The sequence below is a fragment of the Mus musculus genome, chromosome 13, assembly GCF_000001635.26.
Source record: "Mus musculus strain C57BL/6J chromosome 13, GRCm38.p6 C57BL/6J".
Classification (NCBI taxonomy): Eukaryota; Metazoa; Chordata; class Mammalia; order Rodentia; family Muridae; genus Mus; species Mus musculus.
Genome location: NC_000079.6, coordinates 71,922,007 through 71,994,095, shown reverse-complemented (window position 1 = coordinate 71,994,095; position 72,089 = coordinate 71,922,007). Strand labels below are relative to the sequence as shown.

At 46.0% G+C, this 72,089-nt stretch overlaps 1 protein-coding gene across 1 annotated transcript; it reads left to right on the top strand.

Annotated features, from left to right (window-relative positions):
• Positions 1-30,372: 30,372 nt before the first annotated feature.
• Irx1 (Iroquois homeobox 1) lies at positions 30,373-35,864 on the top strand. The gene is made up of 4 exons (NM_010573.2): positions 30,373-30,883; positions 33,811-34,846; positions 35,123-35,195; positions 35,423-35,864. The coding sequence occupies exons 1-4, from the start codon at positions 30,608-30,610 to the stop codon at positions 35,478-35,480; spliced, it is 1,443 nt and encodes a 480-aa protein (NP_034703.2). The 5' UTR covers positions 30,373-30,607; the 3' UTR covers positions 35,481-35,864.
• The last annotated feature ends 36,225 nt before the right edge of the window (positions 35,865-72,089 follow it).

Below are 72,089 nucleotides of genomic sequence, written 5' to 3'. Positions count from 1 at the left end.
CCTTAGGATCACTGGTGAGTAGAAAACAACATCTGTTCCAACACCAGTGGGATCGCCTGGTACCAACAGGAGCAGGGACACAGGAACCCTGCCCGGCCAGTGGCTCGGGTTCCTTCCAGTCGGCTCTGGTTTACCTTGGTTTCAAACTCAGTGGAGAGCCCCACATTCACCCCCCAGGGGAGGTATCACATCCAGACACTCGAACATGCCCAAGACCTTAGGATCCCAGGAGCTTGGTCACACCAGGATCTCAGGCTCATAGAAGCTTTTCTGCCAATAACTCTGACACAACAGGATTCTCAGAATCACAGGATCTCAGAATGACAGGATTACAGACAAAGCTGGACTCAGAGGAGTTGTGACTCAACTGGGATTACAGGAAGGACAGGCTCCAATCAGACATATCAAGGGCAGAGAGCATGTGAGATAACCAATGGTGGGAGGGAAGCTTAAGAACAGAAGCATGAGAAACCAAGGTTACTTGCCATGCCATCATCTGAACCAAACTCTCCCACTATAGCAAGTCCTGGACACACCATCACACCAGAAAAGCAAGATACTGAATTAACGTCACTTCTCATGACAATGATGGAGGACTTTAAGAAGGACATAAATAACTCCCTTAAAGAAATACAGGAAAACACAGATAAACAGCTAGGAGCCCTTAAAGAGGAAACACAAAAGTCCCTTAAAGAATTATAGGAAAACATATCTAGAAAGGTGAAAGAATTGAACAAAACCATCAAGGATCTAAAAATGGAAGTAGAAACAATAAAGAAATCATGAAGGGAGACAACTCTTGAGATAGAAATCCTAGGAAAGAAATCAGGAGCCATAGATGCAAGCATCACCAACAGAATACAAGAGATGGAACAGAGAATCCCCAGTGCAGAAGATTTCATATAAAGCATGAACACAACAACCAAAAAAAATGCAAAATGCAAAACCACCCTAACTCAAACAATCCAGGAAATCCAGGACATAATGAGAATATGAAACCTAAGGACAATAGGTATAGATGAGAATGAAGATTCTCAACTTAAAGGGCCAGTAAATATCTTCAATAAAATTATAAAAGAAAACTTCCCTAACCTAAAGAAAGAAATGCCCATGAACATACAAGAAGCATACAGAACTCCAAATATTTTGGACCAGAAAATAAATTCCTCCTGACACATAATAATCAAAACACCAGATGCACTAAAGAAAGATAAAATATTAAAAGCAGTAAGGGAAAATGGTCAAGTAACTTATCAAGGCAGGCCTATCAGAATTACATCAGACTTCTCACCAGAGACTATGAAAGCCAGAAGATCCAGACAGATGTCATACAGACCCTAAGAGAACAAAAATGCCAGCCTAAGCAACTATACCCAGTAAAATTCTCAATTACCATAGATGGAGAAACCAAGATATTCCATGACAAAACTGAATTTATACAAAACCTTTCCACAAATGCAGCCATTTCAAGGATAATAAAGGGAAAACTCCAACACAAGGAGGGAAACTACACCCTAGAAAAAGCATGAAAGTAATCTTTCAACAAATATAAAAGAAGATAGCCACATGAAGAGAATCCCAACTCTAGCAACAAAAGTAACAGGAAGCAATAATTGATTTCCTTAATATCTCTTAATATCAATGAACTCAATTCCCCAATAAAAAGACTAACAGACTAACAGACTGGCTGCATAAACAGGACCCAACACTTTGCTGCATACAGGAAATACACCTCAGTGACAAAGACAGACACTTCCTCAGAGTAAAAGGCTGGAAAACAAATTTCCAAGCAAACAGTCCCAAGAAACAAGCTGGAGTAATCATTCTAATATTGAATAAAATCAACTTTCAATCTAAAGTTATCAAAAAAGACAAGGAGGGACACTTCATACTCATCAAAGGTAAAATCTACCAAGATGAACTCTCAATTCTGGACATCTATGCTCCAAATGCAAGGTCATCCACATTCATTAAAGAAACGTTAGTAAAGCTCAAAGCACACATTGCACCACACACAATAATAGTGGGAGACTTCAACACCACACTCTCATCAAAGGACAGATACTGGAAACAGAAACTAAACAGAGACACAGTAAAACTAACAGAAGTTATGAAACAAATGGATTTAAAATATATCTATAGAACATTTTATCCTATAACAAAAGGATATACCTTCTTCTCAGCACCCTATGGTATCTTCTCCAAAACTTACCATATAATTGGTCACAAAAGACGCCACAAAAGATACAAGAAGATTGAAATAATCCCATGCATCCTATCAGATCACCATGGACTAAGGTTGATCTTCAATAACAATATAAATAATAGAAAGCCAACATTCACGTGGAAGCTGAAGAACACTCTCCTCAATGATACCTTGGTGAAGGAAGAAATAAAGAAAGAAATTAAAGACTTTTTTAGAGTTGAATGAAAATGAAGCCACAACATATCCAAACTTATGGGACACAATGAAAGCATTCCTAAGAGGAAAACTCATAGCTCTGAATGCTTCCAAAAAGAAATTGGGGAGAGCATAAACTAGCAGCTTGACAGAACATCTGAAAACTCTAGATCAAAAAAAAAAAAAAAAGAAAAGAAAAGAAAAGAATCTTAACCCAAGAGGAGTAGATGGCAGGAAATAATCAAATTCAGGGCTGAAATCAACCAAGTTGAAACAAAAAGAAATATTCAAAGATTCAACCAAACCAGGAGCTAGTTCCTTGAGACAATCAACAAAATAGATAAACCCTTAGCCAGACTAACTAGAGGGCACAGAGATGGTATCCTAATTAACAAAGTCAGAAGTGAAAAGGGAGACATAACAAGAGAAACTGAAGAAATCCAAAAAATCATCAGATCCTACTACAAAAGACTTTACTCAACAAAACTGGAAAACCTGGATGAAATGGACAATTTTCTAGACAGATATCAGGTACCAAAGTTAAATCAGGGTCAGATTAACAATCTAAACAGTCCCATATCCCCTAAAGAAATAGAAACAGTCATTAATAGTCTCCCAACCAAAAAAGGCCCAGGACCAGATGGGATAAGTACAGAGTTCTATCAGACTTTCAAAGAAGACCTAGTTCCAATACTCCTCAAACTATTCTACAAAATAGACACAGAAAGTAATCTACACAATTCGTTCAATGAAGCCAAAATTAGGGTTAGGGTTACCTGATACCTAAGCCACACAAAGACCCAACAAAGAAAGAGAACTTCAGACTAATTTCCTTTATGAATATCGATGCAAAAATACTCGATAAAATTCTCACGAACTGAATCCAAGAACACATCAAAATGATCATCCATCATGTTCAAGTAGGCTTCAACCCAGGAATGCAGAGATGGTTCAATATATGGAAATTCATCAACATAATCCACTATATAAACAAACTCAAAGACAAAATCCACATGATCATCTAATTAGATGCTGAGAAAGCATTTGAAAAAGTGCTTTCCAAAAGAAAGCATTTGACAAAAAACAATATACAGCAAACCAGTAGCCAACATCAAACTAAATGGAGGGAAACGATGCAATCCCACTAAAATCAGGGACTATACAAGGCTGCCTACTCTCTCCCTATGTATTCAATATAGTACTTGAAGTCCTAGCCAGAGCAATTAGACAACAAAAGGAGATCAAGGAGTACAAATTGGAAAGGAAGAAGTCAAAATATTACTATTTGTAGATGATATGATAGCATGCACAAGTGACTCCAAAAATTCCACCAGAGAACTCCTAAACCTGATAAACAACTTCAGTGAAGTAGTTGGATATAAAATGAACCCAAACAAATCAGGGGCATTTCTCTACCTACACAAAGGATGAATAGGCTGAGAAAGGAATGAGGGAAACAACATCCTTTACAATAGTCACAAATAATATAAAATACCTTGGTATGACAGTAACTAAGCAAGTGAAAGATCTTTATGATAAGAACTTCAAGCCTCCGAAGTAAGACATCAAAGATCTCAGAAGATGGAAAGATCTCCCATGCTCTTGAATTCTCAGGATTAATATAGTAAAAATGACTATCTTGCCAAAATCTATCTTCCGATTCAATGCAATCCCCATCAAAATTTCAACTTAATTCTTCATAGATTTAGAAAGAGCAATTTTCAAATTCATCTGGAATAAGAAAAAACACATGATAGTAAAAACTATTCTGAACAACAAAAGAACTTCTGGTGAAATCACCATCTCTAAACTCACACTGTACTAAAGAACAATTGTGATAAAAACTGCATGATACTGGTACAGTGACAGACAGGTAGATTAATGGAATAGAATTGAAGACCCAGAAATGAACCCACACAACTATGGCCACTTGATCTTTGACAACAGAGCTAAAAACAATCCAGTGGGAAAAAAGACAGCATTTTCAACACATGGTGCTGGCTCAACAGGCAGTTAGCATGTAGAAGAATACAAATTGATCCATTCTTATTTCCTTGTACAAAGCTCAAGTGTAAGTGGATCAAGGAACTCCACATAAAACCAAAGACACTGAAACTTATAGAGGAGAAAGTGGTGGAAGAGTTTCAAAGATATGGGCACAGGGGAAAAATTACTGAACAGAACACCAATGGCTTGTGCTGTAAGATCAAGAATTGACAAATGAGACCTCATAAAATTGCAAAGCTTTTGTAAGGCAAAGGACACTGTCAATAAGACAAAACCGCAACCAACAGATTGGGAAAAGATCTTTACTAATCCTACATCCCATAGAGGGCCAATATGCAATATATATATTCAAAAAACTCAAGAAGTTAGAATTCAGAGAACCAAATAATCCTATTAAAAATGGGGTGCAGAGCTAAACAAAGAATTCTCAACTGAGGAATACCGAGTGGCTCAGAAGCACCTAAAAAAAGTTCAACATCCTTAATCATCAGGGAAATGCAAATCAAAACAACCCCGAGATTCCACCTCACACCAGTCAGAATGGCTAAGATCAAAAACTCAGGTGACAGCAGATGGTAGCGAGGATGTAGAAAAAGAGAAACACTCCTCCATTGCTGATGGGATTGCAAGCTGGTACAACCACTCTGGAAATCAGTTTGGCCATTGCTCAGAAAATTGGACATAGCACTACCTAAAAAAATCCAGCAATACCACTCCTGGGCATATACCCAGAAGATACTCCAACTTGTAATAAGGACACATTCTCCACTATGTTCATAGCAGCCTTATTTATAATAGCCAGCAGCTGAAAAGTATCCAGATTTCCCTCAACAGAGGACTGCATACAGAAAATGTGGTACATTTACACAATGCAGTACTATGCAGCTATTAAAATCAATGCATTTATAAAATTCATAGACAAATGGATGGATCTGGAGGATGTCATCCTAAGTGAGATAACCCAATCTCAAAAGAACACACATGCTATGCACTCACTGGTAAGTGGATATTAGCCCAGAAGCTTAAAATACCCGAGATACAATTTGAAAAACACATAAAACTCAAAAAGGAAGACCAAAGCTTGGATACTTCAATCCTTCCTAGAAGGGGGAACAAGATACCCATGGAAGGAGTTACAGAGACAAAGTCGAAGCAGAGTCTGAAAGAATGACCATCCAGAGACTGCCCCACCTGGAAATCCATCCTGTAAACAACCACCAAATCCAGACACTATTGCAGATGCCAAAAAGTGCTTGCTGACAGGAGCCTGATATAGCTGTCTCCTGAGAGGCTCTACCAGTGTCTGACAAATACAAAAGTGGATGCTCATAGTCATCTATTAGATGAAGCACATGGTCCCCAGTGGAGGAGCTAGAGAAAGTATCCAAGGAGTGGAAGCTGTTTGCAGCCCCATAGGAGGAACAACAATATGAACTAACCAGTACCCCCAGAGCTCCCTGGGACTAAATAACCAATCAAAGAAAACACATGATGTACTCATGGCTCTAGATGCATATGTAGCAGAGGATGGCCTACATGGTCATCAATGTGAGGAGAGGCACTTGGTCCTGTGAAGGTTCTATGCCCCCATATAGAGGAATGCCAGGGCCAGGAAGTGGGTTGGTTGGGGAGCAGTGGGGGTGGGGGGAGGAGGGGATTTTCGGAGGGCAAACTAGGAAAGGGGACAACATTTGAAATGTAAATAAAGAAAATATCTAAGAAAAAAGAAAAAAAGAGAAGAAGAATTGCCTTGGTCATGGTGTCTCTTCACAGCAATGGAAAACCTAAGACACAATTTGTCATTGAAATATTGTTAGAGATGTTTACCCACTCATCTTGCAAACCAGACATTACCACAGTGTCAAATTTAGACTGATCAGTACAGAACTGAAAACTACTCTGAGCATCTATTCAAAATGGATTTAAAAATTAGGAAAACACTAAAGAAATTAGCAAGTTAAGTCCAACAATTTCTAAAGGAGAGATTTACATCAAGAACAAGTGGATAATGCTATTTTCAGGTTTATTAGACAGAAAAATAAATTAATATGATTATCACATCATTGGAATAATACGGAAAAAAATCAATGATCAAATCAATGATGGCAGAAAAGCATCTGGCAAAATCTAACACCCATTCATGAATTAAAGAAACAAAAGGCTCAATAGACTAATGTAGTGCTGGATGATGTTAAAAAAGCAAACAAGAAAATTAAATAAATAGCATACAAGCCAGAAAAGCTAATTAAATACATAGTACACAACTGTCTGCTGGAAGCATGTTCGTCTACACAGAAGCTCCAAGACTTATCTAAACATCCCTGAACCAAGAAGAAATTATTCTAAGGTATCAGGATGCAAGCTAGCACTTGAAAATCCACCTTTTCCTGTATAACTCCAATAAAGAACTAGTTTGAAACATGATGCAGAATAACAATTACACCTGCATGTAAAAGGTTAACTTCTCAGGTATGTACCTTTAAAACTGCAGAACGAAAACTGTGCTGAACGGGATTTTACCTGTGAGAAAGGGGTTTATAGCCTATGTGCAGAGATTGAGGTAGTGGACCCTGCTCACATGCTAGTCCTTCTCCTATCCATCAACACATCCAACATGAAGCTGTCTCATCTTCTGTGCAGGGAGACAAGCATTCAATGAGTCACCACTATCCCACCTGGCACTGAGGACACTGAATGCATGGTGGGTGACAGGAACTCATTCATTGCCAGATTCGGTTGGGTAAGACTCACTGCAGATTACTCACTGATTGCTCCTCAGTGTCTCTCAGTGGCTGTCTAGTCACTGAGGGAGATCACTCACTGAGTGCTTCTCAGTATTTACCTAAAGGATTTGAAGACTTTGTCTTCACTTAAACCTACTCATGGACACTTAATCAAAGGCCTCTGAACTTGAAGCCCCAGGATTGGAGAGATAAATAGTCGTCAAAGACAGTTGCTGCTCTTAGGGAGGACTGGAGTTTGGTTCCCAACATCTGTTTGGTTCCCAGGCAGCTCACAACCACCTCTAGACCTCCAGTTCCACAGTATTTAGCACCTTCTCCTGACTCCTGTACATACCTGTCGCCTGTGCCCTAGATTACGCTCTGCCCGACCCTATTATCCCTTGGGGCTTGGAGGTGAGGTGGCATGGAGCCAATGACAAACTGGGAACAGGAAAGGCCACCACAGCAAGCTCATCTGAATGCTGTTCCAAGCTTCTTTAATACCCTCCACCTGCACCCCATTGTTTCCAAGAAAACGTCCCTTCTAAACAGCAGTTCCTGATTGGCTAGCATTATCTGTGTCAGCCATCCTTGGTCTCTCAGGCAGTCTTCAATTAGGTCCTCCTGCAGGAGATGCCTTTGCAGATATGTGGTCCCTGGCATTTATTTAGAGAGGTGGCCATCACTGTTCCTCCTACAGAAGCCAATATACACAGAGCACACATAATATATATATCTTGAATCCAGAATATCCTCCTGTCAGTCATTGATAGACCAATCGTGTAAAATCAAGACAAGAAATAATATTCACCACCTAAAAAGAATGAGCCTTGAAAAGTCACAGAGGGGTGGGAGAACCTTAAGTGCATATTCTCCATGGAAGAAGTCATGTGCAAAGCCTGAAGTCTGTGAATACGTGGCCCATAGTTCTAACATCATGGTTTTCTACAATAAGGAAAGGCATTGACATGGACAATTGCTCCTATTGCCAGTTGGCAGGAAGGGAAACTCAGAGATGGAACACTAATCATTTTGAGGACTTAACTAAGAGAGGTTAAAATTTGACTTTGCTAGTTTAAAGTACAAATGGCTTTGTGAATACACCCTACTGTTCCAAAAAAAGGTTGGAGTCATTTTGTGTGTGTGTGTGTGTGTGTGAGAGAGAGATCCCTGAACCAGGGGTTCATGGTGGGGTGACTCACATAGGAATTACTATGTGTGTCACTCGGCCTACAGGCTCAGCAAAGGCAGATGTCTGTTTTCATCTGTGCTGCATAGTCCAGAACTAAAGTACCTCAAGGACGCCTGTCACTCACCAGAGGAGAAAACTAGATTTTCTTCTTTGTGATCAGAGAGCCAGTTGGGTGTGAGGACAAAGCAAGTACTTAATGGATCTACGCAGGGCAGGAATGCTGCTACCACAGCCCTCATCAGAAATAAGATACTATAAGTTATGATTTTTAAAAAAAAGCCAACATGTTAGCCCATGTTCAGTTAGTATTTTGAAGAATGTATGGCCCCTAACCATGATCTGGCCCTAGGCAAATAACTAAAGATATCAAGTTGAGTTCAAAACCTGTGATCCGTCTGACATGGATGCACTATCAGATCATGCTGCCAAGATGAACCTCCCATAATGCCCCTTACCTCAGGCTCAGTGGGCACTGGGATACTCTGTACCTGTCTTGCTCCATAGTAACAGTGCTAGCCTGCCTTTCAAGGTACTGGATAAAATAAGAGAGCAATGAGTGATCTTTAGGACTGTATGGAAATTTGGGGTTTGCAGGGATCCCGCTGAGGAGTTTTTATTTCATTTGTGTCAGTTGTTGGGGGGGGGCAGCCTTTATCTACAGGAAACCATAAAAGCCTCCAAATTCTACTGGGCACAAAGTTGGGAATATATCCACTACAAGCCAAGATTCAGAAATTAGGTTTTGTCATCCTGAAGTGACCATAAGAAGGTCCCTGTGTAGCCATGATCTTCTTTGCCTCCTTGGGGAATTTGGTTGTGTAGATGTGGAGCTGATGAATAGCAGGGATGCCCTTGTGGCTATGCTGGCTGACTTCCTCACACATGTGTGCTCAGAGAATGGCTGGTGCGACCTGGGCCTCTGTGGAGCCTAGCCCCTTATGCAGTCCATAGCTCATACAGCTGACATTGTGTCCTTCATAGAGAGAGGCGTCAAGTTCTCAACATACCTTCATGCATCCTCCTGGTTCATCATCAGACAGTTGGGAGAAAGCCCATAACTGCTCCCAGAGCTGTATGAGGAAAACTGAATGTATAACTTAGAATCCATGTGGAATACAATCATTCCTTCAGTCCAGCAGATGATTAGAAGAGACACAAGCATCTCACCAGGATCAGTGGTCATTGCACAGTCACACACTGGGACCTCTTAGAGCTGCACACAGTCAAAGAATTTCAAACGGACAGACTTGAAACTATAAACAAAATGTTTAATTAGGAAAAAAACATTTTTAAATAGTCAGCTTGTGGGAGTCATCATCAAAATACTGTGAGAGCTTTGCCCGAGACACCATGAAGTTGATATATAAAACCCACAGGACAAGAAAAAGCCAACTGCCTGTAAGAGCATGAATGAATTCAGGAATGACTGGACCAGAAAGCAACTCCTGTTGAAGAAGACCACAGCCAGACAATGTCTCCTTGCCTTCAAGTGAGACTGCAAATGACAGAGATGAAAGGAGAGAGGAGGTGGGGTGGTTTAATAGAAAATTCAATACCGACATGTGAAATAACACACTAGACTGTGACTCTGTGTTCCTTCAAACCAATAAGGAGGTAATGCTACCAAAGACAGCCCAGAAAAGCACTAGTATTTCTTCCACATGAACATGGATAGACCTGGGTAAGGGGGATGATCTCTCATTGCACAGTCTCTGAGCAAATAGCATGCTAGGACAGCAGAGAGGACAGAAGTCTCATGTTGGCGCTCTCTCAGCCATTCTGTACACTGAATGCTGTCCTAGTGAGCTGAGGCAGATAGAGACTTTGAAGGTAGTATGATGGAGGAGAAAGCCAAATCTTGGGTCTGCCGGCAGTTGGTGCAGAAACCTGAAGGTGAGGCTGAAGTAGAAATGCTCGGACACCTCACATCTGTCTCCGTGAAATTCATGATATGCATCAAGACATATATGCATATATGCAAGATGATTTGCATCAGTACAACACGGGGAGTATCCTCAGAGGTGCTTCAGGCCAATGGCTGCTGCTACCCAATGGCTGAGGTGAAAATGCACCCGTCCCTGGCTGGAGGGATGGCTCTGCAGTCACCTATAAAACTTCACCTTCGAGGATTTGAAACCATTTTTCTGGACTCGGTGGAGGCTCCATACATCTGCACTTATGCACAGGCAGACACACAAGCACGTACACATAAAAATAAACTGTTAAAAACTCCCATGGAAACTGAAGGCCAGTAGGATCGCAGGGGTGATCTGATTAGCGGGTACGGCACAGCCTCCCACAAGCTTTTGGCTGCTGAACCTAGAGGACAAAAACCTCCAGAAGAGCATGGACTGAGTGTTCAGAAGCCACATGCATTCAGCACCCCCAACCCACAACCTCAACACCACTCTTAGCAACCCACATAATGCTCTATCTTAAAAGATTAAAACCCCAAATTAAGAAGCATTCCAAGTGTTATGCCATCTTAGCCACACTTTCTGATTCTGTTCCTATAGGGACCAAGTCCAGGAAAACCACACCCATAAAGCAAGCCCTTTGAAGGTTACGAGAAAGCTGCAGCGCCCCAGCAGCGCAATACAGACCCAAGTTGTCACAGTCAAAGCCTGTATGCGGCGAGCATCAGCGTTTCTAAACTGTGGGAACAGTTGCCGTTTTCAGACGGCACCCCTAGACAGCTCACCCAATAATATCAGTCCTTTCTTGTGTGCCTCCTCTCCTCTATTGGTATCCTGTTTAAAGCTCTCTGTGGCAAAATGCTCCGCACCAAGACTCTGATGTCTGCACAGGCTGCAAAGAAGGGGAGTGAACACCCATGAGAGGCAGGCCTGTGTTGGGATTTTCAGTAGGGACACAGTGGATCCATCAGTAAAGCCAGAAGGGGGTTATGCCTAGAGTGCTGTGGAGCACATCACTCTCCCAAGTTCTTTGCAGGCGGCATCCTGATATGCATCCACAAAGGAAGAAATTCTTTGTGCCAAAAAGGTAAGACAACTACAGTTGCTAATCACTGTTATTCACTTACCTTCAATCCTAGGTTCCTGCCTTTTTTTTCCCAGATCTGTTTTGCAATTACTAGACCAAGCCATAGGATGAAAAAAATGTTAATTGCTAAATCAATGTCCTGCCACATCCAGAAACAATTCCTAGACAGACCCTCTCATCACTCACAACAGAAGGCCAATGAAGCAGTATAGCCGCTTGTCCTGTCAGAGAAGAGTCCAGTCTCAAGCTTTTCTCCCCAAATCATTCCCTATACAGAATATTTTGTTTGAAAGTTGGTCTCTTCCCTTCTGTGCAGAGAAAGTTACCAGAAGCTTCTCCCATGGGTATGAGCAGAGTCCTCAGTGAGAAGATCATATTTTCATAACCTAGCACTTCCCTTCCATCAGAACTATGACCTAGACCCCACAGAAATGGGTTTATCCCTCCCGGTTTGTAATCCACCAGCTAGACACATCTTTTCCATTTCTGAAGTCCTTGGCTTGTTGCCAACAGCTTTTAAGTATCCACCCCCCCACCCGGCCCCAAACCAATTTGTCACTGTCCTTTGTAGATAGATGCTCCATGAAGGTAAGTTACCTGAACCTTGGAATCCTACAGCAGTGGGCACCCTTGCATTTCTTTATCTTAAGTTCCTAGAAGTAAAATATTGGCTGCTTCTGAATTTGATGAACTTAAGATAGTTTCTGGCATATGCTAGGCATCAGAGAATAATACCTGTGAACAGAAGGTGATAGTGGTAAATAGTTTTAAAGGAGAAAACACTTTTCAGAGGTGTCAAATCTGGCTGTCTCAGCTTCTTCCCAGGCTGTTTCTGTGACCTCCTCACTCCATGAACATCCTTCAGTCAACAGAACATGGCTACAGAGATATTCTAATCTTTCTATTTCTGTGAGTAATGATACAAATTTCATCCTTAATTGCTCTCTGTCGCTCCTGGGAACCAGGATGAAGAGCTAAGCCATGGGCGAAGATGGATAAGAAAATTTTATGTGTCTTGATAGAACACGTGAGATGTTACTGGAGATCTGACTGTTCCCTGAATTGGGCTACACGCACCGTGACTATTCCAAGACCCATAGCTCCCAAATATCTGGAACTCAAGAGCCCCATCTGAGCCACTTGCCTGGCTCCTCTAAACCTTGTGTGGTAAAACAAACACATAAACAAAAAACCCAGAACCATCAGACACCGTTACAGAAGTGTTCTTGAGGCTACTGTCCTTAAACAGCAAACTATGGGACTGACACACAACAGCAGACCGACCCGCCTTTCCTCTCCTGGGGTGTGAGAAATGTAGAATGCACTGGCTGTTTCTAAAGAAGAGTAGCTGGTGAGGCCAGGCCCAACAAGAGGGAAGGGTCCCCAGTACTGCACTAGAGGCTGGAAGTATTCTGTCTTCTGAATGTATTCCTCCCACAGCTGTTCCAAGACTGATGCTGTCTGGATTCCTTTAAGGTCAGGTTAGAATGTTGCCAGTGAATTTTTGTCTTACAGATTTGAAGTGAGCCTGCCTTTGCTTGTTCCATGTCCCTGTAGTTGGATACAAAGTCTCAGGTAAGAGGAGTAGTCCCTGGGGATAAAGTAATAGCAAAACTACCATTATCAAATGGTAACGCTGGATTAAGAGTGACTCTCTTACCCACGGCATCATCACAGGCGATTCCCTGCACTGAGGCACCTGTTCCAGCATCCAAGGGAAAACCTGAAACCAGTAAATCCCACTCACAATAGCGTTCAGGCTGAAGCCTGAGAATTAAAGGCCTCCATTGTTTGGAAGGATTATTTATTTGCCTTTACCAGCTTCAAAGAAATGTGAATCTTCACTCCTCTATTGATCCTGGTTGATCAGATTAACTTTGTTTTGGATCCCTATTGAAACAAAGACAAACAGATACATTTTAGGCACTTTCATGTATAGCTTTGTTTCAATTCCGAATTCTTACTGTGGCCCTACTTCCTTGTTTTAAAGATTACTAGGCAGTTGGGGGAAAATAAGGGAATTACCATAAACTCTGTTTGCTAAATACCAACACTTTCAGGCAAATTATCTCAATTGTAAAATACTTCTGCATACCAAGTAATTATATGCGATTAAAACCCCACTGTCAGCTTACTTTCCCTTGTTAATTTGTAATAGAATTACCTGTACTCAGGAAAACGCAAAGATTAGCAAGCCCTGGAAATCAAAGACATCTCTCAACACCAAAAAAATGAAGCCAAACATTTATCCTGCTCTTTGGGTACTTCAGATTTCAGATAAAATTATTTAATACTTTCCTACCCTTTAATGAGCCATCGAGAGTCTGAAGGATATTTCCTTGGAGACAGAATGTTCTCAGGCCTTCTATAAACACTTTGAGGAGGTTTACTGGGACATGACTCAGATACTCAGGCTGGGATTAGCATTTTGTCTGGAGGCTACACCGAAGTCTTCTTGCCTACCTCCCTTCTATCAGGGGCTGCTGACCCTGCATTTAACCCCCAGATCACAGGTCACTTGATGCTTCCCTGAGACAAGCAGAGTCCAGAAACCTGGATCTTAGGAAATCACCCAAGCTCAGTAATGGAGACCTGCCTTCTCAAGCCGTCCCACTCTGATGGTGGAGCCCAGTGAAACCACTTCACTTGAACATGTGGATACTCTCACCACGGCCAGAACTACATATAAAGGATATTTGCTTCTGTAACACAAAGCTGAATCCCACAGAAGTCAAAAAGGGAAATTGTTTCAGGAGAGCATTAGGGTTGAGCATACACCTGGAGGCACAGGAAAGAGATCACTAGGTTCCTCTGTTCCAGGGTTCCCTGTAATAACCCATGAAATGATTCATCAAGTCCAGATGTGCCAGGGATTCTCATGAATGCAGTGATTCAGTAGTGTATGAGACCAGGGGTAACAAAGAGTCTAGTGGGGGAACTGCATGCATCCCATGAAAGACACAAGCTAACATTTATTCCATGATTCTATGATCTAGTATTAGAAACAAAATTTCCCTTTGCTTTTTACTATATATCAATCATGACAACTGTGAACCTTAAGGAGACACCTTTCTGGGAGCCCTTTACTCCTCAGATAATTGAGTGGAAAGATGTAGCATCCTCCTAACCCACTGAACTAGCCTCGGGTAGCAAAGAACAGCCACAGCACCTGCACAGGGTGTTGGTGGGAGAAAGGAAAAGGTCGGCAAGGACATAAAAGGTCCACTGAAAACAAGGAAGGACAGAGAGAACGGGGCAGAAGCTCCCAGCCAGCAGCTGACCACAGTAAACTGGAACGTGAGACCAGATATCCAAAGGTGTCACTGAGACATAGTCTCCTTAGAATGCAAACCTGATGTTCATTTTCCCGTCGTTCTTCACATTAAGGCTGATGATCAGCATTTCCGTAGCTAAGTTACAGAAAGCAATAGAGAAGCTTGAGAGCATGATCGTGAGGTTGATGCAGCTGTTTGTCCCCTGCACATCTTAGGGTCCACGTAACAGCTCAGGCTTAACCTGCTGGGCTTTCTGCTATGGACGCAGCTAACTAGATGAGGCAGGAAGCATGTTGAAAGTCAAAACTGAAAAGGGAAATGTTATAACAAATACATTGTGATAAAGCCCAGGGCTTCTTCAGGTTACATTTGCTTTGTCTTTGTGTCTAGAGAAGACAAAAAAAAAATCTCTGATTTGAATTAAAAAAAAATAAACAAACAAACCTAAAACAAAAAACCCAAACCCCACAACATCACAAGAAAGCTAGTCCCCAAGTGCTGGCCTCTTTTTTACACTGTGTATCCTTGATCCCTGTCTCCAGGAGCACACTCATGCATTTCTCTGTGTGCATGTGGCACTGTGTGCAATGGAAGCTGAAGGATTGCTTTCAGGAGTTAGTTCTTTTCCTTATGAATTTTTTTTTTTTTTGGAGGCAGCATCTCTCTTAGTTTTTGTATGATGAATACTCCAGACTAGCTGGCCCAAGACCTTCCAGCTATTTCTCCTGTGACTGCCCCCAATTTCCTTGTAGGATTGCTGGGAATGAACAAACACACACACACACACACACACACACACACACACACACACACACACACACACTCTTACATGCACATGTGCACTGGTGAACAAATCAATAATAAATACATAATTAGAATTATAAAAATCTCCAAACCTACTCAGTGTCTGATAATAAAAGAATAGCTACATGAACTTAGTTTCTCTGACAGGATGGCATGGGTCTACGAACATTGCCTATCATGAGGAAATGTCAAAAGCTTTCTACTGAAAGAAACTGGATACAATGTTCCTGCTTGTTTTGCATTCCCCACACAAGCACAGAGGATCCTGCTTGACTAACAGGGTATTTCCGTTAGCAACTTTTTTTTTCTGTGTGTTTTCTTTAATGGACCTAAATTATTTTACCAAAGGAAAAGAATCAATGATGGTAGGTTTTACCCCCGTTCACCAGAATGTCTTTGGGAGAAGAGACATTTGTTATAGTAAGTGGTGTCCAGGGAGTCAGGTGGATGCTCCCTAGTCAGCCTTTCAAGCCATTAAGCCATGGTTTGAGTGTGTCCTTAGAGGGACAGATTAATTGAGTCTTGGCTTAATGTGTGGATTGCTCATGGATACCCAGCCCCTTCCTCTGTGTGCACAGTACAACACTGCCCCACATCAACTCTGGTTCTAGCATAAATGCCATAGATCCCTACACTGTGGTGTGCCCCAGTTACAATTAGAACAGCCTGGAACCATCATAGTCACCTATGATAAAACCCAGTGGGCTCAGCATTGAAAGCTGCCTATCTGGTAGCAAGGTGGACACCGGGAAGCTCTAAATCAAAAGAGCTGACCCTCCAACTGCCTCCCATGATCTTCCAGCCCCTCTGCTTAGGTGGTTTCACCTGAAAGACCCTAAGCCACAATCTGAAATGGGACTCTGATGGCCAAGAGGTTGTCTGAGCTTCTCAGACTTCCCAGTTGTGCTGTCTAATTCTGTCCCGCTGGGGAGGCCTGGTGAGAGAGCTTCCCAAATGAATTCTATGCAAACTTGTGATGACTAACTTAGTGAATCGTGTCAAATTTTAAATTTTATTTTTATTTTATTTTTTATCAACTGCTGGATAATTGAAGGGGAGAAGATGCCCAATTGACATCCTGCCCCAGGCACCAGCCTGACTTGCCACAGTCGCGCCTCCCAAGACAGATGTCAAGAAAGAGTGTGGCTTCCCACAGAAGTGGTACCCCGCTCCCTGTCAAAACTTCGCAGCCCTCTCCTGCTGTCACACTTCGATCTTGTCTCTGCTCCATCAGCTCCCACTTCCAGTAGAAAGTAAACATCCCCAAATGCATAATGGATGACAAAGAACTTTGAAAAGAAATGACCCTCATATTCCCTTAGAGGTTCTCATATGACACGGTAACACCAATCATATATTTTTACCAAACAATCCAAGTCTCCATTAACAGCACAATAATGTAAACCAGACTATAATTTTTCCACGTTTAACTATTTTTAGAGAAAAGTATCTATTTTTAGATAAGCAAATGAATAATGAACCAATCCAGTACAGCCCAACTGCAGACAAACTTGGCACTGTCAATCAGAGCCCTGTGCCTGTCTCTGCATCCCAGAGAGGTTCCTCATGTTTACTGTCCATTCAGTCATACAGTGGACTTGGCCCTGCCATGGTGTCAGGATTCCTGCTGCATACCAGAATTCATAAAAACACTATTCTGCAAAGTTTGCCTTGAAATCCTTGATGTCCAAATCCCATGTTTCTGTAGGGGCCTATGAGAATGCCCAACAGCATGCAACCTTAAGCTGAAGTAAAACAGAATGTTCCAAAACCATATATGTGTGTATGTGTGTGTGTGTGTGTATGTATGTATGTATGTATGTATGTATGTATGTATGTATAAAAATGTCTCTGCAGAATATGGGAGAGGGGTCTCATCATAAGTAGATGACATGTAAAGTCATAGTAGTCATCTTGAAACAACACCAGGGCAGGGGTGGGAATGGACACACACACACTCTGCAGTGTGAGGAAGCAGAGAGGCAGCAAATAGTGCCACCATTAGGGAAAACAGTATAAAGATTCCTCAAGAAGCCATTGATCCAGCACCCCAACTCCTGTGTAATGCATGCAAAGGAAATGAAATTAGTATGACAAATAGATATCTACGCTTTTATGTTATGGTTCACAAGAGGGAAGATGAAGAATCTTGTCTTGCCCATCAGCAGTTGAGCAGAAAAGAGAATATGACCCTGTTACTTATTTGATACTGTGAAGCTCATTCAAAGGAAATCTTGGTCATTTGCCACAAGGCTGTACCTGAAAAGCATTCTCTAGTTGAAATGAATTGGACTCAGAAAAACAAACATTACACCATCACACCTACACTGACCGTAAAAACCTCTGAACTCTCAGAGTAGAATATGAATATCAGGCATTATTAATGTAGACAGAGGGGAAAGAGAGAGATGCTGGTTGAAGGAGCACAGTCAGAGGCTGGAAAAGGAAGGGTGCTTTGGGGTTCTGTCTCTCTCTAGTGGTAAGAGTGGAGTGTAGGAATAGCAGGGTCCTGTACTCCTTAGAAACCCCTGTCTGCATAGATGCTTCCCTGGGACCACCTGCAGTGGCCTTGGAGGGGACTGGCCAGCCTGGACTACATGCCCAGAATTGCCATTTCTTGGAGGCTCTTCTAAAGAGCAACTGTTTTGTACAAGGTGGTGTGTGCTTGAAGAGTTTGTTTCAGAAAGTCCGGAGGGCCCTTGATGTCAATGAGCAGGTTGTCTGTGTCCAGGAAGCTCTCCAGCAAACACTGTGAAGCCCAGCATGCCCTGTGCACACTCGTCGATGGTAAACATTGGCTCAGCAGCCACTTCTTTATCTGTCATTGCTCCAGGAAAAATGGTGTGCACACTTGGTGCCTGAACCCCATCATCCACTGGGGGTGTCATTGAAGGTTGAAGTTTTCAACATACATATGAATTATTCTTCAAAAACCTTCTGTATGTTCTTGTGGGAGTTTTTAAAGTCTGTGATTCAGCTTCAGTCCTCTTCCTGAGAGTCTGGGGCACATGTGTTCCCTTAAAAACATCACTTAACTATCTCACTGTACAGAAGCCTGTGTCATAGCAGGAGCCTCCCATAGTGTCATCACTGAACTCCAAGACGCAGGCTCACCAGTTGTGGAGCAGCCCAGAGCAGATCCTTTTTCAACATTGAGAACAGCCCTTTACTGATAGTGTCCCCAGAGAGAAAGTAAAACCTTAGGCAACTACTTATTATGCTAGAATAATTCCAGAATGCTCCATCAATTACCAGGCCCAACAGCAATGTAACCTTGATTTAGAGTAATTACTCATTCGAGGTCCCAGAATTCTAGCATTGAGGACAATCTCCCATGATGTAGTTTATCTACTCTATGATGGGTCTCAGAGCCAGTGCTAGATTTACTCATTCATCTCACACCAAAACTAACACCAAGAGGCAAAGGGGGTCCAGTGCTGGGAGAAGTATTCAGGCTCAGTCATCTTCCTTAGCTGTTCCTGCTGGCTTTATCTGTATTGATAAAGATCTTACTAGAGAGTTTTGTGAGCAACTGTTCTTGTAGAAGGAAGGTTTGATATGAGCATGCAGGATGCATGTGCACAGTGGGTTCTGCATATATTGTCATATATAGCAATGACTATGTTAGCCACTTATATGGATCTCTAATTGAAGAAACTAATTGAAGAAACTGCTGTCTTCACTTTAGGTGGACACTGTAGTTGAAGTACGAAGTACCTTCCAGAAGGCTCATGTATAGAAGGCTTCATCCCTAAATAGCGCACTCAGCCATTGAAAGGTTCATGCGAGCACAATTCTAACTTCTGTGCACAGCATTCTCTCTCCAATACCTTGAAGCCAACAACTCTACAAGTGCTTTATTATTTCTTAAAGTCAGTTACTTCCATGAAGAGCCACAATGAAGACAAAGGTGATTATCTTGAGGTTCTAATTTTCCCCCTATTGCTGTTATAGACAGCATGACCAAAAGCCAACTGGAGAGGAAAGGGTTAACTTCCACTTACAATTCCACATCACAGTCCATCATCAAAATATGTTGGGGTAGGAATTGAAGGCAGGAACTTGGAGGCAGGGGCTAGAGTAGAAGTCATGGAGGAATACAGCTACTGGATTGCTCCCCAAGGCTTTTGTTCAGCCTGCTTTCTTAAAGCACCCAGGACCACTTGAATGCTCAGAGGATGTATCTTCCCCAGTGAGCAGGGTCCTCTCTTACTGTCAATCAATAAGTGACCCATAGATTTAAAGAACCCATGGAGTTTTTTTCTCAACTAAAGTTCCCTCTTTCTCGATGACCTTAACTTCTGTCAAATTGATTAAAAACCACAATGGGGGACTTTTGGGATAGCATTGGAAATGTAAATGAGGAAAATACCTAATAAAAAAATTAAAAAAAAACACAACAAAACAAAACAAGAAAGAAAAGAAAAACCAAGATGACACAACAATTAACTAGGACATTTAGTTTGACTGGGTTGTGTCACCATTTGTTTCTTTTTCCCCATCCCATTGTATATACCAGACTTTAAAATCCTGAATTAAAAAAAAAATTTTAAATTTAAAATCCTGTTACCTTCCGACCTGAGGATGAATTCTGAGATAGTCATAGAAAGGTGGTCCTTTATGTCTTGTGTTTCACAAGCAGAGGTTGCAATTTATCAAGTTCAAATCTTTTCATCTACATATGAGAGAACCAAGTCTTGAAATTGAACTTGGCTGTTCAATCTCTCATTAAGACACAGGCAAAAGTTCTTATTTTATATGTATTTGTGTTTGCTTGCATGTATGTATGTAGACCATGAGAGTGCTTGGTATCTTCAGAGATCACAAGAGAGTGTTGAATACACTGAGACTGGAGTCACAAACAGACATGCCATGCCATATGAATGATGGGAATTCAAGTTAGGTCCTCCGCAAAATCAGCAAGTGCTTTCAACTTCTAAGCCTTTTTCCCCCAGCCTTCAAAAGTCATATCTTGATATTCAATCAATACAATGCAGAAAGTGGAGCTGTTATCCCTAAAGGACAGGGCCAAAAGATCCTGTGGCACCGACCTGATGTCCCAGTTACTCATGAGGCTGAGGTAAGAAAGACAACAGATTCAAGGCTAGCCAGACTGCAGAAGAATAAGAAGGAGGAGTGAGCCTGCCTAGGTAACTTATTGAGACTCTGTCTCAAGATTTAAAAAAAAAAGGGGGGGGGGGTCTGGGTGTAACTCAGAAGGACAATCTCCAATACTGGAAACAGAACAGACAAGTACACCCCTTACCTGGCTGTGTGCACCCACACAGGCTGCCAGGCAGCATCTCTGTCTGGCCTCATCACAACTATCTCTTATGCTCAGATGAGAAAGAAAAATAAAGAAATCCAGGGCTAGAGGAGTCAGGTCTGACCTATAGTCAGTCCCACTAAGTGTGACTTTAGACTTGTGTGTAGCCATCATTCTTTCTTAAACTGCTTAGATCCTACAGCTCAGTTGTGAGTGAACCCCTTCACACCCCTGTGATATTCCATCTGCACCTGTTCCTTCGAGATACCTACAGGTATTGCCATAAGAGTAAAGCCTATCTCATATCTGTGTCTCAGCCATCCTTCATGGTGACTAGCCCTCAGTGTCTCCTGCATCTCTGGATAAGCCTCATGCTGTGGTATCTGGTTGTAGCATCCTGGAAGCAGAATACAGTAAAGAAATAATAGCATAAGAACATTCAGTGTTCTAATGAACGTAACAGCTTTCCAGAGCTATGAGTAGCACAGCAGACATAAACCATGAAAAGAAAAGTATAGTTTGTGTGTTTTCAGAGGCCACACATGGCTGTTTGGCTCCTCAAATACAGGCAGGACATTATAGCACCAAGCACAAGGAAAAGAGGTTCGTCAGAGCCCAGAGACCCTCCCTTAGTGACCTGCCAAGGTAATGTCTCTCAGTGACTTCATTCTTTCAGCTAGGTCTCTCATCCTAATGTTTCGAGAACCTTCTAAAACAGTGCCACCAGCTAAGAGCCATTTTGAGCCTCTGGAGGGCACTTCATATTCATATGATAACAGAAAATGGAGGAAGAGATTAAAAAAAAGTAGTGTAAGTGTAGGACACAGATTCACCCTTGGGCTGAAGAGCCAAAGGCAGGAGGAAAATGAAGTGTTACCCAAGGCTGGCTCTCAGACAGCAGTGCTGCTGTGTTGGTTCTGGGATCTCAGAGGAATGACAACAGACAGAGCAATCTAACATCAGAAGTGCTGGAAAACAGCAGGTCACTGCTATCTGGTAAAGGCACCTAGCTAGGTAGATTCAGCACAGGACAGAGGAAATGAACCCTCATCCTCTCCTTGACTTGTAGGCTGCAACAGATACCTGTTTGTAGTCTGAAGAGAGAGGAGGGTCCTGCAGAGCCCTAGAAACACACCAGGCAGTGGAAAGCTGAGTTTAAATGTAATAACTGGTGTCTGACCCGGGGCTTCTTGCCTTGCAGAATCATTAGGTGTCTCTGTGTGTGGCACTTAATGTCTAATTTAGACACTTAGATACTTGGACAAGTGATTTATTTTAGCTTCCCCCACAGCACACAATGCAGTTTCTCACACTGGTTCTCCATGGGCTTAAGAGAATAAATAGATGAGGAAGAATTGAGGAATATGGGAGGAAGGAAGGGTGGTGTGAAGGAGGGAGGGGAATGGAGTATCAGGCCATCAGGAGATGACATCAGGGCTGGTGGCAGGCTGGGGGCAGGGCAGTGGGAGGTTACCTGGCCTGTGTGTCCCTCGCTGTACATATGCCTCTGAGCCAAGTTCCAAGGTTCTAAGCCAGAGCTTATAACAAACCACATAACTCAACTGTAGAGGTAACGACACAGTCTTCAGCTCGTGAAATGACTAGTGGTCCCTCCCCAACACTGTCACTGCCAGAGCAGCCATGTGCTTGCTGGCAGAAGGCACAGCTACTGGAAGACAGGAATGGGATCAGACTGCCTCTTTTTACTGGAGTCATTTTTTTGGCCAAGTGCGACGTGCAACCAGGTCCTCAGGGACTGTGGACCCAGGCAAGTTCTCCTGGTGGTCATGGTGGCTGAAAGCAGCTCTCTGTAAGTGAGAGGAAACCGTACTGATACAAAATGATAGCTTGGGAATGTCCATGCCGGGAATGGTGTCATGGTGGTGCAAGGACAAGATGAATGCAGTGTCTGGCACCGTCTGCAGAAATTGACCTGCTTGTTCTGCAACGCGGATGTCTATAGGAAAGGTCAATGAACACTTGGGGAAAGTTCAAATTCATGACTCACCTTCTAAGAGGACCCTAGTCAGTCATGTGGATGTCTGCTGAAAGTCATGTGACATAAAAGATGGTGGGCAGCCTGTAGGCCAAATGAGGGTGTGGAGGATGGCTGTGAAATGAAAGAGTCTTAAAAGAATCCCCCTGGCACAGGGAGGGGAGGGATTTTGCCTACAATGGCTTCCCATTTAGTCATGGGTATGTTGCTTCATTTGAGCCAACTGACTCTTGGAAATGCATCTTCCAGAGGACAACATTCCTTCAAATTCTCTCTCTCTACACTCAGCCTGCTGGCCTCCTGGCCTCACAATCTATGAGTTTAGGGAAATCTCTGTGTATGCACACACCCATGGTTACCCCCAAAGGAAAAGCAGGATGAGTGTAGAGAGAGAAAGAGAAGAAGAAGAAGAAGAAGAAAGAAGAAGAAGAAGAAGAAGAAGAAGAAGAAGAAGAAGAAGAAGAAGAAGAAGAAGAAGAAGAAGAAGAAGAAGAAGAAGAAGAAGAAGAAGAAGAAGAAGAAGAAGAAGAAGAAGAAGTGGTGTTGCCCTCTGGGAGACACATTTCCAAGAAACACATGGCATTAGAAAATGAAGAAGGGACTAGAAGAACCCAGCCAAGAACTCCAAACTGCAGAACATATCCATAAAATGGCCGGGGTTGCCAGTTAAGTAAGAAAAAAGGCAATAGCCAGACATCTAAGGACCTTGGGTCTTGCCCATGTTTATCTGTAAGACCAGTCTTGGAAGATGCTGGTAGACCACAGAAGAATCCTGGATTACTCAAAATTTCCAAGATTCCCACTAACCATTAAGACATTAGTTTCTTGGCCATTTTTTGCTGAGCAGATATCTCTAAAGTACAGAAAACAGATTTTTAACCTATCAACCTGTGAGGTCTGGCATGCATATCCCTTCATACCCTGGGATGTGTTATGAGTTCTACTTTTGAGGGTGTGTGTTTGTCAATAGATGTTGTACGGGATGTCTAGAGTGTCGACTTTCATCTACAGTGATATAAACGTTTGCAGGATGATAGGAAATCCTATCAGTGTTTGGTCTAAATTTCAAACAGTTTTGGAAGTGTCAAACACAGAAATGCCATTTTGGTTTTCTATCCTTCTGTCCTGTGTGTATCGTTTCCTATGAGGGTCTGACTAGCAAGTCATCTGTGGATTTGCTCAGATCTGAGAAATGTGTTATCATTGCTTAGCTATTATCTCAAGTCCTCTCCAGTTGTTACTGTCACTTGTTATTTGGAAGAGTATGTGAAGAAAATCCATAAATAAGCCTGAAAGCAAATCCACACCATGCTGCTGGTTGGGAAGAAAGATGCTATTGTAGCCATAATTGAATGTGATTAAGTTTATATTATAAGAAACCCACTATTGGTGATTAAAGCATCCGTTTTGAAATACATAGTGGCTATGGTAAAACTCAAAGGTTCTCAGAAGAAATGGAATTTAATAACTTATCAACTTACATGACAATACTGACCACACCTGAACTTAAAGCATCCTGTGATCAGATCATTCAGGACTATGGCATCTATGTGGTCTCATCTTTTCTTTTCTCTTCAGCAAGGTAGCATGTCTTCTCATCAAGACACACTTCCCCTATCCATCCATTCATACTCCTGATGAAGCTCCTTTCTACCATAGGCAAACAGAGACTAAGAAGTTCTTCAGACCAAGAAAACCGGAGCCCAGGTGGGTCAGCTTCCAGAGCAGCCAGAGGAAAATTCCAGCAGACCTGCTAGTCTGTAACTGGAGTCTTTGCACTAGACCCACTGAGTTGAATGTGTCTGCAAGCAGGTTATCCTTGTAGCCTCCCACAGAGGACAGCCGCTGGGCACTGTCTGCTCTCACCTTTGGAAGAAAGGGGAAATTGTATGGTGCAAGGTTTAGGACCCAAAGACTCAAGTTAAAGTCTGTACCAGGGTAGCTTCAATTTCCATAGTTTGATACTCACATAGCCAAAGGACTTTTCACCATCAGGAGAGGGTGGAAAAGTACCCTGAAGCCTGGCATGGGGAACTCAGGGGAGTTTCTGATGCAAGAACGACTTCATAATAAATGCAGATGACAAGTGAGTCCTCTCACCGGCTTGCAGGGTTTGGGGTGTGCCACTAAATACATGAAACACTTACAGCATAAACTAAATGTACATGCAAAAGAAGTCAGAGGACATTAATTCACAAAGGGCTCCATGTACACAGCAGAAGAGAACCAACCTTCATACTGATGGGATGTCTTGGCTGTCCATCACCTACATCCCTGGGTCAATTTGTTTTTGAGCTGTTCAGGAACAGCTACAGACTCTGAGAGCTAAAGATCAGCCCTTAAATGCCAGCAAGTTATCAGGGGTCTGCTGGAGACTTGGCAAATGAGATGGTGTACCTTTTAAACAAATAATTCATTAGGTAATTAAATTCAAGCGAGATTACACTAATTAAATATACACTGCTGTTGAATCATAATTTCAGTGTGCCTCAGTTAAAGATGCACTTTTTTTAACGAGAGAGAGGGAGAGAGAGAGAGAGAGAGAGAGAGAGAGAGAGAGAGAGCGAGCTTAAAGTAAGTTCTCCATGGGTGGAAGAACAGATTTACATGTTCTTCACATGGTTCATTTCCAGAGGAATAAAACAAGGAGTGGGGCTCCTGTCTAGAAACTTCAGAGTATGTTCTCAGATCTGCTCAGGCTAGGGTTAGTGGAACAGCCTCCTGAATCACTGGCTTCTCCAATACAGCCTGCAGTAACCATCCCCACCCACCCTTAAAAATCAGCAGCAACTGGTGTGTCCTTTGTCCCAAAAGAAAAGGCCACCCTAGATGTTGCTGGCCCAATGGATGACCACAGCCCTGGAGGGAAATTAGAAGTCTCTTTGTCTTCAGACCTGTGCACTGGCTGCCTCCCTCTAATGACATTCTGAGCTTCCGCAGGCATCCTCATCCTCCCTGGCACTCACAGGGCTCAGAAGTCCCACTGGCTTTGATCTGCGATCTCAGCTGCCTGGAGCTGACAGTCCTCTGCGTGGCAGTCCGGGTTTCATTTGTCAGACACGCGTTTGCTAGCTTAGGGGAGCAGGAAGCAACACCTGTACTGCAAGAATTTACATGGCCTTGCTCTGGGATGGGATTGATTTGGGACGGGTGAAATACAAACACAAACTAATTAAAAACTGCATAATGGAGCCCTACAGGAACACAGCGGAAAAACAAATAAATACAAGCGCAGCTGGCACTACGATTGCGCTTCTGCCCCTGGGCGACCGTCGGGTGACATCAAATTATAAGCCCTGAAAACCTTCATTCACACCGTTGCTGTTGATAGTATTGGAGGCATAATGGAAGTGATCTGGTTAATTAAGGGGAAATTTATAAAATATTTACGCGAGCGCACATGCGTGCAATCTCCGTCCTGAGGTTCTGAGGATACCGATATCTTGTTTCTCTAGATATCTTGTTTCTCTAGACTGATCCACTGAGATCCACTCCGCAGTCCTTAGTCCTCTGTGATTTTTCAGGCCCGGATCTGCGGGCAAGGTCGGTTCTCTAGCAAACCCTTAGCACAGACCTGCCCTCTGGACTTAGACCTAGCTAGTGGTAATTCCTGCCACGCAGGGTTTCCTCCTCAGGTGGGGAGCGATCCATGAGTCCTTTCTTTTCAGCATTTCCTTCAAGGTTTCCACGAGTCAGTGGTGCAAACTTGACCCGTTTACTTGTTTACTTCGTAGGTGTGGCCACCGTCTCCTGCTGAGTCTCCTGCCACAGTTCTCAGCAGCTCTCAACCTATCTGGGAACTCGCTGAGTGCCACAGCTGTGTGCGATTCTCGCTTGCTGTTATGAAAATCTCCAGCTTCTCTTAGGAGCCCTGGCTTGGTGCTGCAAGGCACAGTAGGAGACCCGGCTTAGAGGACCCTAGACCACTGAGATGCCACCAGGAGGGTTAAGGTTGCAGCTACAATCTCTCTTGTGATTCTCAGCATTTGATACACTGGGGACCAATAGATAGTTGCCTGAGGATGGCAGCAGGCTGGGCTGTAATCTGGCCCTACTGGAGAAAGTTGCAAAGTCCTAAATATACTTAACAAGAGATGTAAATCAGGGACACAAGTCCTGTGGAAGTCCCTGTAGCTTTGGCCAGGTTAGCCCAGGCTCGGGCGCTGCTGTCCCCATCCCTAGAGACCTATTCCCCTTAGTTGCACCCTAGGGGCTTTTCTGCTCTGATAATGAAGCCACCACCTAGATATTCCTAAAATAATTTCAGACCCTGGCAGTGCCCCCCCACAGCATGCTCTGGCAATCAGTGGGTGGTGATTTTTGAAGAAACAAAATTGTAAGCTAGCTTGACTGATAGCAACCTTAACTAATTAAATCCCTGTGAGAAGGGCAGTGAGAGGAAGCAGAGACTACCCACCAACAATAAGACTCTGGGAAGGCAGCACTAAAACCCAACGTTCTCTCCTGTAGAAAAGTGTCCCCAAAGAACAAGCTTCCGTCATACCTTAAGATCCCCTTAAAAACCAACTTGATCCTGGGGTAAACCTTAAGAGCTCCCACCCTCACTCCCTCTTCCCCAGTGAGTGCCCATCTTCTCCTCCTTGTTCCACAAACATTCACTTCTGCCTCAAAAGGGTGGAGCCCAAGTTCAGTTGACCTGCCAGAGAGTCCCAGCAGTCCTTAGCTTTGTGCTTGTTTCACAGCTTTGGGGCTACCAGACCTGACCAGGGAGTCCACTAGGTAGAGGCTTGGCCCACCTTTTACAGATTCCTAGGTCTGAATTTCTACTGCTTGCTTTTCCTTGACAGTCCCTGGGTTGACTCCTAGGAAATACTCTCTTGGCAGAGTCTCTCACTATCCCCATGCAGGGAAGGCTGCTTATGGTTCAGAAGATATTCCTGGTGGAGGGATCCATGGGTTATGGTGGTGTGGGTAAGCAAACTCCATGACCTTCACAGAGGACTCCTTATTCTGTATTGCTCCACTCTGTCCAAAACTGGCAATGAAGTGTGCCCCCCCCCCCACAAGGTTGTTAACTCAAGACTCCTATAGAGTTTCCAGACAGACCTGGATCACTTCTTCTGGCATATTACAGGAGCCATCAACATCTTGATCCCAAGTTTTCACTGTATGTTAAATATTGGGCAAAGGGGCTGCTTCTCAGCAGTTAGAGACAGGAGTTTCTGCTTCTGCTAGGGTATCCCCACCAGCTGCAGGTTTGTGGGTCATTTTATGACTCTCCTTTGTTCCTCACATTGCTCTCTACACCTCCCTGTTGCTCCCCACCCCTAGAGGTTCAAGCTTGGGGTTAGGAGCCACTGAGAAAGAGAGAAGGACCCATAGTCTCCGCTAGCACCTTCCAGAACTGGGTTTAAGCTCAGGTATCTTTCTTGCATCCCTGATGTGTGGCAAAGAACAGCCAACTTGCCCACACCTCCCCAACTGAGTCCACACCCTTGCTGCTACCCAGTCCTCAAGGGAAGTTACCAAAATTGCCCAGCTGGATCCTCTGGAATTATCTTGCAGTTTCCACCCATTTCCTGTCTTTGGTGCAGGAGACCTACATAGAGCGAGAAGTAGCAATGGTGGGCCAGTGGGTGTGAGGACAAAGTGTCCCCAATTCTCAATTCTTTCCCAAACCCTTTCCAAATAAGTCTAATAGACCTAAGGCAGGAGGCCCAACACCTGCAACTCAAGCAGACAGTTGTGGGAGTAATGACAAGCGGTAACCCCTCTGCCACTACATACTGGTAGGGAGATGTATTTGGACTGACTTCCTCCCTCCTTCTCTGAGGTAACAGCTCAGGGCTTATCTTTCCTGAATTTACCTGTCATCTGAAGTGAGTCCTGGGTTCACTGAGCCAGAACAATGGTCAGACCGCTCTTCTCCAGAACTTCCCTGCAGTGGTTTGTTTGTTTGGAGGATGTAAGATAAGGGTCCCAAGATTCTGGTTACAAGATGACTGAATAGCTGGGAACCAAGAAGAGGTCACAATTAGGAGCTTCAGAAGCTAGAACTCTGGGGGTTCCCTTGGGGTACCCTCCAGACTAAATCCAAGCAGGAAAGCAGGTCCTGACATTCCAAGGGGTGTTGGGGTCATGAAGTAGGCAGGGTCAGATGGAGGAAACAGCCTGATTAAGTGAGAAGATCCAACCCAGAGCAGAGAAAATGAAGATTACCTGATTTTCCCACTAGTAATTAGTAACTACTTTTAAGAGCTGTATTGTGCCTAATTACAGGCAAGGTTTAGTATCTGATTTCAAGACCTATAAGTGAGGACTTCCTGATGTTGCAGGAGACACCAGGCAAGCAAGTGTGCCTTAGCTGGTGTCCAGGGTCCCAATGGCCCTGGACAGCAGCATTCCAGTATGCATGTTGGGGCTCTCTGTCAAACCTGTCACTGTACCCCTTAATTCTCTGAGTCTGAAATTAGACCCTGAAGGTGAAGCTCCACCAGCACCGTGTGATGTGACACACTCAAGCCTCTGCCACATTATAGACAGCAGCAAGAAACGAGGCACTAGGAGTCTCTGGACATTTTGGTTCTGCACTTCCAATACCAATCTAGGGCACCATGAGCAGAAGCATCTTTCTCTGGTCAGCCGCACTGATTGAGAGAGGAGAGAGGAATGAGCATTTCAAGTCTGCCCTGAGAACAGAGCAGCCAGGCCCCTGGCTTTCAAATTGCCTGGTTCTTATTTTCCCAGCGTTTGAGATAGGAATTGGGCGGGGATGGGGGGGGGGGGTGTCGTGGGAGACTCAAAGACAGGGGACTGGCGGCTGTCCTGTCCTGTTGGACTGGCTAGTCGCAGCGCCACCTCAGGTACCTGAGCTCCACTCGTGTTGACTCTCCGCGTCTGCACACCTAGTGGACAAACGCAGGAGCCCAGGCCTTTCAGGCTTCTCCCAAACTGGAAGAGGGTGGTAGATGACTGTGGGCAAGATTTGCCAGTTCTTTTACCTTGCGAAGGTCCTTCCCCTCCTACAATTCTTTCCCCCACCCTCTAGGAGCTCTCCTCCGCTAGGCAGCGACCTCTCAGCTGGCTTGCCCATTTTAAAAGTTTTTATATTTGGAGAAGCTGACAGAGCGCGGCCGGCCACAACCCGATTCTCCAAGTGCAAGGGGGGGGGGGCAGCAATTTCCAGAGTATCTGTTGATACCAAGTGGGGCCAGAGAGACGACGCACCCTGTATCCGAGGTGTCAAGCCACGCGTAGATTTATCTGAACACTTCAGCCAAATATGTCCCATGGAGGTGCTGCAGAGCCAGCCACAGAGGAAAGGCTGTTCGCTATAGACTGTCCCCTGGCCCCAGGCCTCTTTCCCTGCCACCCCAGCTGTAGAAACGCAATCCCCGAGTTGCTTTTGTTAAAAGGGGATGGGGGAACAGATCTCCGTTGCAAAACCGGGTGTCAGACAGCTGTAAACCGGTGTCGACAGGTTGTCAAAAGCCGCGGGGGCTGGTTGGGAAGGAGCCTGCGGCCTCCGGACCCACACCAGCAGACGGGCCGTGCGCGCCCACCGGAGGAGGAGGTGGCCCGGCGGGCGCGGGGCACCACGTGCTCGCCGTGAGGGGCGGGAGCGGCCAGCGAGGGCGGGCTGGAGGCAGGGAGGGGGCGGGAGGGGAGCCAGGGGCGGGGCCTGTGCTCAAGGGGATGCCAATCAAAGCATCAACTTCAAATTGTGTCTGAGAGCCCCGCCGCCGAGCGGAGGGCGGCCGCCGCAGTCGGCGCGCGATCTCGGATACGGGCGCAGCCGGGAGCCGGGCGCCGCCAGCGAGCACTGGGCCGAGGAACAGCGAGCGGCCCCCGCCCCCGGGCCGGCCGGAGCGCGCCCGGCCCGCGGCCCGCAGCCCCCGAGTCGCGCCTCCTCGGATCGCCAGCCGGTCTTCTTGCCCGCGCAGTTAGTGTTGCCCTCCGCCACCACCGAGCCCGCGGACATGTCCTTCCCGCAGCTGGGCTACCCGCAATACCTAAGCGCCGCGGGCCCGGGCGCCTATGGTGGAGAGCGCCCTGGGGTGCTGGCTGCGGCCGCGGCTGCTGCGGCCGCCGCCTCGTCGGGCCGTCCCGGGACTGCGGAGCTGGGAGCGGGCGCGGGAGCGGCCGCGGTCACCTCGGTGCTAGGCATGTATGCCGCGGCGGGACCGTACGCGGGCGCACCCAACTACAGCGCCTTCTTGCCCTATGCCGCGGACCTCAGCCTCTTCTCGCAGATGGTGAGTGCTCCCGCCTCCCGCGCGTCCTCCTGGCCCGCACCCACGGGAGATCACCGCGCCTGGGGACATCGGGAGCGGCTGGCCCAACAGAGAAACAGAGGATCCGCAGGCAGTGTCTGGGAAAGGAACGAGAAGGGTCCTGCAGAGGGAATCCGGTGGCGGAGACCTCTTTCCCTGGGGACTCGGGAGTGCCCAGAGGCCCAGGCAGTGACCACTGTGGTCTTGGGAGGTTGGAGACCGGAGTCGAAAAGCGGGTTGCGCGCTAGTGGAGAGAAGCCTCCAGAGAAGGCCTGAGACCGCGGCAGGCTCTGGAGGTCCCGGGCAAAACCGCCAGGCTCCTCCAGTGCGACAGGGCAGGCCCGCCGGGCCCCCTCAGCCAGGGCCGCTTTACTAACACTGCCCTAACCTGGCGGCCGGCCTCGCCTGAGCGCCGCAAGAGCTTTCCCTTGGGCCCAGAAGACCTTCCTTCTCCCTCTTTGGCAGAGCAGAGATAGTTGCCCTAGACTTTGCCAAAAGGAACCGGTTAAACCTAGCGGAGTCGATCAAAAACATCCCAACAAACAATAGACATCAGCAGAGCAGAGAGGTCTCTTAATGGAGTGTGTAGGGACCATAGGAATCGGGGCTAAGAAATACTAAGTTGACATAAATTCTGGCTTCCGAAACGGTGTTTGCCTTTACTTTCGTAAGTTGCCAAACTTTTCATTTGAGCCGAAAGAAAAGCACTTTTCTTCCCGTGTTACATAAGGGAGAGTTAAAGGAACAGTGTCCCAGAGCTTAAAATAAATGGTGCTCTCCGATCTCCTGTCCCAGTGGGTGTCAGATGGGGGTGTGTGTTTAAATTTAATTCTCCACAGGAGTATTGGCCTGTCTGTCCTTCCGAATGATCACTTTTCCTTGGTTTAACGGAAAGGTCGGGCTGCTTAAACTTGAGGCCGCTAGCAAATTGCGAGGCGGGCACTGGTTTTTGGAAGGCAGCCCCCTGCTGCCCTGCTATCTTCTGGATAGAGCAATTTCCAAGAACCCTGAATTATCCAGTCTCTGGCAAAACAGACCAGACCAGACTCCTTTAAAAGGTTGGCCTCCAACTGTGCAGAAGCAAAGCGGCTAGCGCGATTTTCCGAACTTTTCTTGTAGTTTAGAAAGAAAGCCTATTTCTCAGTGGTCCGGCCAGCCAGTTGCCTTTCGGATGCTTCCCAACCAGGAAGATCAACCCCCATTTTGTTCGGACAGCCAATATGCCCCGGGAGCGATGAGAGATTTACAAGGTGCCCTTTCAAAAACAATTCCCAGCAGAGACGAGGCCGAATTTCTACTTTACGATTACAACTAAAATAATCTTGAAAAACGAAATGTACATTTTACAATGGCGAGGCACAAACGAATTCGGGCCAAAGAAGCCTCTTAGGCGCGGCCTCGATCGCTAAACTAATTAGCCAAAGAAATAAGCTTTTAGTAACTTTTTTAGGGTTCCGACTTCTTTTTTTTTTTTTTTTTTTTTTTTTTTTGCTAACCTGGTAACTGTATCCTTTTAAAAATTGAAGATGGAGGGTGATTTAGTTATTATTTTCGCGAGGATTTTTTTAACTAAAAATTTGAATACAGATGTGAGCCATTTGGGAATCCTGCCTGTGTGCTTGTGGGGGAGGGGTCTGCTCCCATTGTAGTGAGGTAGGGAAGGTCCACAGGAGGTTTTTGTTGTTGTTTAATTTTGTTTTCTCTTTAAACTAAAAGGAAAATAAAATTCGTCCCCTAAGGTGTTTGTGTTACCTCCAGGTCTCCTACCGGGTTCTTGGAAAGTAAGCCTAAATCCAAACCCTCAGCTGAGGCCTAGCTTTCCAATCTTTTATGATCCAGTATTTGGAACCCAAAAGATAAAATTGTGAGTGAATGTCTGTCTGGGCAATTTATGGTAATAATGAGGCCTAACGAGGCTGTTAGAAAGATAAAATGTTATTTACCAAAAACCTGATGGGATAATTTGACTTGCTGTGTTTTACTACTGATGATAAAAAGAATATTGATTGCAAATAAATCATGGCCTCTAAATGCCTGCAAACAGTTTCTGTTTGCTCGGCTGCAGATCAAAGTCAAACTTAAGAGATAAAGTAACCAAGAAGAGGCCCAGGAAACTGAACCGGTTCCCCTGAGCTTCAGCCTGTGGCTCCAGGGCCTGACGTTAATATTTTACTGGATAAGCTCTTCTTTTGTATTTAAAAAAAAAATGTGTTTTGTCATTGTTACTGAGGATGGCCAGGATTAAATTTTAAATTACCTGTCACCGCTACAGACCTCTAAGTGTGAGTGAGCCATTATATGCAGATTAATTTGAGAGGCAAAAAGAGGGCTCTGCTTTCATTTTAAATTGGTGGTGAATTTAGACTGAAGAGTGCCCTGGATGGTTTATTTTGATTGAGTCCTTCAGGGTGAGAAGGAGGGGCCTTGAATTCTGAGTGCTTCACTTTGGAGAAACTGTTTCATCAGTCTACAGAAAAGGTTTTCCCCCTCCAGCTAGTGTAAGCTGAACTTGAAAATTTGAATTTTGGGAAGGGGTGGTGTGGGGAACCAAGGGTTCTGGGAAGACTCGGGAAGGGGGAGGGGCAGGGCTTGCGCTGAGTTCTAAAAATCCAAGGCTTCTAGAAGTTTTTCTAGAGTGAACAACAGTTTTTTAAAAATCTGTTTAGTGGAGACCCAATGCCTTCAATCCAGTTTAAGACTCCAGCTGCCTTGACTCTCCAAGTAGTGGTGTGTGTGTGTGTGTGTGAGCACGCGCGCGCGTTTTCCTTTTCTGAGCTGGTGAATCAAGTGCCCCCAGGGTCCACAGCAGCACGGGTCTTCCTTTCCTAGCTTCCTGAAACTCATCTCTCCCCATTTCTTTTCTCTCTCTACTTCTTTCTCTCTTCTCTCTTGCTCTACGGTTGCTTCAGGGCTCTCAGTATGAACTGAAGGACAACCCCGGGGTGCACCCAGCGACCTTCGCAGCCCACACAACGCCTGCTTATTATCCCTATGGTCAGTTTCAATACGGGGATCCCGGACGGCCCAAGAACGCCACGCGGGAGAGCACCAGCACGCTGAAAGCCTGGCTCAACGAACACCGCAAGAACCCGTACCCCACCAAAGGAGAGAAGATTATGCTGGCCATTATCACCAAGATGACCCTCACACAGGTCTCCACCTGGTTCGCCAATGCGCGCCGGCGCCTCAAGAAGGAGAACAAGGTGACTTGGGGGGCGCGCAGCAAGGACCAGGAAGACGGCGCCCTCTTTGGCAGCGACACCGAGGGCGACCCCGAGAAGGCCGAGGACGACGAGGAGATCGACCTGGAGAGCATTGACATCGATCAGATCGACGAGCGTGATGGCGACCAGAGCAACGAAGACGAAGAGGACAAGGCGGAGGCTCCTAGGGCGCGCGTAGCCCCTCCCGCCTCAGCTCGGGACCAGAGCTCCCCATTGTCGGCTGCTGAGACACTCAAGTCTCAAGATTCGCCCTTGGGCCTGGTTAAGGAGGTCTCAGAGCCCGGCAGCACACGCCTGCTGAGTCCTGGCGCCGCGGCGGTCGGCCTGCAGGGCGCGCCGCACAGCAAGCCCAAGATCTGGTCTCTGGCTGAGACAGCCACTAGCCCCGATGGTGCGCCTAAGGCGTCTCCACCGCCACCCTCAAGCCACGCCAGCGCACACGGGCCGCCCAGCGGCTCACCCCTGCAACACCCGGCCTTTCTACCCAGCCACGGACTGTACACCTGTCACATAGGCAAGTTTTCCAACTGGACCAACGGCGCGTTCCTAGCACAGGGCTCGCTGCTGAACATGCGATCTTTCCTGGGCGTCAGCGCGCCGCATGCAGCACCTCACGGCCCACACCTGACAGCACCACCACCTCCACAGCCGCCAGTCCAGGTTGCCACCGGGGTGCTCCATGGTGAGAAGGCCTCCGCACGCAGCAGTCCTGCACTTCCAGGTACCGAGCCAAAAGGTCGCATCTACTTATTTGGTCTGGGACATACAGAGACCTAGAGATGAGTGAGTGATAGTGGTGGTGGGTAGGGGAGGCTTAATGTAGTAGCTAGGCCTAGGTCTCACCGAGGCACTGAGCTGTATCCAAGGGCTTGTTCCACGGAGGTATAAGGGTAGACATTGGTCACAGGAAATATGAATCTGGGCATAGAAACCCTTCCAACCTGAACACCCCACTACCTAACCCTTTTCCTAATCTTGCAAATCTCTTTCCTTGCAGAGAGAGACCTAGTCACCAGACCGGATTCGCCCCCACAACAGTTAAAGTCGCCCTTCCAGCCGGTGCGCGACAAGTGAGTGCTTTTTAGCTTTTGCCCTGGGGCGGGATGGAAGTAGCGGTGAGGGTCCTAAAGTCCTAATTGGAGAGCACTACCCGCCTAGCTTGCTCCAGTTCTCTGGAGCAGGGAGACTGTTGGGAGGCGGTCTAGCTCTAGCCCGGGCTCTGCCCGAAGAGGCTGGGGCTCGGTGGCGCTGGATCTGTTTACTCATTGCTGGTGTCTTCTTGCTGTTTCTCATACAGCTCGCTGGCCCCGCAGGAGGGAACGCCTCGGATCCTCGCAGCCCTCCCGTCTGCCTGATTAAGGGGGGTCATCTTTTACTTTTGCGGGGGGAGGGGAGGGGGAGGGGTTGGGGGGGAGGAGACGAGGGAAGAATTAAGACAAATATTTGAGACTTGTGTAAAGGACAAACGTGACGGCAGCGTCAGTGATTCTCACACATCGCTCTCTGCAGAAAGGGGCTCATCCTGCCTAAGCGCTTGGGAAGGGGGGAGTAAGGCTCAGCCTGCCGCTCGGATTGATTATCCGATTCGGTAAATGCCCCCCTCCCACTTCTGTGTTTGTGTCTTCTTTGTTTCTTTTTTCCCCTTTCTGTATATAGCGTGATTTCAGATTGTAAATAGCGCGTCAGCGAACTTGTTTAAATCATATATTTTTGTCTAATAAACTAAATGAAACGATGTCCACGCGGCTACAGCTGTTTGTCCCTGTCCTCCTGCGTTTTGGGGGAGGCCATGATGTTTGCGATCTTGAAATCCTGGGCACAGTTCAGGGGCTATGGTTTCGCCAGACTCTTTTGGGAGAAGGGTCTTGGAACAGTGTTTCCACCGAGTGTCAGGCGCACAGTCCGTGATGGTAGTGGTTGAATTTGTTCGTTTTGCTCCTAGGCCAGCTTCTTGTTGGCAGTGTAAATCTTTGCCACGCTTAGACAAGCGTTTATCTGGAGCAGCCTTTTTAAGTACATAAATGCGTTCAATTTTAGACAGTTTACAAAACCGATGTTTTAAAGTGGATCAAAATGGGGGGAAATGAAGAGAATTTTCAATCACACTCCCAAAGGGGAACTTCGGGCTCGAAATCAATTACTCACTAGTTGTGTGAGCGATGCGTTTTAGAGGAGGGTCGTTTTCTAGTCAGAGCGTGGACGTAATGGAGTATGAAATATTGCTCACAGTGTGCTTAGTCAGTTGTTTAAGTGTAAAGAGGAGAAAACGGAAGGTTCTTTAAAAAATATTCTCATATAGATGAGCGACATAGGGTTTGGTTCCGAGTTCCGGGGTTCCCTGGGTTTGCGATTCAAGATTCAGAAGTGGCTTCAGAGAAAAGGTGCGCTACGGGGTGGGGAGTGAGTGGTGATTGTAGTGAAGGGGTTGCCTAGGGCGCATCTTTAAACCCGGGTAGGACGATCTGCGACTGTGCGTACATCAGCTGAAGAAGCCTGAACTAATAGTCCCTCAGTCTTGCCGGAGAAGGCTGAGGAGCACTGTAGCAACAATGAGGGAAGGCGATAGCTCGGTACCGCACCGGCCAGCAAGCAGTTTTGAAAACCACAGTGGAGAGTTAGGAGTCCCACCACTCCTTTGCGGCTTACCAGCCAGTCGCCTGCGCACTTTTCAGCAGAGCGGAAGACTCCGCCAAACCAGAGCCAGGACTTTTAGGACTATGATGGCTACCGGATTGGGATTCATGAGGACTGCGCAAGCAAATAGTAAAACTTCCTAAGACGATGTAAACTGTGGGGAAAACAAGCTAAATGGGGACAAAGTTGGGCAGTCTCTCCCCAGTTTAGGCTCCGCTCTTCCCAGCTGCCAGGAAACTTGCTCTCTCCCCGGGCTGCCCATAAGAGTCATGGTGTTGGTGTGTGGAGTGTGTGTGTGTGTGTGTGTGCGCGCGCGCCCCCCTGCACACCCAGGGGAAGACCATGTGCCTTTGACCACCGCTACTTGCTAGCATCAAGGACCAGCAGGCACCCCGTGCACTGCTGGGGCCACACTGCACTCAGGGCATGCTCCCTCTTCTCAATTCTTCCCACTCTTGTCTCAGGTTGAGTAAGGATTGGATTTCTGAACCTCCAGACTGGAGAGAGAGAGTGAGAGAGAGAGAGAGATTCGCAGATGCTGCCAAGGCAAGAAAGTGTACCACACGTGGGGTCACGAGTCAGTTCGCAAAGCAGCTAAGGAGTTGGGCAGTCCAGCTAGGTAGACTTGGGTCCCATAGACGCCCTCTGCTAAGCTGGTGGGAGCTCCGAGGTCTGAATGGACATGCTCGAAGCGCCCTCTATGGTCCGAAAGCAGAATGGGACCTTGACCCCTGCTGGTGATGTTTCTGGGGCTCCTTGAAACTCTGGGACAGTTAGGCTTTGGGACTCCCTAGGCAAAAGCATGGATTTGTAGTGACAAGGCTTAGTGCTTGTTCCTGGGATCAATCATGTGTGTGAGCATGTGTGCGGTGTGTGTCTGGGGGCCTGCCAGGCCACTGGCATTTGGAGGCAAAAGTGGGCTCTGGACTGTAAGCTGTGCTTTCTCTGTCCTGATGAAGTTTGCTAAGTCAAAAGTACCCTTTTACAACACCCTTGTTGAAGTTGTGTGGAGCCTCCTGTCTCTGGACCCTCAACCCAGAGGCTCTGGAGTGGGTTCCCTGATGAAACAGCATCTCTGAAGAAACCTAACCAACCATGCCTTGTATCTGAAATGAGGAATGGGATAGCCAGGCATGCTGGCACGCTACTCAGACCTTCAAAATGTCTGCTGGGAGATTTGTTCTGGGTGACTGTGGGAAGCTGCAGCTGAACTCTGGTGGACTCCTTCAGCTCAGGCAGGTAAGGTCTTCTTTTCACATCTCTGAATCTAGTCATTGCCCAAGTACCTCCCTTCTGTCTCCTTTTGTCCCTTGCAAAATACATTTGAGGTGCTCTGCCAGCATGTGCAGCCATTGAACTAGCTTGTGCCTCACTGACAGAATCCCAGTAATATAGGAGTCTAGTAGTCTAGAAGGTAGAACTGGGCAGCCGGAGGAGTCCTTCTCCTGAGAATCAGCCATGACAGTACACAGGTCAGATCTCTGTCAGAACTGCTTTTCTTCAGTGAAAAGTTAAAAAAAAAATTTTTTTTAATCAAGCCCCAAAGCATTGTTTTGCATTGTTTGTTCACATCTTCCTCTACAGCTGCTACACGTGTACAAATATATTGTTGTGCCCTGATGGGCCCTGGGTGCTGGGAACTTAACCTTTTGAAAACAAAACAAAACAAAACATGGTCTCAGAGAACTTAGAGATACCGACATCTACCATGAGAGCCACAAATGTTCCTTGGGAAGTTTTTGCCTGTGCAGGGCACTTCTAGCAACACCTTGTCCCAGGTGTCATCCCCAGTGTGGGGACAACTCTGAGATCGGAAGGGGGGAGCTGGGTGTGGGGATGGGACTCCACATAGAACTGGTGGCCTCTGCATAGAATACCCTTCCTCCCTTTGAGAAGGACATTCAGTATCCTGCCCAGACTGTCTCTCTCTGAGCTTCTTTGGAAGTTTACAAAGGACATGGAAGGGTGAGAAACGACTCTAGTCTAGGGCCCCATGCTTCAGTGCCCAGCACATCTCCTGTGGGGTGAGCATCACATCGCTCCCCTTGGCTGACCTGATGGAACTTACCCAGTCACCCTGCTTCCCCATCCAGCCCCCTTTTCTTGATCCATTATATAAAAGCACATTTATCTCCCTGCAATATGGAGAATTCATATTCATATCTCCATTATAGTGGTGTGAAACTGATTAATGTAATACGGGTCTTGGCTCAGAAGGGCGCCACCGATGAATCACGCCCTGCTGAGCTCCAGTTGTCCTTTGGTTCAGACTTAGGCAGAGAATGAGGAAGGAGAGAGAAAAAGAGGGAGGACAGGGCCAGACACAGCACCTGGGGGGTGTCTTGGATCTGGCTTCTAGTCCATCTCACAAACCCTCCAAACCTCACCTGAGGGGGAGCTCTGTGAACCCTGATCAGTCTTTCCCCTCTCCTGAAGGAGCAGAGACCCCAGGGGTGCTTCCATCTTATAGAGGGTGTTTTCCCACCAGAAAGGGGTGAGCCTTCCAAGGCGGATGTGGGGGAGGGGGGGGGGGCTTGTGGATACTGGCTTGGGAGTTTAGAGGAGTATAGAACAGGAAATGTGTTCCCAAACTGACTGGTCATTTGACAATACTTACTGCAAATGGAAATTCTGAAAATAGGGAAAGGACGCAGAGCCCAGAGAGGGTCACTTGTTGAGTGAGGCATTGAGAGGGAGCAGGGTTTGGAGTACATCAGCCAGAGGGATTTGCACGGCCAGACCAATTTCTAGGCCTCTCTGTCCTCATTATGGGATGGAGCACTGTAGGAGGAGTCATCCAGGCTCTCGGGTCCCCTGAGATAGAGAGGGAGGCTTTAGGGTACAGGATTCTGTGTGTTGGGTAGTGAGGGAGAACATAGATGCGGCTCTCAGAGACAAAGCTGTGAGGAGGACATGTGGATTGGATTGATGGTAGTGTTGGCATCTAGGGTAGGAGTCAGGAGACAGAAGAGCTGAAGTCAGGCCATGCCCTGAGAATGGTGTCGGCGCTTGTCCGGTTTGAAGGATTCCTTCATTGCCTGTAGGTGGTTTAGGGGGTGAGAAGCCCAGAATGAGAGAGTCTCAGCTCAAAGGCTGCTTGCAGCTGCAGGCCAAGGAGCTGTCCTGGGTTGAAGTCCCTCTTCCTCGTGGGTATTCAGTTGCATGGCCACCATGCAGACCCTGCAGGGATCCCAGGAGCAGTTTACTGCCACCAGGCACTGCAATCTCCAGTGTGCCCCCATGGAGCAAGCCTGCTCTAATTATGGCTCCAGAGCTGGAGCTATAAGACCTCTAAAGGTCACCACATGGGGGCTGCTGGAGGCCTTTGTATCTTGGGAAAGTGTCTAGAGACGCCGTAAACCAAGTTATGCTGGGTTATTCCAGCCAGCCGGGCTAGGGCCCCACACTCTGGAGGCCTGCTGGAAACTGTTTCAAATGGACAATTTCTGTACCTGTGGTCTTTATACCAAAGCAGTGGTAAATTGTGTACTTTTAACGGTTGTTTTCGTTGGAGAGAAGAGCTCTGAGAGTCACCCTGCCACCATGGTGGAGGGCTCTTGTGTACTCTAAAATCCTAAGGTTGCCTGAAGTGGGGCAGCAGAGAGGAGAGTCTGGAAGATGAGCCAAATTAGCTGGCCCATGCATGGATTTTCTGAATCTGGTCCTGCCACAAGGGACCCAAAGGGTAGGACCCTCCCCTCACAGGGCTCTGGAGTATTGGTATGAGGCTTGGTGTGGGAAGCCACTCTGCTGGCTGCTGTTGTCAGCCTGTGAAGAAAGAGCATTCACTGTCCTCTAGGCAGGGAGATGTCCTTGGCTAGGGTCGGTTAAGTCACTGCTGGTTTTCTGAAAACTTCCAGGCTATTTCTGATTTCTTTATCCGTTCTTCAGCTTCTTGGCTGTATTGGTTGGACAAGGGGAGGCTAAGGTTGGGCTGCACAGAGGACGGAGACGAGATAAAGTACTGAACTCATGACCTAAGGCCACCTTTCTTTCCCCACGCTGACCAGGCAGCTTCTGGACCCACAACCACAGAGACCAGCCCTGGATTGTGTACTGCAGCTTAAACCTCCCAGAGGGCTTTTATTTTGAATTCTAACTCCAAAATCATCTTTAATTTCTTTCCTTTCGTGCTCTCCTGGAATAGGGAAGAAAGCAGCCTGACTTCTTCTCTAGTTATTTTTCAGTTGGGAGAGATAGCTCTTTGTTGCTGTAGAAGGTCAGAAGATGGGAGAGGGTCTGTCTGCCGGAGTGCAGGAGCCTGGACTGACTTGGAGTCTGTCCTGCATCTCCCACAACCCCCCCCCGCACCCCGTCGTTGGTTTGTTTGTTTGTGGTTGTGCTTGCTACTGATGTTTAAGTGTGTGCTTAATTGCTGGTTCCTTGGAAAGCCTCAACAATGTCAGGAAAAGCTCAAAATGGGCTGTGAGATGGTGGGCAAGGGCGGTGAGAGAGGTGTGGGCTGCCCTGAATGTTAAAAAGATCTCACAATGAAGTGATTAACATTTTTATGAATAAAATTAATCACGCATTAGCTCAGCAGTGCGTACATCTGAAAGCCAAGTGTGCTTCTACAGCCCCTTGCTTGCACCCATGAACTTCGGGGGGCCTCCTGGTCCCACTGAAAGCACACAGCCTTCAGGGACTCTGGGATAACAGGAGATATTAAGTCAGTAATAGATGTCTAATTTTGAGGCACTGACAAAGAAAACAATTAAAAATCTACTCCCCGACCATTCAGGAATGTAACAAAAGCAGCCATCGTTTTGGGGATCACCATTTATTTAAGAAAATCTGAATGGGCATGCCATATGCATCAAATATGCACGTGTGCAAGGCTGAGAGCTGGGGCTACGAAGGGCCTCTGAAGGGGAAAGAGAGCCTGGAGGCTCAGTCTAGGCCCTGAGGTGGTGCCCTGGTTTCCCTGACCTGTATGGGTCCACTCTGCTGCTGGCAAACCAGGTGAGCTGAGAGGACTAACTAGACCCTCTCTGTCTTATTAAAAACCTCTGCTTGCTCCCAGATAATGAAATGAGATTTCTCCTCTCTAGCACTGTCTCCCCTTTTGCCTGCTTTCTAATCTCTGGCCACTGTGGTTTTGGGATTACTCCAGCAGGCTGTACAAAGGGAGTCGAAGCCATCTGAAGTGTCACTCCGCGGCTGCCATGAAGCAGCTGCCTTGCCATTTTGTTGATGCCCCCAGCTCATGTGTGCAGCAGAAGGTGAAATCAAAGCGGCCCGTCTTCCTCAGTTCTGCACATTATTTTTCACCGCTGTGGCGAATCTCTCCGAGCTCCGTGAACCAATAAAACAACGGCCCCTGTTTGAGTTGATATATTAATATTTACTGAGGATTTGCAAGGTCGGGGCTAAATGTCAGCAGATTGCTGGGGCAGTCCTGTGGGGAATAATTAAACACATCTCACAGCAGTTCAGCTTTCTAACATCTTTATTAATCTTTTTTTCCCCTTCCCTCCTGAAAGTGTACATTGAAATATTGCCTCTGCAACCTCAGAGAAGGCTCAGAATAAGTTTAATAATAAAACACTGTGTTGGCGGTGTTTGCTCCTGACAGTTTCCTGGGATCTTCCCTGGCAGATGTTTGTGAACAGGGAAGCTCTGATGTGTGAATTATCACCAAGCTGTTGGGATTCTCACCTGACTCACCGTCAGATTTATCCTGACCAATTTGCCAAGCATGATAATATTGTTTCTGTGATTTGATCCGTGGACCGGCGGCGTCTGCACAGCCAACTCAGCCTCGCAAGGTGACCAAGGGCTGCTGGCTCTCCGGGCTGCCTACTTTAACATGATTATAGTGTGCACTTTAGTACAAGTTTGACAATTCTCTTTAATAAGCTTCATAATTAGTGTTGGGATACCTCATTACAAGTCATTGCCTGTAGCACTGCTAGGCCAAACCCCTTCTGCAATCTGATTTATTTTTTATCAGGCAGCCTTAGCTGTCTGGAGTTTTTGTTTATATAATGGGGTCCTGCATTAAGCCCCCAGTGTAAAAACACCACCAGGAAACTAATTACTTCTGTGTGGATTCACCACAGATGTGTCCTGCTGATCAGAATGGTGTATTTTGACTTTGGTCTCCTGTGGTGACTTGTATAAAAGATGAGAGGCAGCAATACTGGCATGCTAACCTCCACTTAGTCTCAGCCTGGCAGAATTCAAAACAGGGGGCTATCGAGGAGGTCACATAGGTTAGTTCCAGTTTCTGGGGAACACTGCTCCTTCTTGCCCTCCAGATTTCTGCATTGTTGGTTTATATTTATGGGTATTCCTTTACAACTGCTAAGTGGAAGTGCCCTGTGAAGGGAGCAGTCAGGAGTTCAGATGGTTTCAGGCTGAAAGATCCTTTTGCAGCTAAGTGCACCCTCTTGGGATGACCTCTCACCTCCTTCCAAACTTGACATCATCACTTCTGCAAAGTAGGGTCTGTCCCAGCTGCCTGCCTTGGTGGATGCTCGGCCACAGGCTTGGGGAACTGTCCCTCGGTTGAGTGTGTTTCCATGTTGTTGGGCTCTGTGTGTACCCTCTGAGCTGTTCCCAAGGGGATCCTAAAACTCAGACTGTTCTAGACTCTTTTCTTAAGCTACCGGACAGATCTGATTGTGAATTACTCCCAGTCGGAACACTGCAGGATTTTTTTTTTTTTGGCTCTCTACCCCTGGATTAGAACTTCAACATGCTTGTTGAGTATTCAGCATAGAGACATAGTGGTGGACCAGGAACTCAGTGTTCTCAGGTGTTAGGATTTCTTTGTTGGTTCTTTTCTGCAGGAGAGATCCAGAGTGTCAGCAGCTCTTGCAGCCATGTCTGAAGCTACTGCTGGTTTCACTGCTCATAGCAGCTTTGGCTTGAGTCTGCATGTATAATCTCAGAGCAACTGGCAGACAGCACTGTATTCATGAAAACAAAACAAAACAAAAAAATGACGGCTGTAGCAATAATAGGAAAATAATCAGGTATGCTTAGCACCTGAGAGAGTCAGAGACCTATCTGTCTCTGAGGAAGTGTCAGACCTTTTGTACCGGTACCAAAAAGACTTAGGTGGTGGAACAGTCAGTTCTGAAGCATGGAGACCTTTTGAAGGGGGAAATCTGAAGAGGCCCTTGACTCACCAATAAAGAAGACATTGGGATTGCCAACAGATGAAGGCTACCTCAGCTCTCCAGCAGGAATCAGTGCCCAGCAGGAGAGGTGTGCTCTGCTGGACCTTGCCTGTCTGCAGTAAAGTGCAATGCTGGCTTCGTGCCTATGCACAGGAAGTCTAAGGTTCAAGAGAGCTACTCAAGTCGGGGGAGGGCAGAACCTAAGGAGTAGAGGTGAGAAGAAGGCTGGCCCTGGACTTTCTCCTCCTCCAGGTGAATTGTAATCTTCGTGCATCCTTCCCCAGGCACTTCTCATTGCCTCGGCTGCTGGAGAAGAGCTGTGGAACCTTCAGAGAAGCTCACCGCAGTGTACTTGCCTGCAGCCTCCTCCCCACTCCCTCTTTTGGCAGAATTGGGATGGATTCCAGGAATCTGCATCTTAGATAAGGTCATGTTGAGCGGCACAGCACAGCCACCCTGAGTCCAGAGATACAGATATACACTTCCTGGTGCACAATGAGTGAGCGTCGCTTTTCTGGGTTAATGGACACTTGAACTAGAACTGGAATGTTCCTAGCAAACCAGTCTTGACTGGTGAGACTACTAATTTGTGGTAGCCAGAGTAGGATTCTCCAAGCATGGTGCAATGCCTGTCTTCTAGATAGCCACCACATAGAGGCCATGAAAGTCACAGCAGGAATGTGGATAGATATATACAATCATTCAAAATGACAGATCTTTACAAATACTCTACTATGTCAACAGTCAAAAGAATCATTTTCAATGTCCCATAGAAAAAGAGGGGTTATAAACCTTTGCCTGGATCTCCAACTCATCCTGGGAGCTGGAAAGATTGCCAGTTGCACAGTGCAAGTGGTGTCAGCAGCTCCTCTGGGCTTTCTCATCCAGGGCTAGGTGCAAAAAGTTCTCCCTCCATTTGTAGTTCATTGGTTATCACATGCCTGCAGTTTATCTACACCTGTGCAGGACTGTCCTCCTCCTCTTCCTCCTCCTTCTCTCTCTTTCTGTCATCTCTGTCTCTCTGTCTGTCTCTCTGTCTCTTTTACTCTCTCTCTCTCACTATTCATTTATTCATATAGCTGCTAATGCCAAAGTAATGGCAGTTGTCTAAGACATTAGCTAAGGGCTGTATGAAGGAAAGCCTCCCACTAGATGCCATGTCCACTGAAGGCTGCTGATGGGACCTCAGTTACACAAGTCAGAAAAAGATTAGAAATATCAAGAGATGTGCAACAGAGAGCTGAGGGCTGGTGCAGGACAGAGTACTTCCCACAGGCAGGTGGCGTCTCAAGGATGATGTCCATTGCAGCCTAACACCTCCCTGCTCTCCTATCTTAGTTACCCACAGCTGGAAGTAATGAAAGAAATCTCCATCTCCCTCCCTCCCTCTCCCTCTCCCCTCTTCTTCTGCCTCCTCCTCTCTCCCTTTTCCTCCTCTTCCCCCTCCTCCCCTCTCCCCCCTGCCAGAGGTTGGCTGTCAGGTGCCTTCCTCTGTTGTTTTCCACCTTAATTTTGTGAGTTCTGAACATGGAGACCTCATTTCCTTTCCAGCTATACTGGCTAGCCTGCCAAGCCCATGAATACCCTGCCTCCACACCACCACCATTGGGACTGCAGATGAGCATTGCCGTGCCCAGATTTTATGTGGATGGTAGAGATCTGAACTCAGGTCTCTTTGTATGAACAAGCACTTTACCCATTTGGGTCACTTTCTCAGCACCAAAAGAATTTCTCAACCAAGTTTGAAACCAGCTTAATCCATGGGATAGAAGTTGATTCTTATTCCCTGGGACATATATCTTCTTCCTAAGAAGAGAAACTGGGGTCAGAAAAAAAGCTTTAGTAAAAATATGCCTCAATCTCTTTGATCAGCAAATAGCTGAAGTAAACAACAGAAAATTCTTGATAAGATATGCATATATAAATCACAGCACATGCCTTTGCTTTTTCCTAAACCCTCTTCTATTTTGAACCCCAAATATTTTCAGAAGTTTGAGGTATTCAAAGGCTATGCATTTGGGTACACCCATCCATTATTTTGAGGGGTTGAATCCAACACACATGTTTGTAATATATTTATAGTTATCAAAGTTCCCTGTTCATTTCAATGGCTTTTGATGTCCAAGCACTCCTTTGAGGCTCTTAAAAATCATCCTGCAAACCCCTTTTGCTTTTGACAGCTGAAGGGGACATTTTCTCAGGGTTGTGCTACCTTCCCATCCTGTGCACTGTGTAGTCTTTCAGTTCCTTTGACAATTAAGTTTTCAGTTATATGAAGTCTGTGAAATGTATGTTTACGTTGGAGAGTCAGGTGGTTCTCAGGGAAGACTGTCTGACTCCTCCCTTGTGTGGAGGGATGAAAAGGGATTGTCCGTCTGATGTCCCATCTTCCCTTCCTTGTGTCTTACTTCCTATCTTCAGAGGAGTTTCAATGTGGAAACCACAAATGAAAACTTCACTTGGGTGAGCTAAAGTCAATGCATAGATCTGTAGCATAGCTCACACAGCAACTGGGTGAAATCCTTCTCACGGCCCTAGACAAAGCTCACACAAAGCATGTCCCAAAGGCTCAGATGAGCCCAGATTCAGGCTAGTTCAGAGGTCATTGCTTGTTCATGTTGGCTGTAATTCTCAATACTTGCCATTCTTCTACTGGATGGTGAGAGACTGGCTTTTGGGGAACCATCTGGAAGCATACTCAGTATGGTATCTGAGAAGATGCACTTCTTCTGTTACCCAGAAATGGTCCTGAATTACTGTGCATTCCAGAATTTGTGTGGTTCACTATTCCCTTGATACCTTGGGATCGGTCTGGTCCAACTGGAAGTCAATTATTATTATTAGTTTTTAATTTGATTCCACTTCTTAAATCATTACTAGAGAGCACTATTTATTTTCTTAAGAATATTTTATGCTAAAACTGGATGGGCTGTCACATCACTGACAGCATTATTAAAGGCATTTTGCTGCTCTGTAAGATAGGATCCAGCAATTCACCATTTCCTCTTCCTTCTCATCAGGCCTCCTCCATCAGAGCATGGAACCTCTCCTGATAGTTCTTCTCCTCTCTTCCTGGATGGGTAAGGGCACACAGGAGAGTAGGTACCCTGAGGACTTTCCAGGGGCTCTATATGTCTCAGTAGGTGGTCTCACACAAAGGGATCAGCCAAGAGCTTAGAATCAAGTAGGCCAGGAGTCCACCTCCTGGGATTCTTGCTGTTCAGGAGCTACAGGGAAGGAGCCCAGGCATTGAGTCAGCAGATGCTGGTACAGAATTGGGCCATTAGTATTTTAATCCCTTCAAAGATTATTCATTAAAAATATACAAGGTCCTTCTTCTCAGTAGGCTAAGAAAACTGTAACCTACCAATGAAGGCTTGCTCATTTTCTTTTCCTTTGTACAGCAGAGAGAGGCTACACTTGGGTTCACTGTTATGTTTTCCATGGCCCACTATGGTACCTGCTGAGTTGCCCAACAATGAAAATGCCATGTGTCTTTGCATTCCCTTCCTCTCTCTGCTTAGTAGTTCTGCCTGTTATCATCATACCTTTAATGGCCCAAAAGTCAAACATGACTTGCACGCATGCGTGCTTATTATGGTTCTGCAAGTTCTATGCAATGGGGTTTCCTATCCTGCCGGAGTGGCATGCTGTGTCATGGCCAGAGTGGCATGCTGTGTCATGGCCAGAGTGGCATGCTGTGTCATGGCCAGAGTGGCATGCTGTGTCATGGCCAGAGTGGCATGCTGTGTCATGGCCAGAGTGGCATGCTGTGTCATGGCCAGAGTGGCATGCTGTGTCATGGCCAGAGTGGCATGCTGTGTCATGGCCAGAGTGGCATGCTGTGTCATGGCCAGATAGAGTGGCATGCTGTGTCATGGCCAGAGTGGCATGCTGTGTCATGGCCAGAGTGGCATGCTGTGTCATGGCCAGAGTGGCATGCTGTGTCATGGCCAGAGTGGCATGCTGTGTCATGGCCAGAGTGGCATGCTGTGTCATGGCCAGAGTGGCATGCTGTGTCATGGCCAGAGTGGCATGCTGTGTCATGGCCAGAGTGGCATGCTGTGTCATGGCCAGAATGGCATGCTGTGTCATGGCCAGAGTGGCATGCTGTGTCATGGCCAGATAGAGTGGCATGCTGTGTCATGGCCAGATAGAGTGGCATGCTATGTCATGGCCAGAGTGGCATGCTGTGTCATGGCCAGAGTGGCATGCTGTGTCATGGCCAGAGTGGCATGCTGTGTCATGGCCAGAGTGGCATGCTGTGTCATGGCCAGAGTGGCATGCTGTGTCATGGCCAGAGTGGCATGCTGTGTCATGGCCAGAGTGGCATGCTGTGTCATGGCCAGAGTGGCATGCTGTGTCATGGCCAGAGTGGCATGCTGTGTCATGGCCAGAGTGGCATGCTGTGTCATGGCCAGAGTGGCATGCTGTGTCATGGCCAGATAGAGTGGCATGCTGTGTCATGGCCAGAGTGGCATGCTGTGTCATGGCCAGAGTGGCATGCTGTGTCATGGCCAGAGTGGCATGCTGTGTCATGGCCAGAGTGGCATGCTGTGTCATGGCCAGAGTGGCATGCTGTGTCATGGCCAGATAGAGTGGCATGCTGTGTCATGGCCAGATAGAGTGGCATGCTATGTCATGGCCAGAGTGGCATGCTGTGTCATGGCCAGAGTGGCATGCTGTGTCATGGCCAGAGTGGCATGCTGTGTCATGGCCAGAGTGGCATGCTGTGTCATGGCCAGAGTGGCATGCTGTGTCATGGCCAGAGTGGCATGCTGTGTCATGGCCAGAGTGGCATGCTGTGTCATGGCCAGAGTGGCATGCTGTGTCATGGCCAGAGTGGCATGCTGTGTCATGGCCAGAGTGGCATGCTGTGTCATGGCCAGAGTGGCATGCTGTGTCATGGCCAGAGTGGCATGCTGTGTCATGGCCAGAGTGGCATGCTGTGTCATGGCCAGAGTGGCATGCTGTGTCATGGCCAGAGTGGCATGCTGTGTCATGGCCAGAGTGGCATGCTGTGTCATGGCCAGATACTTCCATTCGAGCAGATGACTTGTCTTCAAGATTGTCAAGAGGATTAAGAGTGTTGCTGATGGATTTTGTCAGCAGGAGGGGAAGCTGGTTTGACCACACTGCTCTTTGGAGGGTGCTATTTTAAGACTGCAACAGAGGTCCCTTCTTTTCAGAGGGTGGACCTTCCACTGCAGCAGACAGAGATGGACAGCCAACTGTGTCAGAAAAAAATGATTCCAATAGGAACAGGTCAGCTGCAGAAGGCTTTCACTAGAAATGTCAGTCACTCCAGGAAATGTTGGGAGATATTTGCCAGTGAGAGTATTACTGCTTGGGCGCTGGATTGCTTGATGTTCTAGACTTCTTTTGGTAGCTTCTGGTTCTAGAACTATGAATTAGTACAGTAAAGACTCATGAGTTGTTTTGTGTTCTTTTGATCTTCATTTCCAAATAATTCAAGTGTGTGTGTGTGTGTGTGTGTGTGTGTGTGTGTGTGTGTGTGTGTATTTATACAGATATAGCTGTGTGCATGACATGTGGGTACATGCACATGCCTGGTTGTGCATGAGGGTGTGTGTGTGTGTCTGTATGTCCTGTGTGTGTTTGTGGCTGCTGTGTATGTATGTATGTGTGCTTGGTATATCTGCGTGTGTCTGTGCTTGGTGTGTGTGTGTGTGTGTGTGTGTATGTTCCTGGTGTGTGTTTTGGTGTGTGGTGTGTGTGTGTCTGGTACGTTTATCTCTGTATGCACATGTGTATGTTGAAGTCTGGCCTGGCGTGTGTTTTGCCTCAAGCCTTTTGCTTTTCGGCTGTCATCCTCACTCAGTAATGTATGTCTCCATCATGAACGCAGAACCTGAGAATGCCACCATCCAGATTATAGTCCCCTGTGGTGCTTCAACACAAACCTAGAACAAATACTCAACCTCAGCCCCATTTACAAATGACACAGTTGCTGAGTGGGATTGAGAAAAATAGAAAGCAGAAGTAAAAACACGAGAAACTTAGCATTTGTGAGGCAGGAGGCTGAGGAACCTGGCCCTCAAACGTTCCCTTTCTCCTACTGATCTTGAGCAGACCTGCTCACCTGGGGGCTCCTATCTACTCTTAGAGTCATGAACTCAGTTTACAGCTAAGAAAGTGGATCACTGTGTTTCTGAGAAGGTAATGCATATGGGGATTCCCACTTTGCTGATCAGGGAGACTGGGTTCAGAGGAAACAGCCTTAGCCTTCTCCAAAGCTTGACTTCCTCATGCCTAGCTCAACAGATCCATCAGCTTCAATATATTCTTTTTCAGATGCTCAGCTTTCATGCCATGATGCCATCCACTAGGCCTGAGGCCTGACCCACTTGGTGGTCTTCACTGGCCTTGGGATTGTGCCAGGAAAGCTCCTGATGTGTGCTTCTAGGCACCACGCTTCCCAGGGTTACTAGCCTACTCATGCTTTTGTTCTCCTAATACTGAGTCTCTTTGCCCTTCCCATTGGGCAGATTGTGGCAAGACAGTCTTGTGCTCTTTGAATGTAAACATCAGGATTCATAGCTCTACCCAAAGGCTGTTGAAACTCATTTTGCTAATAGCAGCTTCTTAGTTTCTGGGATTATGCCAGGCTTTGGGCATTGAAGATATTCAACATATACTCATTTGCATCAGTCTAAGTCACATTCTACTTAGAAGACAGCAGCCACCCAGAGGTGGGGTGGGGGGGCTTTCTGTGATGAGCCCGTAGTAGGCCAATGGGTCCTGTGGTAAGGACTTGCTGCTCTGGGGTCACTCTTCTTTTATATTTCACAGAGACCATAGTCAGCATGGCACACATGCTCCTCACACTCATGTTATATGGATGCATTCATGTCTAGCGCGTTCCCCAGCTGCATGTGGTGGTGTAGGTGGTCACACAGGGAGTGAACTACAGAGGAAACTGGTTTGCAAGTTACAAGATGACCAGCATCATAGTGAGCCGCTGCACCAGTGCATGGGTGAAACCTGTGTGGAGTTAACAAATTAGTGGCTTCCCACTCCAGACAGATCCCTGCTACGGCGTTTATCTTTCACACCTCCCATTGGCTGTGCACATGAGCAGTGTTCCCACTTAACACGCCTCCTTGCTGTAGCACTTTGCTTCCTGGGCCTCTCCCAAGAGCATTCTAAGGGAAATTCCCTGAATTTAAAATGTGAGCATTAAGCCCCTGGAGATGAGACTATCTGATGCCATTCTAGGTCACAGTTCTTCATTTCCTGGCAGAGGTGGCACCCTCTACTGGAATGTCCCAAGAGCCTTCTGGCTTCTTTTCCTAGTGGGGAAACTAAATCACTCAATTAGCCCTTTGCCTTTTGGTCTTGGCGCACCCTGAGAACATTAGCCATTCCAAAGCCTGCCAGTCCCCACTATCCAGGCCTGGGAGAGAGGTATCCTGGGGGAAGCAAAAAGTGAAAGAGCCTTCCTGTGGGTTGCCAGGGGGTCATTTTTTATGTGTTTCAGATGAAATATTTGAAAATAAGAACAACTAGGAACTATGTGCTTCCAAGTTTGGTTTCAAATCCCCACCCCCACCCCCAGGATTACAGTCATGGATGCAAAGAGTTAGTGTTTCTATACTTCAGGATACAGGCAGGGCCTTGTAGGAATCTTATTTAATTATGTGCAATATTAATGTTATATTGATTATGTTATTGCCTGTAAATCCAGTTGCTTAATAAAGCTGCAGGCATTTTGCAATAAAGTTTCATTTGCAGTCAATTAAAGGGTGTCAAGGGGCAAGGAGCTATGTGAGGGGGTGTTGACACGAAGAGAAAGGTCCGAGGACCAAGAGGGAGAGGAGCCGCAGAGAATGGGTTGTTTGTGCAGCCGTAGGAATGTACATATGGGAACACACACACTTGGGTACGTAGAAGGGAGCAGTCCCTCTGCCCTTATTTTTAGCACAGAGATTTACAAAGGGCCGTCGGTACCTTCACCTCTAATGCTGCACCAGGGCAGCATCTGCAGTGGGCAGGATGATGTCTGATTTAAAAAGTAGAAGGGAAATGATAACTGCCAATATTGAGAGCACGTGGGGGCAGGAACAAAGCATACTTCTGTCGCTAGTCATGTTTGCATCCAAGTCAGAGGAAATGCCACCACCCTTTGACAATCACATCTGCCACCAATATCAGGCCACATGTGGTCCCTCTTTTATCTCCCCCACCAAAATCTCATTGTCCTGTTTTAGCATCTGATGTTGAATTCAGGTCATCGTGAAGCAAGGGGATTTACTCATTTCTGTCTTGCCATTCAGGGTGCGCCTAAGATGTGGGTTCTAATAACCGAACGTGAAATCTATATTAATGTTTTATAAGTGACACTTGGACAGCAGACCACGGGAAATAAAATAGGTGTTCTATAATTCAGAGAGATAACTGACCTTTTCCATCAGCGGATGTCATAGGAAAGCCGTATAGTTGTGCTTAACCTTTCCTGCTGCTGGGCAAGTAGACCCACCAGAGAGGCTTAACTTTTCTAAGTGAGTGACCACTCACCCGCAGGCTGAATGCCTGGTCTCTAGGTCAGTGTGCTGTGTTACAGCAAGGGACACTGCAGTGACAAGACATCTAATCATCACAGGGATATCAAAGGGACCACGTTTGGCATCACTAAGATACTATGACCCCAGTGGCAGCTCTTGTCAGTGCCAAACAATTTTAAACCACCTAGTAAAATCTCGTATATCTTCCACAGTACTGCATGGAGTTCTGAGGATCCTCTTTATAGTCTCATGGTTTATCCTGGCTGTCAGCTTGATTAAGTTGGGAGTTGTCCAGAAGACTGATGCAGGCCCACTTGAAGGCTTTGCCAAGCAGAACAGCTCCAGGGTCTCTGATCTGGTCGGTGTTTTAGATCATTGATGGAGTTAAAAGTTTAATGATCTATTGGGAGGTGGTTAAACACCAAGGAAAGAAGAGCTTGTCAGGAGGAAGTGGTCATTCTCGGTGTGTAGTCGAGGGACATTCCGTGCTGTGGTCACTGCTTGTCTTTCCTCTGCCTGTGTCACATTGTGTCTTCCTTTCTGGCAGTGATGAGCGGAACCCTCTGAAACTGTGAGCCAACTTTAGCTGTCTTCCCTTTAACATATTCTTAAGTCTTTGCTCACAAGAGGCTGTGTTGTATTGGTGGGTCAGGGAGCGTGATCTCCGACTTCACGTGGTGCAAGCCTGTCCACTGCAGTCTTTACATGCATGTGGGAGCCATCACCCAGAACTCTGTGGGGCCTCCTAAGCTAACATCATCGATGTGTGGAAATCCTCATTTTTCTTGGTGTCTGCTTCACCACTGTTAATATATGCCACAGAGTTTACAAGATAATGTTGCCTCTGGCTGAAACAAATCCTGTCCCCACCACAGGCCACTGACATTTTGACTCTTGTCTTCTACTCACCGCGAGGCAGCCGGGCCATTGGACAGCTTGTTTTTCTGCTTTAGCTCTTGTATGCCAGTAGGTCTGCTTGTCCCCTGCTGTCAGGCCAGCCCAGAGTGGTGAGATTTGTTCACATGATCATTTCATTTACTGCGATAACTCGTCCGTGAGGTCCAATTTGCCCCATTGCTTGTCCCATTGGTAATAAAAACAGATGAAAAGCATTATCTTGATACGTGATTGGAGAGAATGAGACAAAAAATGTTTCAAAGATTGTACAGGGATGTAGGCTTAGATTTTTAAAACCTACTTTTGTTTGTTTGTTTATTTGGTTGGTTTTTCGAGACAGGGTTTCTCTGTGTAGCCCTGGCTGTCCTGAAACTCACTCTGTAGACCAGGCTGGCCTCGAACTCAGAAATCTGCCTGCCTCTGCCTCCCAAGTGCTGGGATTAAAGGTGTGCGCCACCACGCCCAGCTTAAAACTTACTTTTAATAAGGGTTTTCAAATGCTTCAGCCACCCCCCCTTCTATCCCACTGTCCAAAGGCAGGTGAGAAAAGATGGTAAATAGGACAAGGGGCTGTAGACCTGTTTAGAAGTAGTTCTTTGAGGTGATTCCAATCTTTGTTTGTCAGGATTCAGCAGTTCAGTTTAATAGTGTCAGGATACCAAACTCAAATCAGCAGAAGTGGCATGATCTTGCAGAAATATCAGGCCTCTGCCGAATTGGCACAGGTCAGCAGGAGGGACAAGGATTAGCCAGGACCGGACACTGGAAGTTCTCTGTCAAGTCTCTCAATGAAGTGAAGATCAGTGAAGTGAAGACTGGAGATCAGTGAAGTGTTTCAAAGCTAGCTAGGCCAGTGCACTGTCACTGTCCATTGTGTCTTATTTGCGCTCTCTCCAAACATCATGTGCCCTCCCATGGTTCTTGCCCCAGCAAAACATTACGTGAGTCTGCATCACATGACATACCCAGAAACTTCCGCCTCACAGGATGACATTTTCTGAGCAGGGTTTCGGGAGGACTTGGAGTGAAGTTCGAGACTAAGGAGAGGATGCAAGGCACTAGAGCTGAAGAAACTTCTAGAGGTCCAAAGGCTCAGGTGAAAGAGTTTTCTGAGAGGTGTTTGCCTCCCTCACAGTTACCATACTGTGATCACATGCAACAAAGATGCATCATGTTCAACAACCTCTTAAGAAATGGAAGAAAATTCGATGGAGCTGAGTGTGAATCATGGTCACACCGATGGTGGCCAAGAAATGGTTCCACCTGCTCTTAGCTTCCTACAAAGGGGGAAATTTAAATCCTGAAGATACTGCCCCATGCCCAAAGATACCATATCTCCTGCAGAAGAGAAGACACCACAATGCCTCCCTCAGTCCTCATGGCCTACCGCTCACATCCATGCTTCTGCTTTGATTCCAGTGACTCAGTAATGATGAGATGCTGTGTGTTTCCTGACAGCTAGGCGGGGGGATCTGGAACATTCCCATCACAGGAAGATGATAAATGTTACAAACAGTGGTTATGCCACAAATGTGCTTCCAACTGGCAATGGTGTGGACCGATCACATCTGTGACTAACTCCAGAGCTCGGGGATGTGGACTTGAAGCCACACTTGCGTTTACCACATATGATGTGAGAGTCCTCAGAGAGCATGGGAAAGCTGCGGATCTTGTTTTCTGATAAAGAGTGAGATGTTGCTCAGTTCTGCTGCTTTAGACTGGTGTGAATGTCTAACATTTTAAAAAATTAATTAGTGAGGGTGGGTGGCTATGGGGGACTTTTGGTATAGCATTGGAAATGTAAATGAGCTAAATACCTAATAAAAAATGGAAAAAAAATAAATAAAAGATCCTCAAGTGAATATAATATGAAAAAAAAATTAATTAATTAACGTATTCACTTTATATTCCACTTATGCCACTCCTAGTCGTCCCCTCCCACAATCCTTTCCCGTCTCTAGTCCCCTTCTCCTCTGAGCAGCTGAGGACCATCCTACGTATCCCCCCACCCCTGGCACATCAAGTCTCTGCAAGTCTAGGTTCTTCCTCTCCCACTGAGGCCAGACAAGGCAGTCCAGCCAGAAGAATATATCCCACATACAGACAACAGCTTTTGGGACAGCCCTCATTCTAGTTATTTGAGACCCACACGAAGACAAAGCTGCACTTTGCTACAAATGTGCCGGGAGGTCTAGGTCCAGAACATGTATGTCCTTTGGTTGATGGTTCAGTCTCTGAGAGCCCCAAGGGTCCAGGTTAGTTGATTATGTTGGTCTTCCTGTGGAGTTCCTATTCCCTTAGAGGCTGCAATCCTTCCTCCTATTCTTACTTAAGAGTCCCAAAGCTCCATCCATTGTTTGACTGTGCTTGCATCTGTGTTTGAGTCAGTTTGTGGGTGGACCCTTTCAGAGATGTCTAATATTTCTTAATGGTTAAAAAAAAAAGCAAAAAGGTTTACAATTTTTAAAAGTGACTGTGTGATAACTTGGGTAATAGTTTTCTTTCTTTTTTTTCAATTTAAACTTAATGAAACTAGCTCTTTCTGAGTTCTAGATTTATATTTTACAAAATGACATGATTAGCGTGTGTGTGCACATGTGTGTGCACATGTGTGTGTATGCATGTGTATAATGCTTGTGTGTGTATGTATATGTGTGTGCATGCACACTTGTGTATGTGTGTCTGTGTGTGGTGTGAGTGTATGTGGTGTGTGTATATGTATGTGTGTTTTTGAGTGGTGAGTGTATGAAGTATGTATGTGTGTGTAAGTGCAATATGTGTATGTGCAATATGTATGTGCATTTATGTGCAGTATGAGCGTATGTGGTGTGTCTGTATGAGTGTATGCAGTGTGTGTGGTGTGTGTGTGTGTGTGTGTGTGTGTGTGTGTGTGTGAGAGAGAGAGAGAGAGAGAGAGAGAGAGAGAGAGAGAGAGAGAGAGAGAGAGAAAGTGTTTATGCAGTGTGTGTATGTGCATGTGCACATGAATATATACCTGAATGGTCATTGACTGAGCCGCCTCTGTTGGTTTTCAGGTAATTAAATAGTGAAGAATTCAATATCTAAGTGCCCTCAGTAACCACACCCACTGTACCTAAGCAGAGTGAGGCCCAGAGAATCACATCCTGAGAATTAACAGTCAACCACCAACTGTGTGCTCTAATGAGGAAGAGGAACCATGGCCCTCTGTGTCCTTAGCCACCCATAGTAGGAACTATAACAGAGGCAAGGTGCTCACTGTCTCAATCAGTCACTTTAGACATTAGGCCAGTTTTCCACAATAATGCTTCCTCAAGACACTCCTGATGAGAACTTCAACTCCAGCAATGGCTCAGCAGTTAAGAGCACTTGATGCTCCTGCAGAGAACCCAGGTTCAGTTCCCAGCACTCGCATGGCTTTTCACAATCATCTGTAACTCCAAATTCTAGAGGATCTCACACCTCTTCTGATGCCTGCATCATTGCACATGGTGCTAACACAAACACACAGACAATACACTCTGTACAGATGAGATAAATACTTATAGAATATTTAGAAACCCTCCAGCTTACATTAACCAATGTTCTGACTATGAAATGCATTTTCAGAATGAGGCAGCATGGTCATGTGTTTGCTCCCATCTATTCAGTATTGGATTAGGCAACCTTCATATTGTCACTATAGACAACTATGCCTGAGGACTTCTTAAGGATAACTCCCATTTTTAAAATGTAACATCTATGATGTTTGATCTTAGTAGTCAATGTAATTGGATCTGGGATCAAACAAGAGATGTACCTCTGAGTGGGTCTGTGGGAGACATTTTTAGAAAGGATTATTTAAGATAAGAAGTTCCCTACACCCATATGGTAAGCATTTTCTGGAAGCCCAGATGGAAAGTGGTCTCAGAAGTGAACAATACTGCTTTTCACCTGCCACCTTCATGCCTTGCTGGTGAGTACATCTACATTGTCACCATCATGGTGCTGACCTCCTCCTCTGACATAAGAACTCATTCTCCATCCCTTCCACAAGGACTGAAGCTCTCTACCAGTCCTCCAGGCCATTAGCATCAGGTTGGGACTGCTGAGACATCTTGCCTTCTAGACTGAAGAGCTACTCGATTCCCAGCCTCCGCTGCATGAAGACAACCATTTTCCAACTGCCCAGACCAGACCGTGTAAGTCAATGTAATACATGCCTTTGTAATAAATTTACATTTCATTGGTTCTGTTCCTGTGGAGAATCCTGACTAACACAGTGGCCCTGTTTATATTGTCATTGCTCTAAGAATTTGTGGGTGTTCATCTGTGAGGGATTCTAATAGTCACAATCATGATGGAGCATTTCACCCTCAACAATTACAGAACTTAGCTTCATGGGGCAATGGTGTGGAGCTCAGGTGCTGTTGTATCTCCTGCAAACACACTAAGGAATTTGGGGTGAGTCACTCAAGCCCCCCGGGAGGGTTATAATGGGATAAAATCACTTAGCACAATCAATCACTTCAAGCATAATTACTCTTCTTCTGATGTCTGAAACAGAGTAGACCATGGCACAAAGAAAATGCACACACAGCACATACATATTTGTGCATATGAGGGGCGCACATGACTGAAGGAAAGCCTTATGGAAATGACCTTTACTTCACTGTGTAGAACACCCTGGTGGCTTCCAATTTAAGCTACCATCACTTCATATGTTGTTTGTGACCAACCGTTTACAGTAGGCCCTGCATTCTGGCAGATGTAGTGACTGTACATCTGTGAGAGGTGATGGTAGTGTAGCCTGCATCCTGCTGTACTGGGCTGGAACACAGTGTGGTCCTCTAAGGCAGCTGTTCCTAGCTTGGTGAATAGCTGTCATACCATAAGAAATCATGAGTCACCAGAGTTCTGCCTCCTTCAGGTAAGAGGAGGTGGTACTTCATGTTTCTCAGGACAAAGGTTCCATATTCCCAGGGACATCACATCTGGCATCTTAACCATCAGATTAGTTTGGTCATGGATACAACAAAAATACATGACAGGGACATCTTCAAGGAGTCGGGAGTCATTCTGAGTTGTCATTTTTTGAGACGGTAAATGGGCACAGAAGGAATATGGGGCTGTGCCTGCTCACATCTTGGGGGACATGCAAGAAGAGAGAAAGATACAGAGACAGAGACACAGAGATACACAGAGAGATAGAGACAGTGCACCGAGATACAAATTGAGAGACAGAGAGACACAGAGACAGACCTACAGTGTGGGGCTGTGCCTGCTCACATCTTGGGGGATTTGCAAGAGAGAGATACAGAGAGAGAGACAGACAGACAGACAGAGACACAGAGTCATACAGAGATCTAGAGATATAATACAGAGACACAAGGATAGAGACAAAGAGAGAGACAGAGAGAAGAAAGACAGACCTACAGTGTATAGTGTGGGGCTTTGCCTGCTCACATCATGGGGCACTTGTAAGAGAGAGAGACAGAGACAGATACAGAGACAGACACAGAGACATAGAGACAGAGAGCTAGAGACAGAAGATAGAAACACAGAGACAAAGAGAGAGACACAGAGGCAGAGACAGAGAGCCATAGACACGGAGACAGAGAGAGACACAGAGGCACACATAGACATACAGAGTGACACAGAGTCACAGAGACTGAGAGACAGAGACAGAGAGATACAGACAGAGACACAGAGGCAGATGGATACAGAAAGAGACAGAGAGACAGATGGACACAGAAAGAGAGATAGAGAGGCACACACAAACCTACAGAACAGCACAGAGACAGAATAGAAAGTGGAGCCTGGTTAAGAAATCCTTAAGGACTGCCTTCTAGAAGCCCAATATCTCCATCCAAGCCACCTCTCCAAGGCTCCATAACTTCCTAAGATAGCACCATGAGATGGAAAGCACTTGTTGTGGGCAACTCATATGACAGCCCTCCTTATGACTTCAGTTTTATGAGCACTGAAACCATCTTCCACAAGGCATCAGGAGGGACTCCCATGCTCATGTCCTGTATCCCAGAAATATCGTATTTATGGTTGCTCAGATTGGGGTGATCAGAAGCCCCTGTCTAGAGTATGGGAGTGAGCACCACTGCCAGGGGGACAGGGCAAGACAAAGAGGGTATTGTCTGTTGTCTCCTATTATCTGCCACTCAACCTCCTTGTCCCCTCTGTATTCTTGGAGTCTGGTTTAAGTAAACACATCGGGAACTCTTTGCAAGAGTTGAGTACTATAAGCATGCTTACATCTGGAAACCCTGCCATCCTCCCTGCAGATGCTTGTGGAGCATGGAGGCACACTTATGAGCATTGGTCCACCCAACAGGAGCAATTGCTTGTGCTTTACTTCAGTGAGCACACACATGTCACACACCTTGCACTTTGGTGCTTCACTCTTAGCCAATGGCCAGAGTAAACCAAGAACAGCTCACATTCCAGATACACTAAGCAGCCAGTCCCTCACATCTCTATGACAAGGCCAGGCTCTGCCTTGCTGTGGAGTCCTTTGTTTGTCCTTTAGACGGGGATTGGTCACATAACTTCTCTTTTCTGTCTTCTTCCGTCCCTTTGTTTGCTCTGCTAGCTCAGCCTATGGTGTCTCCACATCTTACTCTAGTGACTGAGAAGCAGAGAACTCTAGCCTTGTAAAAGCAGCATCCACCCGGGCTAACCTTGTCTATTTAGTGTCATCAGAAGGTCTACTCCCTCAAGTCTCTTTTCTCCTATCCTTACTCCCAGGACTAATTTGCCCTTCCCCTCCCAATTTCCCTCATGCAATCTATAGACCCAGTGGCATGCTCTCCGTCCCCCTCCCCCTCCCCATTATCCTCTCCCCTTCTCCCTCTTCCCTCACTCCATGCAGCTTCTCTGTGGCATTTGTCACAACAGATCTCTCTTGTGCTCATAACAGAGAAACTAATCCAGCAGAGGGGTTAGCGTCCATGGCTTTAGCCTCTCTAGTGCCTGGGATGAGTTGGCTCTAGGGTTTACTATTGTATCATTATTCCTCCTCATCAGTTGCCTTTTTCTTGTTCTACCTCTCTGGAAGGTTCAAGGACACCTGTTCAGGCCTCCTTGCTCACTCCTTGCAAAAGCTCACCCAATTAGAGGATCCTGAATATCAACAATGATGACCCTTGATGGAGACCCTGTAGCCTGGGACTCTTCCCTGGCCTCATGTCCCCACCTGGCTCACAAATGGGCTTTCCCAGCCTGGTAATCACATGGGGAGAAGTGATTTCCCTCATCAGATCTGTACCATGCTATCTTGCCCTTGAAAATGAGCAGAGAGGACAGCTTGCTTTCAATTGTGATGGTCTAATCTGTCCACATTCTGCCAATATACACATTATTGAAGAGCCAGGGACTCTTCCTACAGAGTTGATGCTGGGTGGTTCAGGAATCTGGGGTGGAGGTGGGGAGAATTCGACACTGTAAGTCCCATGACTGTGAGCTGCCAGCAGTTGCCTCTTAAAGGAAATGGCACATATTTCACCATGAGACTTATCTGCTCTTTAAATGAAAGAGGAATCAGCCTTTAACTGAAACCATCGGCCTGAGCCATGACAGTCTTTTATTCATTACACACAGCATAGCCCCATGTCAAAGTGCTGTAATGGGATGGCATTGCTGCTGAGCCCTGAGGGGATGAGCGGATCAGTAGGTTGGGACCTTCGTGGATGTGATTGGGGCCTCAGAGTGACAAAAGGGGCTGTCTGGCTCTTCAGTGATATACCCAGATGCTAGCCAACAAAGAACCATGAGAAACATCTCATCAGACATAGCTGGTAAAGTACTGAGACCTCAGCCCCAGAGATGTGCAATACAGACATTGCTCTTAGTTCAAGTGCTGCTTCTGAGTAGGGCTTGAAGTGACAGCGGTCCTGAGATATCCTTAGTAACTCAGTTCCCAGGAAGATGGATGGTTTCTACACACTTCGTCTCTGGGAGGCAGATACCGTTAAGTCCCATGTTACAGGAGAGGAACTGAAATGTGGAGGAGCTGGGCAGCTCTTGCTAGACCGGATTTCCTGACAGCACACTGGGGAGAAGCAAAGGACATGAGCCGTCAAGATCATGCACAGGTACGACTCCATGCTTGGGGCCCCAAGTCATCAAAGGGTTCACACACATGGCTCCAATCTCAGGGTGTCAGGCTGTGAAGATGGAGCACTACCGAATCTTACTCTGATGTCCTTACATCTCGCTTCAGCAGCTGACTAGCAAAGCCATACCACACTTGGACAGCGCTCCGTGTTCAGGTGTGAAAGCCACCACGAGTACGTTCAAATATGGCTCTAAGTTCATGGCAGAGCAGGCAGTGAGCACCACACACCTGGCAGAAGCCCGTGCTTAGGATCATGTGCTGTCTGGCTAATTCCAAGTTCCTTTCTTCCTGGACTGCCTGGACAGCTCCCGCCTGCCTTCCTGCGTTATTAACAGAAAACACTTGGCTTCACTTTTCCCCAGGACTGGTGAGAATTAATACAGAGAGTTGAAAGGTGCCTTTGGGGTAAAGCAGCCTGAGTGGGAGAAATCAGGCCTCCTGAGCTCAGATGGACTTGCATGTCCTGTGGACATGCCCAAGGCTGTTTCTGTCTGGCTTTCATGATGAGTTATGTTATCCGGATCCAGGCAAGGGAAGGAGATGGCACGAGAGGTTAAAAGGAGTGAAGGGGAAAATTGATTTTTCAATCGAAAGTGTCGTTGCATTGATAACAGACTGCCCCAAGATTATAAAGCTCCCTACGTCCGTGTCCACCGCAGTCACCCAGAATTCACTTAGCTCTTTCTTTTCTTCCTAATGAAAAGATCAGGATTAATAGCTAGCTAAACAAATTTATGTGGGATTGGGTTCTCTGTAGCTCCGCATGAGTAATTGTTGCAGTTTATCATTGTGGTCTTGTTAGAGACAAATATAAAGGGAGTAAGAAGCTAGCTGAGACCTGGCTCAGAAGCAGAGCGGTGAGGTTCACAGACCCAGTCTTTATGCAACCATGTCTGATCAGCCGCCTCCTGCTCTAAGAGAGAGGCAGCATGGTCACTCCATGTCTCTGTCTTCTTACCCTGCAGTCTTTTATGCTGGGGCTTGCTTATGGGTTGAAGGATGGCTGCAGATTTGGTACAGCCATGTTTCCTTGGCAACCATTTTACTGTGATTTTGATATCTTTTGGAAGATGATGTGGGTCAGAGGGAGAAGCTGCCTTCCCTTGTTTCTGTAGCAGGCTGGCTCCACATTTCAGTGGCTTGGAGAAAGAAATCTTTTATTTCTGGAACTTGGAATTGAACCCAGGGCGTTATGAACGCCAGAAAATGCAAGTGCATGACCACTGAACTTCCGTCCCAAATCCCTTCATAGTTTTAATTTTGAGACAGTGTCTTGAAAAATTCCCTAAGCTGTGTATTTTATTTTGATACAATATCTCACAGTATAAGGCAGCCCAATAGGGATTTACTATGTTGTCCAGGCTGGCCCCAACCCCAACTTCCAAGTGCTGGGATTACAGGTGTATACTACCATGGTCCAAGGTGGCTCCTTAATAGCAGGGTTGACAGGTCTGTGCCACTAGGCACAGCTGAGCTCTCTCTTCTACATTGCATAGTGAAGCCAGACAGGGAGCCTCTCATTTTTTCAGCCTTCAAAGTACAGTCTTCCTATCTTCAGATATGTGTGTGAAGGGAGCCCAGGTAGGCTCCAGTGTTCAGAAGCCTTCCTCCAGGGCTCTTATCACATTTTAACTTGATGATTGCCTTTTTCTTCCTGAAAGGAATATTACTCTAGCTAGACATAGCCTTGATAAAGCTTATGTTCTGGAAATAATATTATTTATTTATTTTCATACATTGATACACATATGAACTCACAGAGACTATGGCAGCAGACACAAGACCTGCAGAGGTTCAAGCCAGACAGAGTCCCATCACTGACAAGGGAAGTGCAGATGGCTGCGTCCTTTCTGATGAGGGCAGCAATCGTGATGGACTCACACCCATGGTAGGATGCTTATGTTTATCTCAGTTGTCCCTTTAAAGGTCCCATCTCCAAATGTTTTCACACTCTGCAGTATTAGGGTCACAGTTTTAGAATACGCACTCTGAGGAACTTGACAGAGATAGATTTGGAAAGGCTTGAAGGTCCCTCTGCCTATGGAGGGTCTCACCGCTGACTAGGGCCATCAAATCTCCAACAGTAGCCCTCGGGGTGAGGTCTCTGTTCTCATACTAAGAGCATGATCTTTTTAGCTCCTGTGTTACATTTCAATTGCTTTTGCTATATTAAACATTTGCTTTTACCACTGAAGGACTGACTTTATGGACATAATTTATGAAGTTTTTGGTATCTGTGCCTGTACTGTAAATGACCTTGGATCATTTTAGGACTAGACATGACATACTGCAGCAAACATGTGTGTCCATATCAACTTTAGGCTTACTGTATTGAGTTTCATTTGGAGTCAAGTTTGTGGCTTTTCTTTGTAAACTATGAATGGTCATGCTTTGATCATCACTGCTTTACAGGCACTGCAGGGCTTTCAGAAAACCTCACCTAGCCTACCTCAGCTCCCACGGGCAGCCACTCTGAGTATGAGCTGGCAGAGATGAGGGATAGGGGTGCTGGACATTGGAAAGTCTGTCTGTCTGTCTTTTTGCAACCTATCCTTTTCCAAACCATAGGTTGGTCTAAGCACCAAGAAATAGTTTGAGGGGTGGACATTTAGAGAGTCAGTAGGTTCCAGGGTAGTACTTTCCAGATGAGAAGTCTGAGGAAGCAGTCATATCTCTTCACCCAAGAGCAGATGTTAAGAAAAAAAGACCTACAAGGCAAACCAGGATGATCTGCTACAGGCTGGAAATGGATAGTTTATAAGGAAGGAAGCCTTATTTGATTAGAGCCCTGAAGTCTGACTCAAGAGTTGCACCTAACACCAGCCAGGTGGCCATATGTAGAAAGTAAAGGGGGGAAAATATGACGAGAAACGTGTAAGTGAGGGTTAGAGCAGATTTTTACAACAAATATAGTCATTTACCAATCTAACCACATCTCAAAGATCTTCACTTCTCACTGTAGGACTGGGGATTAATCAACCTAGAGCTTTAGGGAACACCTTCAAGCACATCAGGGGCCTTACCACACAGTAAGTCTCCTGGAACTTTTTAACTTGGCTACCCAGTCTTCAGAGTTCTGAGAAATGAGTCTTTGCTGACAACTATTTTTCAGCACCTGAATTGTTTGATTATAGTTAGATCACAGTGACAAGGCACAGGATATCATCTATAGAATTTACTCTTCCTTTTCTCTACAAGCGAGGTAGGCATGGGTAAGAATTACATCTTACTATAGTGGGACACTAATAAGGAAACTACACTGTGGGTGTAACAGAGGGCATGGAGACCATGAGATCTTGGAATGGCCTTCTTTATAACACCTAACCTAAACCTTTTCTAAAATAAGCTTTATTAAAATATAAACCCCAAACAACCCCAACTGAAGGGTCTCAGCCCCGGGCCTTCCTGCATCCTTCTTTGCAGCCCTCTCCGTGAAGCTCTCTGGCATTGAACTTCAGATCTATCCATCACGTGTCAAAATAAACGCAGCCTCCCGGTTACGGAATACCTTCTCATCCCTCATGCCCACAGACTTCACAGCCATCCCTACCTTTAGTCTGCACCAGAAGAAAGGAGCTGTGATCTCAACGTTGCTAGCTTTTATTTACCTTATCTGTAATATAATTAATAGATGACTGCTTGGAGATCAAGGTGCTTTGAAAGGGAATGAGACAGCCTTGTATGAAACTTGCTCTTTTGAGTCCGTCCAGGCCCCTATCAAAGTCTGCCTGATAATTTCATGTAAATCCTGGTGTTCCTAACCAGACTCTTTTAACCTGAGCATACCATCCTTAACACACTACATTTCAAAGACAGTGAAAGGCTGCTCTAATGTGTTACAGAATTACATTAAAACCGTCCAGCAGAAAAATCACACTGATTTCTGAAAATTAATATAAAACCTCATTTTCAAGTTGTTCTCCCAGATCTTCCCAATCTCTCAAAAGGGCTGGAAGTAGAAAACAGGTCCCAGTGTCAAACCATCTCGTTTCCTGTGCGTAGAGCTTGGCCTGAGATTTTTGGATTCTGGGCCTGTCGGGATACCCTCTGTGATGACATTAGATGCCAACATTCACCCACAATCTATCAGTTCACAGTCTTTCTCTGGTGTGTGCCCAGACATAACTGCACACTTTCTCTGCTAATCAGTTGTCATTTTGGCCCATCTCCTACCATTAAAAAGAGAGCTCACTAGGGGATGGAAATGGTTCATTTGGGAAGGTGCTCACTATGAAAGCCTGAGTACCTTAAGTTTGGATCGCCCAGAGCCACATAAAATGAACAAACAACAGCTGGGCATGCTATGCAGACACATGGCTCAAAGATAAATGCTTGCCATGTAAACATGAACACCCAAATACCAAAAAACAAAAACAAAAAACAAAACCAAACCAACCAAACAAACAAACAAAAAAACCCAAAAAACAAAAAAAAATCCAAAAAACAAAAAAACAATCAGGCAGGCAGGGTGGTTAGCCCTCTTCACATGGTTTGGTTTCTGGGTTTTAGTATAGACTCGGCAGCTATAGTCATAACGCCTTGCTGGATAACAAGAGAGACCTGGCAATGATGGTCATGGTACCTCTCTGGCTGATGGTATAAGCTTGACAGTGATTGGCCTGGTGCTTTACTGGTTAATGGTGTAGCCTTGGCAGTGATGGGCATGATGCCTCTCGTTGCTTGAATAAAATCCCACTAACTTACTTGCAGACTTAAGTTAATCCACCCACAAGGATACTGCTTCTCAAGATGGCCACATTAATAAATCCAGGGATTGAGATGCGGCCATTCCTGTGGGGAGACAATAGTCAGCTCTCACAGCAGCTAAGCCCTTGGAGTAATTCTCTAGCTCCCCAAGGACTTCTTTAGAACATGAGGTGACTTCTCCCTGTTATTTAGCCTCTAGGGTCCTAGAAGGAATTCTTGTCCATGTCCAAATCTATTCTGTGTTGCTTAGGTGCATACACTCTGACTTTTGTGCAAGAGAAGCTCAGGGAACAAGATTGGAAGGGGGAGAGCTGGCAGTTAGCCTAAAGACTTCTGATAATTATTTTGCTCCTAGAATTTCAGATTTGAGGGAAGCCTTCAAAATTGCTCATTTTACATCACCTTTCCTTAGATTGAGTCATTACATGAGACCTGCCAAGTAACCCTAGACACCATAGTGTAGCAGGAGCTGATGTTTTTGTAAATGTGCAAATGCATGAGTGTATGTACATATGGGTCCATATACTGGCTGATTCTGTGTGTCACTAGACGCAAACTGGAGTTATCATAGAGAAAGGAACCTCCCTTGAGGAAATGCCTCCATGAGATCCAGCTATAAGGCTCAATTTGTGATCAAGAGTGGGTGGATCCATTTCTGGGCTAGTAGTCTTGGGTGCTATAAGAAAGCAAGCTGAGCAAACCAGGGGAAGCAAGCCAGTAGCATCCTTCTATGGCCTCTACATTAGCTCCTGACTCCATGTTCCTACCCTTTGTCAGTTCCTGTCCTGACTTCCTTTGATGATAAACAGCAATGTGGAAATGTAAGCCGAATAAACCCTTTCCTCTACAACTTGCTTCTTGGTCATGATGTTTTGTGCAGGAATAGAAACTCTGGCTAAGCAAGTCCATTGGTGCCCACAGACACATGCATACAAATGTCCTTGGTGCCCTGGAAATGTTTGCCTCCTGGGCACAGGCCTAAAGTTTGAATGGTGGAGTTTTCCATGTCCCCATCATTCCTCATTTCTCTCCCTCCTTTGGTCTGTCACTTTTGAAACCACTCTGGATACTTGTTTGAACATAGACCACACATCCTGTGCCCTGGTGGGCCTCTGATGCTTTCTGGAGCCTATTGGTGTCTGTGTAGATTAACCTTTTAAGATACAAGGTGGGGCAACATGGATGCCATCTCAGTCCTACTGAAGGGAAAACTTCACTGAAGAAGGAGCTGATCTGTAGAGCAAGGCTCTCAATGGAGAGGTAGGACCTGAGACATTTTTTTCCCTCCATTCAGTCCTGGTCATTATTTATTCACTGAATGCCTGGGGCTTGCTGGGACGTGGGAGAAATCTCTACTCCCCAGTCTGCATCAAGGTTCTGCTTTTCCTTGGGAAGAGGAAGTTCCTAAAGTTCAGCTACTTTGGGGAGGGAGTCTGTCGAGCAGGAGGAACTGAAGAAAGAAAGGAAGACAAGGAATAGCAGCAAGTCTGTGGCAGTCAGTAGTGTTACCTGGACCAAAGTTATTCTGACATCCAGGTTGAGTGTCTGCGGGTCCTGTTGGGCAAAGGCCTGCAGGACTGGAAGCAAGAAATCAAAGAAAGTGGGAACAAAGAAGGAAACAGTAGCACACTTGGCTCTATCTACCCCACAGGAGAGGGAGAATGTAAAGAGGTACTATGGTGGAAGGACCATTGCAGGAAGGCCTGTGATGTGGTGGTACTGTGGGTTTAAGAGTTCTTAGGGGTTATGAAAGGACAACTGCTCTGGGGACTATGAGGACATTACTTGGGAGGATGCTATGTGGGGGACTGATTTCATTCATTATGTCTGTATTTCCTCTATACTGAGGTCCTGAGAGCCCAGTTAAGTATAATTTCTGGAAGTTTCCTGTTAACTGGGTAGCTGGTGGCATCTGCAAGCCTTTCTTTCACACAAGGGATTAAAACTACAAAGGAAGAGTTTCTCCAAATTGTTTTCACACTGATGCCTCTCAGTAGTAATATCTTGCAAGATTCCCAGAGCTGCTGTAATGTGAGGACCAGCCAGTTTCACTCCCCCCATTAGAGGCTGAAATGAGGAACTTCTCTAGTCTCAAAAATCCTCCAGCCCATCTTTCTGAGAGATCTTTGTACCAGCATTATCACAGACACAGGGTCAGCAGTGGGTATCCCCATCACATGAGATCCAGGTCCTCCTTAGGTAACTCGGGACCAGGACCATCCAGACCCTGGAAGAGTAGAGATAACAGCACGCAAGAGGACACTGAAGATTTCAAGTTATTGATCAAAGTCTTCATCACTGTAGATCTCCTATCCCTGTGTTGTGAAGCATGCTCACTCATTCTGCACCACTTGCATGAGCAGGCAGACCAAGGATCTTCCCTGCACCTGGTTGTCCATTATTCACAGCCATTAACAAAGATCAACAGGTTACAAGGAAGAGATGGATGGAGAGTAACTTGACTGGAATTCTTGGCAGTCTCTGTGCAGACTTTGGAGTGCCCATTTGGGGTGGGGGAACACTTTGAGCCTACAGATCCTGGGTGCTCCTCAAATGCAAAGTAGAGCCTGGGAGTGAAGGAAGAGGAAACTCCTGGTGCTGGGCAGAACATTAATCTATGGAAAACATGTCTCAAGTGAAGGAGGAATATTCATATTTGGTTTGTTCTGTACAAAAATGTAGGCATCTTCATAAATATGAGTGACATTCTCTAAGTCCAGCTCGTTAGCTTGTTGCAGAGAAAGGCTTGGGGACAGACATGAGTTTCATTGTCACTTAACAAATACTTGTCATTGGGCTCAGAACCCTGTGAAAGAGTATAAAGAGTCTGAGGATTGGAGGGTGATTCTGTCCTGGAGCACGTTCAGAATGTCTCTAGTGTACTCTGCTGGTTTGAGACAAGCTGGACAAGGTGACATTCAAGCTTCTCTGCAGGGTCAGCCCATGAACACCCCATTTTAGGGGACATCATACATGGACAGGGCTGATGAATCATCCTAGAGGCTGGACACTGCACTCCAGGGACCTTTTTCATAGCACCCCTGGTCATGGTTTTTCTTTCTATATTGAGGCTGTCAATTTCCTTTCTCTACGGAGGAAGTTTGATACCCAAGCACCTACTGGGACTTCTGGCATGTTACATTCAGTAATATTCAACTCTCTCCCCACAATGATGTTTTGCTGTTAAAACTGAGGGCCTTATTTTGTGGCACTGCAAAACCACCTGATGCCCAGTTTCAGGACCCAGGATTAAGATTCATCTGTGAAATTGATGGCTTTCTTCAATTTGTGCCATAGCCTCCACATTGGAGACTTGTGGAATTTCTTCCTGGATTCTTACAAGGGTGGATAATAGCCCAAGGCTACTGAATGCAGTTCTCATCCTAGTGTGCCAGTGGATTGCGATCCGAACTCACTGGGTGTTCTGTTTGATGTCCAACCTGGAGAAAAAGAAATTCTTGTAGCACAAACACCCCAGAATGCTGCAAGCATGGTCACCATCTTCCAGCATAATCCGCCTAAGTCATACCCATTTCTTTTCAATGGCAAGATTCCTTCTTGGATGTGTCCAAAGGCTGTGGCCAGTGAAATCTTCCCACACTGCTTGTGAAACTCATTGGTTTACCTTCCTGATCTGCCTTTAGAGGCCCAGAGGACCCCAGGATGCAACTCAGAGTCTTAGTCTAGGTGCAAAGTTGAGGGGGAAATGTCCAGAAAAATACATGTTAGGATATGGAGAGGCTGGAAGACATCAGGGGCCCTCCAGACAGCAGTAAAACCCTGAAGGGCTCCACGATGGAATTTGGAATTTGGATCTCCTGTGGGCAGCGTACACTCAGAAGGAAATCCTTCATAAATAATGGGCACCATTAGAGGCTGATGTTATTGGTATCCCAGAGCACACCAACCCACAGCCATCCTGTAGACAGGAGTTGCCTAACCAGTCACCCAGAAACAAAGGCTTGGTGTGGTCTTTCATCTTCCTTCCAAACTTCCTTAGGTCCTGACTATAAACCCAGAAATAATTAGAATCATTCTTATTGCTTCACTCCTATTCTCAAGAAACCCCTGGGGTGTTTATGGCACAAAAAGGGGCCGAGCAGGAATAGGAATCCTGCCTTTTTCTTATCTATCCTCACAAGAAAAGGTGCAAGTGCTCTCCCTACTCACTAATGGTGTCCCCGAGTGACTATGTGAGCAAAGATATGTGTTTTCAGTGGTTATCAGCTCACTTACTCATCTGTCAGAACAATCAATCTTTCATCTGTTGATCACGCCTCATTAGGAGGCCCTTGGGTACAAAGTAAGTTACCTGACTTCTTCTTAGTAACATAGGAAAAAGAACCCAGCATCAGACTTCAAGGTCTACAGGTCCTTTGCTCAACTGGGCTGTGGCCTGGGACCATCCTGGATAAACCCTCTCTATGCTCACTTCCCCAGTGGCATAAAACAAGGGTCATATGAGATGACACCTGATCCTTCTGCACTGCAGTGTCTGTTACCCACACTGGGAAGCAGTGATCAGAGGCTCCAGACAACTGAAAGCTCGTGGGTGCTATATCCACCAGAGTCTGGGAGCTTTGCAGAAGCCCATGGCTCAGATGGGGAGGCCCAATAACTCTCAGCCAGACAAACACAGTTTATGGTGTATAAAGAGCACCTCAGGAGATGTTATTAATTATCAAGAAGAAGGACAAGACCATGTCATTGCCTCACCTGTGTTCTGGTTTCCTTTCTATTGCTGTGATGGTGTGCCTTGACTAAAAGCAACTTAGGGGAGGAAAAGGTTTATGTCATCTTACATCTTATGGTGACTTCTTGGACATAGTCCATTATTGAGGGAAGTCAAGGCAGGAACTGAAGCAGAGACTTAGAGCAGAATCATGGAGGAACCATCCTGCTGGCTCACTCAGACTCATGTTCACCTAGCTTTCTTACACAGCCCAAGATGACTTGCCTAGGGAATGGTGCCACATACAGTAGGCTGCAGTATTAGTGTACCACATAGATGAATAGTCAAGTCTCATTGCAATGGCAGGATTGGTTGCTGTCAGCACCCTGGGCTTTCAGCTGGGCCTTTGTTCCTCTTACCTCAACCATACATTGTATACACATTATATGGAGTGTACCACATTGCCTTCCCACTCCAGCTCATGTATGAGGGATTCTATAGAGACACCAACTAAGCACTGCTGGTCTGGGGCTCCTTGATAGATTTCAAATCCCTACTTCTGCTACCTATAGACCTGGACTATGAATTTACACAATGATTTCACTTCCTGTTGTCATACCGGGTGATCCACAGGTGTGGAACATACTGGGGAGCAGATGCTGTCCTGGCTTGCAGACAGCCTTACCATGTATTACCACTATTACCAGTAATGCACACATTTTACCAAGAAGCTCATGAGGAAAGAGACCTTTATTCCAAGGATTTATATCTCAGAAAAGGCTGTAGCTGGGCCAGAGAATTCCAGTAAAGAGCTACGAAAAGATTTCTCACTGAGCAATAAGGCCTTTGACTGGTGCCAACTTCATCAGCTGGACTGGCCCCTGAGGTAGCCAGAGACAAAGGATAGTGTTGTAAGGATATGAGTGAGGAAGAGGGAGACAAACTGTGTCTCATTCTTTCTTTGTAGCTAATTCTGATTTCTGAAACAATTCATAACACATTTTTGGGACATTCAGATGATCCACACTAAACATGCAAACCACATGTTACTATTCTAGGAAATGGCATTGAAGACACGGACACTTCTGCACAGTCTAACTCATTACATTTTTATGATTTTGGTTAACACTAGACTATAAAAAAAACAGTAAATAACTCCTAAGAGCAGAGCCATTTGTTTAAAAATATTTTATGAGCTCAATTTTGGGGATGGCCAAACATTCCACTAGATTTTTCTTCCCCTCTGTATACATGTAAACTTTGTGTTAAGAATAGCTCTGCCTGGTCACAGTGCTTTCCCAATCAGCAAGAGG

Excerpts from the sequence above, each read along its gene's own strand:
- Irx1 (NM_010573.2), top strand. The coding sequence starts at position 30,608 with ATGTCCTTCCCGCAGCTGGGCTACCCGCAATACCTAAGCGCCGCGGGC. Across the intron at positions 34,847-35,122 it reads CAGCAGTCCTGCACTTCCAG|AGAGAGACCTAGTCACCAGA; the intron begins GTACCGAGCCAA and ends CTTTCCTTGCAG. Across the intron at positions 35,196-35,422 it reads TTCCAGCCGGTGCGCGACAA|CTCGCTGGCCCCGCAGGAGG; the intron begins GTGAGTGCTTTT and ends TTTCTCATACAG.